At 41.6% G+C, this 72089-nt stretch overlaps 1 protein-coding gene across 1 annotated transcript; it reads left to right on the top strand.

Moving 5' to 3' along the window:
- Positions 1 to 11962: 11962 nt before the first annotated feature.
- Positions 11963 to 59251, top strand: LOC114652745 (matrix metalloproteinase-21-like). The gene is made up of 7 exons (XM_028803062.2): positions 11963 to 12141; positions 16198 to 16915; positions 29372 to 29511; positions 35754 to 35895; positions 48001 to 48258; positions 51254 to 51426; positions 56502 to 59251. The coding sequence occupies exons 1-7, from the start codon at positions 11995 to 11997 to the stop codon at positions 56823 to 56825; spliced, it is 1902 nt and encodes a 633-aa protein (XP_028658895.2). The 5' UTR covers positions 11963 to 11994; the 3' UTR covers positions 56826 to 59251.
- The last annotated feature ends 12838 nt before the right edge of the window (positions 59252 to 72089 follow it).

Below are 72089 nucleotides of genomic sequence, written 5' to 3'. Positions count from 1 at the left end.
GGGAGACTTCAATGCTCACATGGGCAATGACAGTGAGACCTGGAAGGGCGTGATTGGGAGGAATGGCCCCCCCGATCTGAACCCGAGCGGTGTTTAGTTATTGGACTTCTGTGCTCGTCACGGATTGTCCATAATGAACACCATGTTCAAGCACAGGGGTGTTCATATGTGCACTTGGCACCAGGACACTCTAAGCCTCAGTTCGATGATCGACTTTGTGGTCGTGTCGTCGGACTTGCGGCCACATGTCTTGGACACTCAGGTGAAGAAAGGGGCGGAGCTGTCAACTGATCACCACCTGGTGGTGAGTTGGCTTCGATGGTGGGGGAGGATGCCGGTCAGACCTGGTAGGCCCAAACGTGTTGTGAGGGTCTGCTGGGAACTTCTGGCAGAGCCCCCCGTCAGAAGTAGCTTCAACTCCCACCTCCTGCAGAACTTCGACCACATCCCGAGGGAGGTGGGGGACATTGAGTCCGAATGGGCCATGTTCCGTGCCTCTATTGTTGAGGCAGCTGACCAGAGCTGTGGCTGTAAGTGGTCGGTGCCTGTCGTGGCGGCAATCCCCGAACCCGTTGGTGGACACCGGCGGTGAGGGATGCCGTCAAGCTGAAGAAGGAGTCCTACAGGACCTTTTTGTCCTGTGGGATTCTGGAGGCAGCTGATAGGTACCGGCAGGTCAAGCGGAATGCGGCTTTGGTGGTTGCTGAGGCAAAAACTCGGGCGTGGGAGGAGTTTGGGGAGGCCATGGAGAACGACTTTCGGACGGCTTCAAGGAGATTCTGGTCCACCGTCCGGCGTCTCAGGAGGGGGAAGCAGTGCACTGTCAAGACTGTATATGGTGGGGATGGTGCACTGCTGACCTCGACTCGGGACGTTGTGGGTCGGTGGGGGGAGTACTTCGAAGACCTCCTCAATCCCACTAACATGCCTTCCAATGAGGAAGCAGAGCCTGGGGACTCGGAGGTGGGCTCTCCCATCTCTGGGACTGAGGTCACCGAGGTGGTCAAAAAACTACTTGGTGGCAGGGCTGCGGGGGTAGATGAGATACGCCCGGAGTTCCTCAAGGCTCTGGATGTTGTAGGGCTGTCTTGGTTGACACGCCTCTGCAACATCGCATGGACATCGAGGACAGTGCCTCTAGATTGGCAGAGTGAGGCGGTGGTCCCCCTCTTTAAGAAAGGGGACCAGAGGGTGTGTTCCAACTACAGATGGATCACACTCCTCAGCCTCCCTGGAAAAATCTATTCGGGGGTTCTGGAGAGGAGGGTCCATCGGATAGTTGAACCTCGGATTCAGGAGAAACAGTGTGGTTTTCGTCCTGGTTGCGGAACAGTGGACCAGCTCCACACCCTTAGCAGAGTCCTGGAGGGTGCATGGGAGTTTGTCCAACCAGTCTACATGTGTTTTGTGGACTTGGAAAAGGCATTCGACCGTGTCCCTTGGGGAATCCTGTGGGGGATGCTCCGGGAGTATGGGGTACCAGACCCCCTTGATAAGGGCTGTTCGGTCCCTGTACGATCGGTGCCAGAGCTTGATCTGCATTGCCGGCAGTAAGTCGAACCTGTTTCCAGTGAGAGTTGGACTCTGCCAGGGCTGCCCTTTGTCACCAATTCTGTTCATAACTTTTATGGACAGAATTTCTAGGCACAGCCAGGGCGTTGAGGGGGTCCGGTTTGCTGGACTCAGGATTGGGTCACTGCTTTTTGCACATGATGTTGTCCTGTTTGCTTCATCAGGCCATGATCTTCAGCTCTCTGTGGATCGGTTCGCAGCTGAGTGTGAAGCGGCTGGGATGGGAATCAGCACCTCCAAATCCGAGACCATGGTCCTCAGCCGGAAAAGGGTGGAGTGCCCTCTCAGGGTTGGTAGCGAGATCCTGCCCCAAGTGGAGGAATTCAAGTATCTCTGGGTCTTGTTCATGAGTGAGGGAAGAATGGAGCGTGAGATCGTCAAGCGGATCGGTGCGGCATCCGCAGTAATGCGGGCTCTGCATCGGTCTGTCGTGGTGAAAAAGGAGCTGAGCCGTAAGGCAAAGCTCTCAATTTACCAGTCGATCTATGCTCCTACCCTCACCTATGGTCATGAGCTATGGGTAGTGACCGAAAGAACGAGATCGCGAATACAAGCGGCTGAAATGAGTTTCCTCCGCAGGGTTTCTGGGCTTTCCCTTAAAGATAGGGTGAGAAGCTCAGTCATCCGGGAAGGGCTCAGAGTAGAGCCGCTGCTCCTCCACATCAAGAGGAGTCAGATGAGGTGGTTCGGGCATCTGATCAGGATGCCTCCTGGACGCCTCCCTGGTGAGGTGTTCCGGGCACGTCTAACTGGGAGGAGGCCCAGGGGAAGACCCAGGACACGCTGGAGGGACTATGTCTCTCGGCTGGTCTGGAAACGCCTTAGCATTCCCCCGGAAGAGCTAGAAGAAGTGGCCGGGGAGAGGGAAGTCTGGGCATCTCTGCTCAAGCTGCTGCCCCCGTGACTCAATCTCGGATAAGCGGAATAGAATGGATGGATGGGTGGATGGGTGGTGCTGAGTGGACAGAAGGCCCCAAGCAAGGGTTTCCCAAGCCTTTAGGTGGATATACAGGACTAACAATTGGAGCTTGTGACTGCTGAGACATCTAGAGCCACCAGAAGGGGCACTTGTGTGATAGCCAAAGAACTTCTAGGGGGCCTTCTTGAGACTGCCATAGAAAGAAGGGATGAAAAGCCACTAATTGCCAGTTTCCTTTGGAGAGTGGTGGTAGTAGTTGATTTGGGCAAGACCTTGAGTGGAAGAAATAAAAGAGAATAGAACAGAAAGAGAAGGAGGAAGTATGGAAGGTGACTGGTACTCAAGTGGTCACAGCTAGTTCTCCATTAGAATGTAGTTCAACACCCATTTAAGTGTGTCTCTTCTTTGGTTACTTGGTGCTCTTCTGTTGTTGTTTTTTTTCTTTTGTACAATAAATTCCTTACTACTTACAACAGAGGTGCCCTGACCTCTGCTGAAAATTCCTTACAGAACAACTTATTATGGCTATTGACAAAGATGACTAGCATAGTGGTGTGGTGGCTACCATTGTTGTCTCCTGCCACTTCCTGAGTTTGAGTCCTACACTAGGTCATTGTCTGTGGGGAGATTGCACTCTTTCCCTGTGTTTGTGAGGATATCCCTCCATATCCTAAAACATGAATGTTGTTTGACTTACCAGTAAAGATATTTCTTCCAGCTTAAATGAATACCACCTCATGATCCTACTTTCGCATCACATGTCAAGCTGATGTTCTGAAACAAGCAATGTCAGAATGGTTGAAATAAACAGTATATGAAGGTGACTAGAATACAAGGCGAGGAATATACTACAGAAAGGTGCTCCTGGTTCAACATCTACTGTTAACAGATCAAGAGCCAGGAAGGAGAACTCCTGCAGGGTTTGTCTACAATGGTGGTAAACCCAAATGTATTGGTCTGCTTTACACCAGACACGTCACAATTGATTTCATAAACTCTTATGCTGTAACCTCCACAAAAGGATTCATTATGCTACAATGCTGGGCTGCTGTGCAGCTCAAATCAATATAACTTTGGTGTTTTATAGTAGAAGCATACTTTATATTTATTCAGCCAAAGCGACTCACAACATTTATGATATAATTGGTTACATTTCTTTTGCTTTCCAGTTGGAGCACAGGTGGGTGAAGTGACTTGCTTAGGGTCACACAGTCTCAGTAGCAGGATTTGAACCTCAGAGTTTTACGTCCAAAGCCTTAACCACTGCACCATACTGGCTACTTTATGGGGCATTCATATTCAGTTTGGACAGCTGCTGCCCCCTTTGGTCACTGCCTATGTGGAGTTTATACATTCTCTTTTGTGGAGAAAATGTCTTCTGCAAAAACAGGTATAGTCTCCAGATAGGCAGTCAGCATAGACTTATTACACAGCACAGAAAACCATTGCAGAGAACCTAAAGCCTGTCTCAGTTCAATGAAGTCAGCCCCATGCTCCGGGCAAGCCTCATATTTATTACAATTCTTATCTCAAAATATCCCTTCTTCACACCATTTCTTATCATCTGCTTCCCATGGTTTCTCATGATAATGACCTCTTTCCATACCTCACTCAGTCTTGGAGACTTTATCATATCAATAATTTTGCCTTGTAGACTTACCCATAACAATCTCCATCCCAGTAGACCTTCTCATAACAATTTTCTTCCTAATCCACACTTTTTCATAATAGCAACTTTGGCTCGAAGGGCATATTTGCCACCTGGAAGTGAGCATCTCCCAATTACCCGTCCCTTCATTCTCACGTTTCTAATCCTTGGTAGTTAAGGATTGATGTTCTTTTAGTTAATCAATTCTAATCATTACGTTGGAATCAGGAGAACGCACATGTGAAAACTGGACCAATCATTTAATAATTACTTGTTGCACCAACATCCCTTGAGGCTAAAATCATAGGCAGTTGTGTTGGTAAGCGACAACGCACAACATCACTGACAAGGGCTCAAGCTGCAGACGGCCTGGAAGAAAGAGAAAATGCAAGCTTCTAACAGTTGCTCTTAAGCTTAAAGCTAATTAGTTTAATACATTTTGTTGTAACTTGATTTATCATTATAATGATTGATAAAGAAGCATTGACATATAAGCTTAAATGCTATCTAAAATATATATGTGTGCTGATGTGGAAGCCTGCAAACACAAGCAGCTGTGCTGTTAGCTGCACACTGTCTCTGACTTGCCAGCACAGAGGCTGAGCTGCTAGGAATGGAAGCAGGCGGCCTTGGTCTACCAGACACCTGCTTAAAAGTGAGAAAAAAAACTCAAGCCTTTAATAACCAACTCGTAAACTCTGATATGGCTCAAGCTAGCTAACACAATGCATGTTGCTTTATCTTGATTGCCTAAGGTATTGATAAGCCTTAATACATAAATTTAAATGCCATGCTAATGCGCTAACATGGGAGCTTGCTTAGATTTCTTAAAACCTGAAGGCCGGTGAATGCTTGTGGAAGCTTGTTTTATCTTCTGTTTAGTCAGCTGAAGCCTCAGCAGCCGTGTTCCCAAAACAAAAATCTGCTCGCTGAGTTTCTTCAGAGAACACAACATCCTTTACTCAAAGAAGTTCAAAATGAAACAAGTGAAAAGACAGGCCAACTGCTGATGACAGTGGCCCAGCAGCACTCATGCTAAAATAAATGGTGGCCTTTTAAGCTGTTTCAGGCATAAGCATTTAATAGCTAATAGCAATAAAAGTAACAATAAGGCACTCTGATCCTTAATCTAAATTCTCAATATGTGTCTGTGTGGGATTTTCACTACAATCCCAAAGATATGCAGGTTAGGTTAACTGGTGACTGTAGATTGGTGTGTTTATGAGTGCCCTGTGATGGCCTTGCACCTAGCAATTTTAAGACAGGCATCATTTACATTTACACTTATTTGTTTAGCAGATACTTTTATCCAAAGCGACTCACAAAAGAGGTCAGCATAATCAAGCCAGTATCAGACTGTTTGAGAAGACGGGTTACAGGACAAGGTTACACAAGTGAAGACCACACAGTGAGTTACAATTCCATCCATCCATCCATCCATTTTCCAATCCGCTGAATCCGAACACAGGGTCACGTGGAGCCAATCTCAGCCAACACAGGGCACAAGGCAGGAACCAATCCCAGGCAGGGTGCCAACCCACCGCAGGACACACACAAATACCAAGCACACACTAGGGCCAATTTAGAATCACCAATTCACCTAACCTGCATGTCTTAAGCTTAATTGTAACCAATTCCTTGGTTACAAAACCTAACAGCTAATATCAGTTAGATGGAATTTCACCAAACAAGAGAGTCTTCAAACGCTTCTTAAACACATTGAGGGACTCAGCATTTTGAATGAAGGTGGGCAGTTCATTCCACCAGCCAGGAGCATCACATGAAGAGAGTCTGGACTGAGATTTGATACCGTCAGATGCCATTCAACAGCAGACCAGAGTGGTTGAGAAGGAGCACAGGACCTCAAACATGTCTCAATATATAGGTGCTGACCTATTGACTACTCTGAAGGCAAGCATCAATGATTTGACCCTAATACATGCTGCTGCAGGGATCCAATGTAGTGATCTGAAGAGATGAGTGACATGTGCCCACCTCGGCTGGCAGAACACCAGACATGCAGCTGCAGCATTTTGGTGACACATGCTAGCAGAGAATTGCAGCGGTCCAGCCGTGACAAGACCAGAGTCTGGACCAAGACTGTATACCCTGCCAGACACAGTCAGATCATTGAAGATATTGTATAGAGTGAATCTGAAAGACTGAGAGACCATAGCAATATGGTCCCTGCGGGACACCTGCTCAGAGCAACATTGAACTGGATTCAGCTCTTACATAGTATTCAATTATTTAAAGTAACATTTGTAGCAGTCTGGTGGTGCTCAGATTCACACCATCGATAGGATGGTGATTTATTTATTTTTTCAGTGGGGATTCCAGGAACGCACCTAGCCTTGGACTGACCCACACACACTCATATACAAAGACATGAATCAAACAAGTGTGTGAAATATATAAAGTGTAAAATAAAATACATACAACAAAAATCAAACAACCCTCCTCTTCCACTTCGGCAATACAAATATTACACAGAACAATCAATCTGGACAATAAACACTCACAACAATGTCCTTATCACAGATCCAATGTGGTAGAAACGGATGAAATGGTATGGAGTAAAGATGACGATGATAATCCAAGGAACAGCTTCTGTAATAAATGAATTAAACAGTCCTACCAGTAGTCCTGAGCGACGAAGGGCTCCCTCTGAAGACGCGCAATGACTAATCCATCGCTATTCACACAACAGGCAGGCATGAGACAGTTCATTCATCCTTGTGAGAAACGATCCAGGGTACAAATGAGTTTACAGTGGTTAAGTAGGACAGGATACACAGAACACAGATCCTCCTCTTGCTGCTTTGCCGGCCCTTTTTCAAGTTTCCCGCTGGCCCTTCTTGTCCCCAGCAGCCCCTGTGCCCGGGGCTGCTGGGAAATGGAGTCCTTCCATTGGTAGCACTGCTACACAGTAATTATAATCAAATGTAAAAGTATGTTAAAGTAGTTGGAATCTTCCTGACTGCAGTAATTACAATTATTAACTAACTGCAAGTGTGTTGAATTGTGTGGTGGCAGAAGTGGTTATCTGTGCTGTCGCAGAATTCCAGGGTTCAAATTCCCAGTCTGGGATGCCATCTTCATGGGTTTCCTCCTAAATTTCGTATCACATGCATGTTACATTACCAGACAGCTCTAAACTGGCTCAGTGCGGGAGTGCTTATGTGTGCGCGCTTTGTGATGGAGTGGCGACCCGTCCACAGTTGGTTCCCACCTTTCACTCTGCACTGCTCATGACCCTGAAACTGAATATGGGGGTTGGGAAGCAGATGGATGGATGATAGCCTGTTATACAGTGAAAATTCAGTCTACACACCGTTATTGAAATTTTACTTTTTGTCCAAGTAAAACTTGAAATCAAGACAAATCATGATACACTTTTCTCTATCTTTAAAAGGAACTGTTAACCAGCAAAACATAAGTAAATAAAAAATCTAATTTTGGGGGAAAATTATTTACATATTACAAATGTACAATGCCTTGGGTAAAAAAGAAAAGTCATAATGTAATAACATCATCCATCTATTTTCTTGGTCTCAGAGACACCCGCTTCAAAGAGAGAAAAAGACCCTAGCCTTTAATAATCAACTCGTAAATTCTTATATAGCTCAAGCTAGCTAACACAATGCATTTTGCTTTAACTTGTTCACCTAAGGTATTGATAAGCATTAATATATACATTTAAATGTCATCTAAAACGTTTATATGTTAGTGTAAGGTGTAAGGCTACACTGTCGACAGTGGGTAGTAAAGAGTCAGCTCCCCCGAGGGCCCATACTATTGTCTAACTATGGAGGTTCATTCAGACTCCCCCAAGTGCCTTCTTGTCTCTCAGCAATTACTAACAATATACAGTCCTGACCTTGAGAAGTGCAGAACCATGATATATACTTGAAGTGCTTCTCCCATGCTTGGCCAGCTTTATGTGGCACACCTGAGGATGGGCAGCAGCAGGAAGCCATTTGTGTTCCTACCTGTTCTGAAAATAAACCTGAAGCGCCACACAAACTTGCATTAACTTGAGGTGCTCTGCCCTTATTAAGCCATATTTCAGTGGCTTTGAATAATCGTTAATGATACACCAAGACACAAAAGTAGGAAAATGACACACAAACATGCCAGATGTGTTTCTACTGTCGAAAATGACTGGTTTAAGGTTTCTTTATTACTGATTTGTAATTGAAAAGAAGGCCTGATGACCTGCCCAAGTCTATTTCCCTCCTTGCACCCAGTGCTGCAGGCATATGCTCTGACCTCCTGAAGTCAGAAGCTGCTGTGTTGTGCTACTTACAAAAGCTTGTAACCAGGGCAAATATCAGCTCCTTTGTCTGTTACTAATGAGGGATTATTAGTTTCAGTGATGGTTTAGTGGTTAATGATGTTACCTCTTGATTTTCGTTTGAATCGCACATCTGTTTGTTGTGGTGTGTGAGCTGTAAATGTTCACTCTGTCTTTGTTTCTCTGTGGTTTTTATTGCATATCCCAAACCCGAGTATGATGAACTGGTACCCAATCCAGGATTGTGACAGGTGCCACCAAGTTTATAAAGTGTTATAATTGGCATGCATATTTTACGATACACAAGCCTGAAAAAAATGTTATTGCTATGTGTTTCTCCAATTCCATTCATTCTTTTTTCTAACCCTACTTATTCCGTGCGCTTTTAAAATATAGGCTTGTGAGAATCACTTCACTAAACAAAATTCGCAAGGAATAAATCAAAATCGAGCCTTAAACTTTGAGGCCACTGGATTATGTGAGGAGAAGCCCCGCCCTCCCCACCGATCCCGTATAAATCGGCCCGAAGTCGCTGGCCGACAGCAAAACGATCCGTTAAATACGCGCAGTGCTTTCCACTGCTAGACTTGAACTGGACGCGAGCGGATTTAAGAAACAAATCGACACAACGGTGGCACTCGAGCCGTTATATGAGAGACGCGGCAGACTTTGGGGCACGAAAGGTAAGAAAAAAAAACAACAGTGCTCTAAACGTTATTTCCAAGTGCGCTTCCGTGGCCTTCAGTGGCATTCTTCAAGATTCGCTTTTTTGTATCATAAACTGGCGTGCATCATCTGAGGTTCGTTTATATATAAAATGAAAAAGCTAAGGTGAAGTAACTTTTGTCAATCTATTTCTTGAACCCGAAAAATGCAATTTTAGGATGAAGGAGCCTGCTCCGATTTCATTGGGAGCAATGCAGGAACGAACCACGGAGATAGAGCCATGGCCAATAAATTGTTCATTTAAAATCGGAGTAAAGTTACCGATTACGTTATTACTATAAATTACCAATTTTGTTGCATGATTTTTTTCCCTTGTCATTATGTCGTTGTTATGATTTCGCCTTGTTAAAACGCAAATCAGTCCGTTTGCAGCCCCGTTTCTGCACAACTTCCAGGTCAAAACTCACTCCAAAGAACTGCCAGCTAGCATCACCCTGGAGGACAACGCAAGCACGCATAAAGAGAACAAACGTTATTTGCCTGTTCTGCAAAACAGTTATCATGCAGGGTAGGCTCGGGTGATCATAACAGGAGTGCAGTGACTCATCTTAAATGTATGAAGGTCTGTTTCAAAATGCATTTTAAATGTGAATTAGAAGTCCAGCAGGGATAAACAATGGCACGTGGAAATTGGAAGAAGTAGGTTCAAAAAGGAATAGGAAGGTGGATGGGTTGTCTGAATTTAATTGTCAGAGTTTTTGGAGTATGCTCTTTATATCTTTTATGAATACATCCTGTTATAGGGTATTTAAAAGCAAAATTGCGCAGTTTCCTTTGTTTTATATTTGCCCCATTTTGATGTTTAAATGTCAAAAAGTTAGCAAAAGTACTTACGATGTATACATTTTAGTGAAAAAGACAGGGGTAAAACTTGCTTAGGGTACACCCTTAAAAATAAAGGTGTCAGTGTAGTCCTTCAGAGTGATGCATATGAGAACCATTTTAGGTTCTCAAAAGACCCACCTACATGGAGATTCAAGAAAGAAGCTTTATTTATTTAGATCCTAGCAGGCTCCATACAGCAAAAAATCATGAATAGATTTGTGAAATACCAATAAGTCATGATTTGAAAAGGACTCTTGCCTACCACAATACAGGCGAAGTTCAGGTTTTTTAATCTGTTCATGTCCTGCTAGGTAGTCCACCATACATTCAAGAGTTCAGTGTTTTTCTACATATTAGGAAGTTTTTGAAAGCACAAAGAACCAGCTTCATATACAAAGAGCCTGTCTCAGAATGAAATGGTGCTTTGTTAAGCAATGGAGCTATGGTGAACCATACAACCCAGTAAAGAACAATATAGCGCAATTAAAGAATGCGTATGTTAGGGGTCTGGGATGGATTTAATTATTGTATTTGTTAATTATTAAAATATCTGCAAAACCAGATTAAGATCCCTACAAGTCCCAAAGTGACCTAATGAAATGAGTCCTCCTTGGGAAATTTTAACAGAGTTTGTACCTGTTCATTTCATTGAGAGCGGGGTTCCACCTTGCAGTTTCTATTGCAAAAATAAACGTACATTACACCGAAGAGGCCAGAGTTCCTTGTGAAGGTCAAAGCCAGAGATGCAGAGTCCCTGCAATTTGTCGAGTTTAAGGTATCAGGGGTTATAGGCAATTTTGAGTAACTGATGATCAGTTATATCATTGGTTTTGGTAGAAGAGGCATGGAGAATAAAGTCGAACATCATTAAGCGTTTATCTATCTATCTTTCTAACTATCTATCTATCTAAATGTTGAAGAGCTATAAGTACCTGGGGAAAACTGAACCAGTGTGACAACATAGTGGCACTGTACAAGAAGGGCCAGTGCAGACTCTACTTGCTAAGGAGACGCAGGTCTTTTGATGGTTAAATGCTCTATCAGTCTGTAAGTACTTTAGCCAGTGTGGTGTTCTGTGCTGCAGTCTCCTAGGGAAACAACTTGAGCTCACTAGAAGCACAATGTCTGAACTAACTTCTCACAAACCAGGGCGAACCCAGGACACACTGGAAGCTGCTGTGGAAAATAGGATGGTGGCAAAATTGGATGCCAACATGAAAAATCCCCTCCATTCCCTCCAAGATGCGCTGTCTTGGGGCAATTTTAGCCACAGGCTTATTCCACCACGGTGTGCTATGAAGTGCTTCTGGGGGTCTTTTCTGCCCTCTGCTATCAGGCAATTCAATCAACTAAACAGTGATACTCTGCAAATTCATTTTGCAATTTTAAGTTATTTTGAAATTTCTGCACAATATATTTATTTATTTTATTTGATTGTGTTGTTTATCCTATGAGTCTGTACCCTTGTTTTTAATGCTTCTATATCTAAATTACCCTTGGGATTAATAAAGTTTATCTAATCTAAAATGACCTCTTCATCGGCTATACTGGCTAGTAGTGTGGGGAAGTTGTAAACTGGCAAAGTGAGCTCCACGCTACTGTCCTGAGGCCACTTTGCCTGCTGTTCTGTACGGCCTTAAGTCCTGCTCACCCCACCTCTGAGCCTTATGAATTTAGGCGTTATTTATTCTGTTCTTTTTAGACAAAAATCATTCCTTTGGGTTTTATTCTGAACAAATAATTGAGAAAAAGCATCGCCCTTGCTGGCAGGCAGCATAGTCCAGTGATTCACTGAATGACCTCGAGCAAATCACTTACCTTTTTGGCATGGAATAGTGCTCATTATAAGAAGGTAAATCATAGCATAGTATTCTCATACATGCTAAATCAAATGAAAATGCTATATAGAATTTACTTGCTTATAGTCTCAGTGATTTTTGATTTTATTTGACTACAGGACAAAAGACAGTACAACTTTGTTGATAATTAAATTTGCCAAAGGGAGAGATGGTCTGCTTAGGATATTTGTTAAGCCAGGTACTGTTGCTGGTCCTGGTGGATGCTGAGAAGCTTCATCACAACAGGGATTTCTCTGATATCCAGCAGTTCTCCAACAATCAAGCAAGGCCTATCCAAACTCTTCTGTCTGCTAAGGTAAGCACATTCAATAATTAATATATAGACTCGTAACATCAGGGAAATGTTTAGCACTGCTACCTCACATATGAAGTGTCAACTTTTAAATACCAAAGATAGTCATTGTTTCAGTGTGGGGTTTTTCTCCAGATACTCTGATTTTCTTTACATCCCCAACGATGTTCAATTTAGGTTAATTGACAATTGAAAAATGGCCCCAGTGTCTGCTGTTTGTGACTTGAAATGGATTGGTGCTGTTTAATGCACAGACGTTTTTAAAAAGACAAAATAAAATGTTGGGTTATTTCATTAAAACAGTCATGATACTTAGCTTATATAATGCACTAGTGAGACCACATCTGGAGTATTGCGTACTGTTCTGGCCACCTCACTGCAAGGAAGGCATAGCAGGGCTTGAAGCTACGCAGAGGAGAACAACCAGTTGCATCCCAGGACTTAAGGGCATGGCCTACTCTCACAGACACAGAGAAATAAAACCTGTTTAATCTTAAGTAGAGGAGACTGTTTCAGGACCTATTCCAGGTATTTAAAATTCTCACAGGCACTGATAAAGTTGATCCACCAACATTCTTTCAGTTTAATGGTGAATCACATACTCGTGGACATCAGTGGAAATTAAGGGGAAGTGCATTTAGGACTAAAGCCAGGAAGCTTTACTTTACGCAAATAGTTTTGGAACTCTGAAACAAACTACAGAGACATGAAATTGAAGCAGAAACCCTGACTATCTTTAAGAAGAATCTGGTGGAGATATTGGGACAGGTTAGCTATTAGCTAAACCTAGCATAGGTTTTGCTAAAAGGGCTTGATGGACTGAATGACCGCCTCTCATTTGTCAGATTTTGTACTTATCTACAACTCCTTATGAACTTTGACCTCATATACTGCATATAATTTGCTTATGAAATATTATTCATTTATATACTCTGTCCCTGTGACCCTGTAGCTAGGATATAGCAGGTTGAATAATGGATGGATGGATGGATATACTCTGTATATAGGACTGAAGGCACGAAGCACATCTTTATGTAGAGTTGTGAGAATCAGAAACAAATCTACCAAGACATGTAGTTGAAGCAGAAACCTTGACAACCTGTAAGAAGCATCTGGATGAGATATCGGGACAGCTTAGAGATTAGGTAACCCAATGAGCTTGATGGACCAAATGGTCTCCTCTGGTTTGTCACATTTCTTATATTCTTATGTTCTCACATTGTGCCCAGTGCTGCCGAGAGAAGCTCTGGCCCTCTTTGACCCTAAATTGGATTTAGTAGGTTTACGTATGCTATGTTCTGTATGTAATTGGACTTCAGGACACTCCAAGATGCTTTTTTTTCCTGTAGCTCTTCTACAATTATTCGTTTACATGTTCTAAGACAATTTTTTATTACAACATTAAAAAATGAAAATTCACTATGTACAAAAATGTATTAAATAAATTCTAGCATAATGTTAAAAAAGGACGAAGACAGCATTTTGTATTGATGCACTCAGTTAGTACAGTTTGAGCCCAACTAGGGTGTTCAATGTCCTGCAAATGAGTAAACCTGATGGGGCACATAAGACAGTGGTGTGTTTGACCAGAAGTCAAAAATTTTCAGACAATCTGAAGAACTCCTAGACAGTCTGAGTCATCTTTTGCTTTATATGTTTCAAGACAGATATAGTGGGTTCCCAGGAAAGAAAAGGAACCAAATGACCTTGTTGGAAAAATACAATGTCAAATCAGTGTGGAAGAAAGAGCATTGCTTTGGGGTGGGGGTTCTCTCTGTGAATGTCCTGGCATGACGTCTTACCTTTCTGTTGGGACCTTTGTGAGTCCTGTCCCTGTCCTCTGCCAACATTTCTGTTTGGAAACCCCCTTGTCCTCAAAGCAGTTCATCCTAGAGAGACATACTTACCGTATATACTCATGTATAAGTCGGGTCTTGAAATTCGAAAAATCTATCATAAAATCAGACCCCGACTTATATGCCCATTCAAAAATGTGACACTTAATTTTGTTGCAACAGTGCAGCTACCAATTTCTTTCACTACTTCAACAACGTTTAATTTAAAACCCGCTTCATATCTTCTTGTGATCGAACGCTCCATCGTAGATAAGGGATGCTCTTACGATAAAGGTGTATGAGGGTGTGAGATAAAAAAAAACACAAATCAGTGCAAACGTTGATTCGAAATAGTTGGGGTATTACCGTGTGGTCACGTAGGCACAATGGAAAGAGAGAGAGAGAGAGAGAGAGAGGTTAGGAGCACACGCTGATACAGCACATAGTCGCACCTACATAGAAAGAAAAGGATATATGCACCGTGGTTACTCTCTCGGGTGGGCGTTAGCATGTCATAATCTCTTGGACCAATAGCATGAGTTTTCCACATTCGACTTATATGACCGACATAAAATACCAGAAATTATAGGGTAAAATCAAGTCCCGACTTATTCACGATTGTATACGGTAAGTGTATACGGTAAGCTGCTAAATGTCAGTAGACACAAGGACTGGTTTTGAATTAATGGAAGGAGGACATCTTCATCTATTGCAGTCTATGGAATATGGTAGGGAGAAAGTCAAGCACAGGGAAAACTTTGTTGTTGCCAAGTGTATAACTCATATGGTGATGTGGTTGCAATATGCAGTTTTCATGTCTATATCTCCTTGCATTTCCAAATCCTGCTGTTAGTGTTACACAATATATCATCCACTTGCACAGTCACCTTCAGTTTACTTTATTTATTTAATTTTGTTCATCAGCCATATCACAGCTTATGAACAACACAACTCTACACACAGAATTTACAGCCAAACACCCTGCAGGGTGGGAGTTTTACCATGCTTGGATAAATGACATATTGCCAGAATTACTCATGTTGTCCTTTAGCCTCTGAGACACTTATAACTGTGCCATCTGGTGGATAGCAATGGATTTGTAACATTAGGACTATAAATAAAGATGTGTTTTATGTATAGGAAAACTACATAAATATATTAAAAAATATTATCCATCTTATATGCTAAGGTGGACTACACATTGTTTACTGTCACCATAATGGAATGTTTTAGTCTATAAAATATAGAGATCACATAGTACAAGAAACCAGTAAATGAATACATTTAAAATTGAATAAATGAAATTTGATTAATGACTGTTTCCACTGAAACAGTTTGCTTTACCTGGAGATGATGAACAGTCTTCCTTGTTGTGTCTGAAGATATTGAAATGGGCTGTATTTTAAGTGGCAGATCTGGTGATCCGTAGCAATATCAGGATATTTGTCATCTCTTGTTTAAAAAACCTCCAATACTTCTTGAGGAGGTTTGTTTATTGCTAAGTGTAGCGTGGGAGACCCAAAGTGGAATTCATATATGTTTGATATACAGTATCTTATAAATATGCAGTATTGGATATTTTCAAATCTTTCATTTTCCATTATGTGGCAACCCCTAAATGGAAGCAGCCAAAAGAAGAAGTTTGTTTTTGTTCCTGTACATTACTGTAGGGGGCGGCACAGTGGCGCTGCTGCCTCGCAGTTAGGAGACCCAGGTTCGCTTCCCCGGTCCTCCCTGCGTGGAGTTTACATGTTCTCCCCGTGTCTGTGTGGGTTTCCTCCCATAGTCCAAAGACATGCTGGTTAGGTGCATTGGCGATCCATGCTTGGTGTGTGTGTGTGTGTTCTGTGGGGGCTGGCGCCCTGCCTGGGATTTGTTCCTGCCTTGCACCCTGTGTTGGCTGGGATTGGCTCCAGCAGACCCCCGTGACCCTGTGTTAGGATATAGCATTGTTGGACAATGACTGACTGACATTACTGTAGTGTCTAACCCAGTTCACATCGTTTTTATTATTATTAATGTCTATTTTAAAAGTAAAGATATTTCTTTAAATGTTATATTCAATAAAAAATATGTGTTTAACATATTCCATTGCAACACATTTCTGCCATTTTCCAAAGTTGCTGATGTATTTCCAGAAAGAAAAAACTGTACAGAAAGGCATATAACAAGGTTTCTTTGCTTGATATAAGAAAATTACAATAATGAATTTTCCTTTCTTCAGGAATATTTATTTAAGTATGGATGGATTAAACCTGTAAACTGGGATTACCTAGAGCATGAAAAGGAACAAGATACTGTCCCTCCAGATATATTTGCGCCTTTAACAGAAGGATATGTAAAGAGCCGTAATGTAGAGAAATCATCTACCACAGAACCTACAATGGACCCAGGTTTTAGCAAGGCACTTAAACATTTCCAAGAAGTGAACAAGCTGCCAGTAACAGGCATCCTTGATGATGCCACAAAAACAGCAATGAACCGACCAAGATGTGGTGTTCCTGATTATAAAGTTTCACAAAATGACGATGACCCTGGTGACAAGGAAGAAATAAAGGCCAACTCAGCACATAATACAAGTGACAGTAATGGTGTATACAACAAGAGCACTGTGGAGGTGAATAGCACCAACATTACCAACAGCAGCGGCATTAACTTCAATCGGACACAACTTTTTCTTCAAAAACTGGTCGAGCACTCACGTAAAAAAAGAAGTAATACAGACTATATTGACAACAGCACTCCAGGCCTGGGGTTCTCTAAGCCAGTGCTGAAATGGAGACTACTTAGCGAGGGATACAGCACTAGGCTTCCACCAGATGACCAGAGGGAAACACTGAAACAAGCTTTCCGAAGATGGAGCGAGGTGATTCCCTTAAACTTTGAAGAGGACCTGAGAACCCAGGCTACTCAAATAGATATTAAGATGGGATTTGGCACTCGTAAGTATTACCTTATGTCCTTCTGACTATCCTGCATTCTTCCATCCATCCATCCATCCTCTTCCGCTAATCCAAGGTCGGGTCACGGGGGCAGCAGCTTGATAGCCAGACTTCCCTCTCTACAGCCACTTCTTCTAGCTCTTCCAGGAGAATCCCAAGGCGTTCCCAGGCCAGCTGTGAGACATAGTCCCTCCAGCGTGTCCTGGGTCTTCCCCGGGGCCTCCTCCCAGTTGGATGTGCCCAGAACACCTCACCAGGGAGGCGTCCAGGAGGCATCCTGATCAGATGCCCGAGCCACCTCATCTGACTCCTCTCGATGCGGAGGAGCAGCGGCTCTACTCTGAGCCCCTCCCGGATGACTGAGCTTCTCACCCTATCTTTAAGGGAGAGCCCAGACACCCTGCAGAGGAAACTCATTTCAGCCACTTGTATTCGCGATCTCGTTCTTTCGGTCACTACCCATAATAGCTCATGACCATAGGTGAGGGTAGGAACATAGCTCAACTGGTAAATTGAGAGCTTTGCCTTATGGCTAAGCTCCTTTTTCACCATGACAGACCGATGCAGAGCACGCATCACTGAGGACACCGCACCGATCCACCTGTTGATCTCACGCTCTATTCTTCCCTCACTCATGAACAAGACCCCGAGATACTTGAACTCCTCCACTTGAGGCAGGATCTCGCTCCCAACCCTGAGAGGGCACTCCACCCTTTTCCAGCTGAGGACCATGGCCTCGGATTTGGAGGTGCTGATTCCCATCCCAGCCGCTTCACACTCAGCTGCGAACTGATCCAGAGAGAGCTGAAGATCAGGATCAGGAAGAGTCACTGAAGAGTCCTGCATTCTAACATTTCAAAAGAATGATCAATCTGAAAGATACAAATCAAACACAGGAAATGCTTAAACACTGACTAAGTAACCCAAGAGGACTGTTGGCAGTAACCGTCCAGAAAGCTGCACCACATCACTTTCCTTAGTGAAACCTGGACAACAGGAGAAGGCCAGTTAACAAAAATCAATTTTCTGACTTTCACTTCAATGGCATTCCATTTTATTCAGTATGATGTAATCAGAAGTGTTTTAAAATATTTATAAGTTATTCCATATATACTGGCAGCATTTATCACACCCTACAGTTCTGGAGCCTCAACTGTCAGAACATCTCCACATTTATTTCAGATTAACTTCCAAAGGCTCCACAGCATAATATCAACATTTGCATCTCTGAAATTATAGTTTTTTTTTTGGTAATTGTAATTTCGATTAATTATAACATTGACAGGATCTGGAAATATTTGGTATTTTTTGTGTTGTCTTACAGGTGCAGGTTTCCCCAATTTATTTTGCCATTTGTTTGATCCCTTTCCCTTGCTTGATTTATTCCTTAGTGCTATTGTTGTCACATTTTAATGATATAATTGAGTGATTAAAGTATCGGACGTTTCTCTGTCACTGTCATAATGATTTTTCACACAATCATGGGCACAGATGCACGACGTCACAGACACCTTATCTCTCTCTATGTATATAAAATCCAATGTCTGTCTGTCTGTCTGTCTGTCCACTTTTCACGAGAGAACTACTTAATTAATTTAGTGAACATAATGAACAATCCGGTTGATTTTGTGACGTCTCTCATCACGCTAAGTATCATAGTTCGCTTGCAGTAACGATTTATTTGCGCAAATCCGAGAGAGACGCAGCGGGCTGAGGGGAAGGGGACTGGGCCTTCCTCAGTCACGTGCCATAATCGGGGCGTATCTTACATCTGCTTAGCTAGCAAACGAGTGAACTACTTATTGGATTTAGATCAGGCTTTTTCTAGAATTTGCTTGAATATTCCAGTTGATTTTGCAACTTCACTCATCATGCTAAGAATCATAGTTCACTTGCAGGAGAGATATATTCGTGCTAATCCAAGACAGAGGCTATGGGGTGAGAGGAGGGGGAAGCGTGACGTCAGGAGTGAGGAGCCAGGCAGAGCACTCCTCATTGTCCTGTTTCACTACTATGTGGGGTGGAGCCGTGGAGGATTGCTGGTTGTATATAAGCAGAAGCAGAGTATGGCATGCTGTTGTATCTTTGTTCACTACAGGGGGTGTGGTATAACGGGTCCACAGCTCACGTCAAAATGGCCAGTTTTAAATAAATAATCGCCGCACTCACGGCTTAGCAAGGGGGTGTGGTGGTGTGTGGCCAAGCGGTTCTCGGGGAATTCGTGATGTGGGTGATTCTCACTTAAGTGCACAGGTGAGGAGTCATCCGCATCTGTAATTGTTCCTGGGAGCTGTTAATCGCCGCAGCTGAACCACATCCCTGTCATAAATAGAACCACGAGGCAGCTAGCAAGGGGAAAAAAGGAGAAAGAAAACGGAGGTTGTGAGAGTAAGGAAAAAGGCAGGAAGCCGGAGGAGAAAGCCGGAGCGTGAGGAAAGAGAAAGAGAACAAGCGAGCGAGAGCTCGTAGGCAGCTGGAAGGTAAGCCCCGAGAACAGCATTTGACCGACACTCGGTGTGTCAGAAGGAAGCGGTCGCTCCAGCTGAGCGATCAGGGAGCTGGAGTGACTGGTGATGATGGATGGCTCGCCGTGGAAGACAGAGGGAGTCAGGAGGCTTGGGTGGTGAATTCTCTGGCGTGAGCATCCTGGTAGTTAGGGAAGCCAAGTCTCGATCTGGAGAGTGCAAGACCAAAGCCAGGGATCAGGAAGCCTCCAGATCAGTCATGTGGGAAGAAGGTCAGCTGCTGGTAGGACGACTCTCCTGTTGCGGGGCCCAGATGGGAAAAGCAGGGGAGCCGCCTGGTAAAAAGACACCAGGCTTTGTGTTTTTAAAGGATTGCTTCCAGCCGTTGTTTTAACCTCGGTTTAAAGGATTTTTCTTTTAGTGTGTTTTTTTTTAACCTCCACAATTTCACTTCTGTTTTTATGGATTATTTATTTAATGACTTTTGAGACACTGCACTTTATTTATTTGGATACTGCTTTGTTGTTTTGTTGTTGTTTTAATAAAAGCACTTTCCACTTTTTGCACCATCCCTTTGCTCCATTTGTTGTGCTTCACTGCCGAGCTCATTGGTGACATTACCGACGGTGTCGAATTCAAGAGCTCCCTGAAGCTGCATGGGAGAGTGGAGAGAACCCACATCATCACACGGGGATACCTTATTTGTGTTAGAATTTTATAGGGGGAAAAATTATATTTGGTACACTGACCCTGAAACTGTCTTCTTGCATGACATTTAGGGGTCACTGTTCAGGATCAGCTATTGTACAGCGCCATGGAGCAAGTGTCAGGTTAAGGGCCTTGCTCTATGGTCCAATGGAGTAGGAGTCGTTCTGATAGTAACAGAATTTGAACTGGCAGCCTTCCAGATACCAGCACACATTACAGTTTGAAAAAAAAAGCAAAATTTAAGAAAAATGCGTATGTTGTGATTTTCTATCAAAAGCTGTTAAAAAATCTCTGAACACGATCCTATCAATATTTCATTATTTAAATTAAATTAACTAAAGAGTTAAACAAAGCACATTAATTCAAACATCAAGAAAAACAAAAAATAAATATTGAGAAAACAGAAAAACAAATGTGAAATTTGAAAAATGCACAAATTTTTAAATAATACATGAAAAAGGTAAAGAACAAAAAGTGAGTAACAATAAGCAAATGATAAATTACCAAGTAAAGTTCTCAGTCCAAATCTTTGAAATCTAACAATAGGAAGCAAAAAATTCCAAAAACCAGGCATCCAAAATATAAAACTCAGAGGCCACAAATCCTAATTGAATAGAAGCAGAAGAACAAAGTATGCGTTGACCATGACAAAGGGTGGAGTTGTTGCAGGTTTTTTCAGACATGAGAGTACATTGGGGGTTTCTAGTTCCCTTAATGGGTGCTGAGTGTGTTGATATACATATTTAACATCAAAGAGCAGCGAGAGGGTGGGGTACTCCTTGGGAGTTAGAGTTCATTTATATTGATATATAAAATTGATGAGCCTTGTCTCCTTGAGGTATCAAGCATGTTGATATACATATATAACATCAAAGAGCAGGGGTGAGGGGGGCCAAAGGGCCACCATGGGGTATCAAGCCCATTTATATACAGTATGTGTATAAAAGCAACTTAATTGGATAAATACATAAAAATAAATAAAAAACAGATGAAAAGATCATGGGTTCCACACAACAGATCAGGAGCTTAGGTCTCCGCCACTGACAGTACTAAATAATAACTCTTCAAATAGGGAAATGCTAAGGATTCTCCCAGACTGCTGCACACTTGAGTGTTTGGGAGGCCATGTCTCATGAATTCAACTAATGATAAGGAAAAAAAAAATAGGTATTAATAGACAATTAGCTAAAAGAAAAGAATTAAAAGAGCGTAGTGGTAGTGCTGCTGTCTCGTGGCAAGGAGACCAGTGTTTGTGCCTGGGTGCTCCCTGCATGAAGTTTTCACATTCTCCATTCTCATGTGGGATTCTACTGGGTGCTTCAGTTTCCTCTGACATTCCAAAGACATGCAGGTTAAGTGAATTGCTGTTGTTAGACGGTCCCTAGTGTGTGTGTGTGTGTGTGTTTGCATTGGGCTAGACTGGTGACCTGTCCTGGTGTTATTCCTGCCTTGTGCCCGACGGTTGCTGGGATGGACTCGAGCTGTCCCACGACCATGAATAAGCAAGTTGGAATGGATTGAAAACAACATTACATTATTCTGAGGGAAGACATCTAAATACAAATACAAACTGAGGGTGGAATGTTACAAAAAAAATTACTAAAAATCAGATACACAGTGAAGCACAGTTCTAAAATTTTATATTGCCTTTTGTTTAAGCTTAGAGGGGTTCCTCATCACTCAGTGGATGGTGTCACACCAAATGACCACTAAATTAAGGGTTTATTGCTATTGGTCTTGGTGTGGTCCTAGTTTTGAGATTGGTTTAATCAAGAGGCTGAAATGTTGATAATAATTACTGACTTCAACCTTTCTTTTTATTTTTAAATAGGAAATGTATGTTATAGGCATACCTTATCTGTAGAACTGAAAATTGAGAGTATACTATGGCGGTGCAACAAAAAAAAAAAATATTATAACAAGTATGGTCACAGTTTAACTTTGTATTTTGAATTCAGTCTTGATTAATCATGGGAATAAACTTAAGATTATCCTATAACAGATTTTACATTTTGGGTAAGAACTGGTAAAGCTAGATGATTTATTATGAGGGATGTTCAGTTCACAAGGTTAACAAAGCAAAGCATCATGGTGATTGAGAAAAAAGAGTTAGTAAAACTCAAATTCATAAAACAGGCTTTTCAGGCTTGCAGTTGGCAAAATTCTGTCTGTAAATTGTATGTGTCTGAGATGGAATCAGAGATCAACATGGCTGGTAGAAAATAACAAAGCATGGTATGGGAGATTTTTGAATACAATATTGAAGGCATTCATTCTAAGCACATTGTCTTGGAGCTGGAAATGTTGTGTGCTGTAGACATGTAAAAAATCCTCAAGCCTTGAATTTCATTACAAATTAGCCCATTCAGAGCAAGAAAAGGAAAAGATGAAAAGTGTCAACAGTCAGTGCTCATTTGTTCAGCACAAATGTCATAGAAAATATTTAAAAAATTATAAAATTGTATAAAATTGTACATACTCACTATCTGGTTTTGATTCTGCTTGTTTTTATCAGACAAAAAGAAAACCCGATAGTAAACCATGTAGTAAGCTTCCACTAACATTAAACTCGTATCCAAATGTGTTAAGTGTATAGTTCTGTCTAAACCAAAACTAAACTCCACACCATAATTACTAAAACTAAAACTGAAACTAATAGATATAAAAATAAAATATCTTTGTGAAATAAAAACTAAATTAAAAATACACAATGAAGGAAAACTAAACTGAATTTCCAAGTAAGGTCAGAAAAAATATAGAAATAAAAACTAATATAAAAAAGCAAAACTTTTTGTTTTCAATACCAATATTGTGAAATTCCACGATGTGTAATACCTATTTGATGATACATCAAAAACAGAAATTCCATTCAATAGCTTTTTATTAAAAGTGCCTCTATTATTCAAATTGGTTAAAAAACAAAACTTTCTAAGCAGTATATTTTAACAAACGAGTGAAATTGATTCAAATTTCAAATGTCACAATCCCCCCTGAGCTGTAGTTGTCCAAATCTATCCCTTCTTTATAGCATTTGTCTCAACTTCAAGGCTCCCTGTGTGAAATCAAATTTTCTACTTTGACATTGATCCACTATTTCAGAATTACTATAAAACAGCCATTGTTGTGCTATCTTCAGACTATCTTAAAAGTGTGATCAGACTTATTTCTTAGCCTGTGTGCTAATCTAGAATTAGAAAATTAACAGGACTGATGCCACCTTTAGTCTGTGAATTTGTAACTGGTGGACTGCACTACTGTTGCCAAAGTACCCTTCAAATATATAGCATACAACATAGGAGCAGTGGCGAAGTTTGTCACATTGTAGGGTTATACTATGGTACATTAGCTTGCTTTCGAAGGCCAAAGTTAGCTCTTGTAGATTCATATCCAGCAATGAAGTATGCTATTTTGCCCATTCCGCTGACCGTGTGTCTCTGCAATTATGCGTTTCTGGTAACACAGTACATGTCTTATTATTAAAATTTTTTATTTTTCTAATGTATTGAGGATTTGTTCTGTTCTGTGCATTGTATTGTATTGACCCCCTTCTTTTGACATCCACTGCACGCCCAACCTACCTGGAAAGGGGTCTCTCTTTGAACTGCCTTTCCCAACGTTTCTTCCATTTTTCCCTACAAGGTTTTTTTTTTTGGGAGTTTTTCCTTGTCTTCTTAGAGAGTCAAGGCTGGGGGGCTGTCAAGAGGCAGGGCCTGTTAAAGCCCATTGCGGCACTTCCTGTGTGATTTTGGGCTATACAAAAATAAACTGTATTGTAAACTGTATAATAAGGGGGTGCGCTTTGTGCTTTGAAGCACTAATAAATTGTGTTTTGGTAGTAACAAATGCAGCAGATTATGTAATTGCCAGTACAAACAAGTCAAAAAGCCACTTATCTGAAACTTGCTTCAACTTTTACATGCTATGACTGTTGAAGCAGCTGCCATGCCAGTATGCAGTTTTCCCCCATATCCCACAGTCCTATGCAAAACTGTAGATGCAGGCGAGGCTCCCCCACTACCCTGGACTCTATTTGTAAGTGGGTGGATGCCAGGATGGACATCTATAGAAGTGCAAACTGAAAACAGAGAATAAATGTAAAACCTCTTGTTCCTTTTAATTGACTATGTTCATCCATCCATCCATCCTCTTCCGCTTATCTGAGGATGGGTCGCGGAGGCAGCAGCTTGAGCAGAGATGCCCAGACTTCCCTCTCCCTGGCCACTTCTTCTAGCTCTTCCGGGAGAATCCCGAGGCATTCCCAGGCCAGCCGGGAGACATAGTCCCTCTAGCGTCTCCTGGGTCTTCCCCGGGGCCTCCTCCCGGTTGGACATGCCCGGAACACCTCACCAGGGAGGCGTCCAGGAGGCATCCTGATCAGATGCCCGAGCCACCTCATCTGACTCCTCTCGATGCGGAGGAGAAGCGGCTTTACTCTGAGCCCCTCCCGGATGACTGAGCTTCTCACCCTATCTTTAAGGGAGAGCCCAGACACCCTGCGGAGGACTCATTTCAGCCGCTTGTATTCGCGATCTCGTTCTTTCGGTCACTACCCATAGCTCATGACCATAGGTGAGGGTAGGAACATAGATCGACTGGTAAATTGAGAGCTTGCCTTATGGCTCAGCTCCTTTTTCACCATGACAGACCGATGCAGAGCCTGCATCACTGCGGACGCCGCACCGATCCGCCTGTCGATCTCACGCTCGATTCTTCCCTCACTCGTGAACAAGACCCCGAGATACTTGAACTCCTCCACTTGGGGCAGGATCTCGCTCCCAACCCTGAGAGGGTACTCCACCCTTTTCCGGCTGAGGACCATGGTCTTGGATTTGGAGGTGCTGATTCCCATCCCAGCCGCTTCACACTCAGCTGCGAACCGATCCAGAGAGAGCTGAAGATCACGGCCTGATGAAGCAAACAGGACAACATCATCTGCAAAAAGCAATCCTGAGTCCACCAAGCCGGACCCCCTCAACACCCTGGCTGCGCCTAGAAATTCTGTCCATAAAAGTTATGAACAGAATCGGTGACAAAGGGCAGCCCTGGCGGAGTCCAACTCTCACTGGAAACGGGTTCGACTTACTGCCGGCAATGCGGACCAAGCTCCGACACCGATCGTACAGGGACCAAACAGCTCTTATCAGGGGGTCTGTTACCCCATACTCTCGGAGCAACCCCCAAAGGATTCCCCGAGGGACACAGTCGAACGCCTTTTCCAAGTCCACAAAACACATGTAGACTGGTTGGGCGAACTCTCATGCACCCTCCAGGACCCTGCTAAGGGTGTAGAGCTGGTCCACTGTTCCCGCGACCAGGATGAAAACCACACTGTTCCTCCTGAATCCGAGGTTCGACTATCCGACGGACCCTTCTCTCCAGAATCCCCGAATAGACTTTTCCAGGGAGGCTGAGTAGTGTGATCCCTCTGTAGTTGGAACACACCCTCCGGTTCCCCTTCTTAAACAGGGGGACCACCACCCCAGTCTGCCAATCCAGAGGCACTGTCCCTGATGTCCATGCGATGTTGCAGAGACGTGTCAACCAAGACAGCCCTACAACATCCACAGCCTTAAGGAACTCCAGGCGTATCTCATCCAGCCCCGGGGCCCTGCCACCAAGGAGTTTTTTGACCCACCTCGGTGACCTCAGTCCCAGAGATGGGGGGAGCCCACCTCCGAGTCCCCAGGCTCTGCTTCCTCATTGGAAGGCATGTTAATGGGATCAAGGAGGTCTTCGAAGTACTCCCCCCACCGACCCACAACATCCCGAGTCGAGGTCAGCAGCGCACCATCCCCACCATACACAGTGTTGACACTGCACTGCTTCCCCCACCTGAGACGCCGGACGGTGGACCAGAAGGTCCCCGCCTTCGGCCACTACCCAACTCACACTGCACCCGACCTCCTTGGCCTCTCCCATAGGTGGTGAGCCCATGGGAAGGGGGACCCACATCGCCTCTTCAGGCTGTGCCCGGCCGAGCCCCATGGGTGTAAGCCTGGCCACCAGGTGCTCACCATCGAGCCTCACCTCCAGGCCTGGCTCCAGAGGGGGGCCCCGGTGACCTGTGTCCGGGCGAGGGAAAATGCTGTCCAAATTTTGTATTCATCATGGAAGTTTTGTTGAACTGCACTTTGTCTCATCCCTCACCTAGGACCAGTTTGCCTTGGGTGGCCCTACCAGGGGCATAAAGCCCCGGACAACAGAGCTCCTAGGATCATTGGGACATGCAAACCCCTCCACCACGATAAGGTGGCGATTCGAGGAGGGGGTGACTATGTTTAACACTGTAATTAAAAGTGATTAATCTTGCTATCTTTCCATCCCCTCTTATAAATTTATGATAAGTTAAATGATTTCAACTCACACCTGATCCCATCATTACCCTCTCAAAACATCTACAAGTCTAACAAAAGCCTGTGTGTGTGTGTGTGTGTGTTTTTAATAATAAAACATGATTCCCACAATCGTGCACAATTCTCCTGACTTGAACATAAAGCATTTCCATACTTGACTTCTGGCATTTTTCTTTGTGTTGTGACAGAGCTCTGTCATCACCACTGTGAGCCATTTCCATATATAGCTTTTACTCATGTTTTTCTCACATATTGTACTATTTGTCTAATTCACGCACAAGTGCAGTACTGACTTTCATTCACTACTGTAAAAAAAAAGCTAGTACTGTTACATTATTGGAATTTTGGGATCAGCTTGGTTCTTGTGATGCCTATAATCTCAAGGTGACTTTGAGTTGCAGAGAGAGGAGGTTTGAGAATGACTGTATTTGTGTGTATACATAAAACAACTATTCAGAGTATTTGGCCTTTTAAAGTTATTAGCTCCAGATTCTGTAGTTTGTCAGGAAGATTTCTACACCAGGTGAGGAATGACTAAGATACCAACCAGTGTGACTGGCATCTGAGTGGTGAATTGGATGCTTGTAAGTGTAGTGTACCAGAGTACCATGTGCCAAAGGTCAGTGATTGACTTTGTATTAGCAGTTAGTATTGTTCCGTGTAGAGCACACTGAATTTCTTATTTGTGTAACTGTCAAAACCAAAATGTCACCACTCTCCAGCAGCATGATAAACAAAAATGCATTAAATACATAATTCCGTTTAATTTAATAGAAAATATAAATCAGATAATTTGATGCATTTCTTACCATGGGGAAAAGGGTTTGTGAGGACTTCAAAAGACCCATAAAGCTGGTCTGGGCCTTCACTAACCAGTCATGGAACAGTTCACCCCAAGGTGACAAGTCCCAACACTACTACCTGCAGGCTGCGGCCCACTTGGGCCTAACAATGGGAAGCTTGCTGTAAAGTTCAAACTATTACAAATGTCTTGAAGTGCCCAACAAGGGACATATACCATTGAAACTGTAGCTTATAAAAAAGGCAAAGATGAATCTTTGTAAGTTAAACATTTGTTAACAAAAATAGAAAATATACCAAACATGTTCAAAAGGATATGCCCACAAGGTAAATCTAGTACACAATCTGAAAGCACTAATTCGAGAGCGAAACTGAGAAGTTCTAGGAGGTGAAAAAGACAGCAGTTGCAGAGTTGTCGAAAGCAAAGGCCCATGTGTGATGTGTGAGGCCCATGTGTGATTTGATGAAGCAATGGAGAAAGACTTTTTGACAGCAACTAACAGATTTTGGTAAGCCATTTAACGAATGACTCTGAAAGGATACTGGTTCCCAGGATGTGCCAAGGAAAGGTGGGATAATGTTGGCCTTAATTGGGGATACTGTTGAGAGGTGGAAGAAAACTTTGGGAAGCTCTTGACCAGATGAGTATACCCTCCTAGCAGGAGGCAATGCCTGTGGATGGGTAGTTCTCTGCGGTCAAGTTTGCTGAGGAAGTTTAAAAGCCGATTGGAAATGGTCAAAGCCCTGAATACTGTAAGAGTGTTTTGGCCAACATGACTCTTCAGTGTTGAATGGAAGGCAGTGACAAAGTCATATACAAAGAGATCATACTTCTTAATCTTTGAGCATGTTGCTAATTCTTCTTTAATGTCTAGAATATACGGTACTCTTTCACTGTTATGCTATGTGAAGAAAAGTCTAGACCGTGTATTTTCAATTTGCTGAGTCCATTTCAAAGTTGCAGGAGGTAGAGAGTGCAAGATAAGATTCCGCTCATCATTGCTTATAAGGCAGTGTAATATTTATGAATTTGTGACTTCTTTGCTTTACTTTGATATCCTGTCCATACAAATTATGAACAGTAGAGGAGACAAGACTCACTCGATGCTCACACTGAATGGGCTCAAACTAATGCCAAGTCTAAACACAAGTATCACTGCACAAACACTAAGGACTTAAATGGCACACAGCTGTGGCCCAAGAACCTCACACTCTTGTAGCATGTTCTAAAAGATCTAAGGGGAACATCCAGTAAAGGAAAATCTACAATATGATCACCATGTGATGTTTTTTAACAAAAAAATATAGAACTTTACATGAAAAAGGACACTGGTATCTACTCTGCTGCCTGATGTCAGGGTGGACCATGTAGTCCAGTCAGGTTCAGTCTCAAGAAGCAGTGTGTAGCTGTCTTGTGAGGGGCTGACCATCTGCAAGGTGAAAAGTGAGTGCCATCTGCAATGCCAGGTGACTGCCAGTCAAGACAGATGCCAAATTAAATTCTGAATTTACACATTTTTTCAGTACATGCCATTAAATGCATATAATGAATAACAAAAAATAATAGTAATAGTTAATAAAATAAAAATTTAAATCAGTTGAATGAGCAGCAAGGTGGCACTTTAATTATTGCTGTTATCTTATAGATCCAGGAAAAGTTTTCATGTTTGCCCCGTATCTGGGTGGCTTTTCCTTCCGCAGCCCTCAAAGGTGTGCAGGTCAGGTTAATTGGCGATTATAAACTGCCCTTTTTATAGGTGCAGGCTTGTGTGGGCCCTGCGATGAACAGGCACCCAGTCCAGGGCTGTTTCCTGCCTTGCACCCAGTGCTGCTGGAATTGGCCTTGTGACCCTAAATTAGATTAACTGGATTTAAAAATGCTATTCCATCTTATCAGATGAATGTAGTATTAGTTACAATACCTTGGGAATTGATTTATATTCTTCCGCTACGACATGTATTTTCATAACAGTGCACACTGATTTTCTTATTACTACTGAGATTACAAGCATTGCTTGCAGTTATGGTTGTGCATAAATATGATATTGTTACCAGTGTATTACAATACTTTAAAATATTACAACAGAGCCAAGATATTACATTAACAATATTACTCACTCTAATTACAGGAAAACATCTTGGGTGCTCCCAGGTGTTCGATGGCACAGGACAAGTGTACGCACATGCTTGGCACCTCGGAGATGTTCATTTTGATGATGATGAACACTTTGTACTACCAAAGAATGATCAAGGAATAAGCCTGCTAAAGGTAAATCACTTCAAAGTTTTTGAATGCAGTGCTATGCCTGTTATTCATTAGAAGTTGTGTATTATTTAATATTATGTTGCCATACAGTGTTTGTAATGAATTGGAAGAGTGGATGGTGGCTCATCCTGGATTGTTTCCTGCCTTGCAACCAATGTTGCAACCCTGAAATTAATTAAAGAGGTTTGGAAATCAATAAACACGTGTTTCCTTATTATACTTTACATTGAGTACATATAGTACTGTGTGTTAAAAAGAAAAATTAGGATAAGCAGCAGGGCAGAACAGATCATTCAGTTCCAAGTGTACTATGTTTTCATTAAGGCAGATTTGTACTTTATCAACAGAAGTTCTCCAAGATCACCATTAAAGTGAAATAAAGCCAAGCAAATCAGTGACCTAAAAATTTGGAGGTCTACAGTACTTCTGTTACAGCAGAATCACCTCAGTCTGAAATGGTGGCAGTCTCTCGGGATTATTGTCAGATTTAGTGAAAAGGCCACATGCTCATAATTTTTAAGGATGAAGTGCTTGGCTTTACATTACTACAAAAAGCATAAAAATATTCTGTATTCATTACTAGCTCTCCCCCACAGCTCCACCCACGTAGTAGTGAAACAGGACAGACTTTAAAATGATAATAATAATAATTTGTATTGAGAAGAATTTATATTGATAGCTTTCATTTCCGAGGGCCTCTTGATATACAATATTTTTGGTTTTGCTATCAGAGGCAAGAATGCAGCTGTGATCTCTTTGCCAAAAAAGTAAAAAGTTGGCAAAGTATCTCTGGCCAAGCAGAAGGTAGGTACACTCCAACATCAAACGTTACCACTGTATCTGATCGTGTTCAGCTCTGATGGGATAGTGTCCCCCGTGTGGGGAGAAGAGTACGTGGCCGTGATATCTCTGCCAATGAGCAGGTACCTTCCAAAACACACGTGGCTGAGATCTTTCTCTCAAAAACGTCAAACATTACTCTTTAACAATCTCTAGATGATAATGTCCGATGAACAAACAGGTATCGCTAGCTAAGTGGACACGTGGTGAGAGGTAGAGCGACTCAAATGGAGGCTGGTGTGTGAGAACTCTTTAGGAGTTCTTTGCTGTCCAGTGTTTCCAAAATATTCCACCTTTCCAGGGATGCGTGTACCAATCACTGTCTGAACAACAGGAGCAAATGACCTATCCAAAATCTTGGTAAAGTTAGGAGTAGTTTCCTAAATTAGAAAAACTGATAAAATGCTTTCACTCCTACTCCCAAGAGCTGGACCAAATTTGAATCATTCTAAGATTGTTGAGCGAGTTTGGACTGTTTTTCTTACTCACAGACACTTGATAAACATGGACACTATTCTCCAAAATATAAATTCCTTGATATAAGTATACATGAAAGCAAACTTCATATCCTGTTTTGCAGGCAGCATTTGTGATCTGGAAAAGTATTAATTCCAACCTCACCCATTCTCCAAAATGTGCATACTACTTACCGTCTATAGCAGTTGTGTTAAACCAGACGAATAATGAGTTACTGAATGTAAAGCATCTTCAGGTTATTACTGCAGGGCAAACCAAAGCGTTATCTGTTGAGCACTCAACATTAAGTTCCTGGTAAGAGAAGGCTTTACACCCTTTTAAATAACATTAAATCAGAATGACAGATTGACAAACAAGAATAATTTAAAAATCTGGATTTTGTTCGGCAGAGTGCAGCCACATTATCATCTTCCAGTCAATGTGTTGTGATGTTTGCATATTTTCACTTTTGTTCACCTCAGGCCCATTCCTGTTCAGGTTAAGCTAACTGGCAAGCCTACATTGGGCTGATATCGGGATATGAATAAGAGTGCCATGCCCTGTAATGGTCTGGCCTTATGTTTGCTGGTGTCATGATAGGTTCTGGCCCCTGTTGGTTCACAAAATGGGCGAATGACATTCGTTTGCATATCTCTATATATATAAAATCCAATGTCTGTCTGTCTGTCTGCTTTTCACGAGAGAACTACTTAACGGATTTAGATTGGGTTTTTTTCTATAATTTGCTGGAACATTCCGGTTGATTTTGCGATGCTATGATCATGCTATGTACCATAGTTTGCTTACGGTACCAATTTATTTGTGCAAATCCGAGACAGATGCAGAGGGCCGAGGGGAGGAGTGCGGGGCCCTCCTCACTTACGCACCAGCCTCGGGCGGACGAGAGATCTACTTAACAGATTTAGATCAGGTTTTTTTTATAGAATTTGCTTGAACATTCTGGTTGATTTTGTGACTTCTCTCATCACGCTAAGAATCATAATTCGCGCTAATCAGAGACAGAGGCTGCAGGCCGAGGGGAGGGGAAAGCAGGAGTGGGGAGTCGGTCTACCTCTGTGTTTTGGAGTGTACCTTGCCTCAGTTTAAGCTAGCGATACCTTTTTGTTTATCCATCCATCCATCCATTGTCTCCCGCTTATCCGAGGTCGCGAGCTTGAGCAGAGATGCCCAGACTTCCCTCTCCCCGGCCACTTCTTCAAGCTCTTCTGGGAGAATCCCAACGCGTTCCCGTTCCCAGTCGAGAGACATAGTCCCTCCAGCGTGTCCTGGGTCTTCCCCGGGGCCTCCTTCCGGTTAGACGTGCCCGGAACACCTCACCAGGGAGGCGTCCAGAAGGCATCCTGATCAGATGCCCGAGCCACCTCATCTGACTCCTCTCGATGCGGAGGAGCAGCGGCTCTACTCTGAGCCCCTCCCGGATGACTGACCTTCTCACCCTATCTTTAAGGGAAAGCCCAGACACCCTGCGGAGGAAACTCATTTCAGCTGCTTGTATTCGCGATCTCGTTCTTTCGGTCACTATCCATAGCTCATGACCATAGGTGAGGGTAGGAACATAGATCGACTGGTAAATTGAGAGCTTCGCCTTGCGGCTGAGCTCCTTTTTCACCACGACAGACCGATGCAGCGCCCGCATTACTGCGGATGCCGCACTGATTCGCCTGTCGATCTCACGCTCCATTCTTCCCTCACTCGTGAATAAGACCCCGAGATACTTGAACTCCTCCACTTGGGGCAGGATCTCGCTCCCAACCCTGAGAGGGAACTCCACCCTTTTCCGGCTGAGGACCATGGTCTCGGATTTGGAGGTGCTGATTCTCATCCCAGCCACTTCACACTCGGCTGCGAACCGATCCAGAGAGAGCTGAAGATCACGGCCTGATGGAGCAAACAGGACAACATCATCTGCAAAAAGCAGTGACCCAATCCTGAGTCCACCAAACCGGACCCCCTCAACGCCCTGGCTGCACCTAGAAATTCTGTCCATAAAAGTTATGAACAGAATCAGTGACAAAGGGCAGCCCTGGCGGAGTCCAACTCTCACTGGAAACGGGTTCGACTTACTGCCGGCAATGCGGACCAAGCTCTGGCAACGATCGTACAGGGACCGAACAGCCCTTATCAAGGGGGCCGGTACCCCATACTCTCGGAGTACCCCCCACAGGATTCCCCGAGGGACACGGTCGAATGCCTTTTCCAAGTCCACAAAACACATGTAGACTGGTTGGGCAAACTCCCATGCACCCTCCAGGACCCTGCTAAGGGTATAGAGCTGGTCCACTGTTCCGCGACCAGGACGAAAACCACACTGTTCCTCCTGAATCCAAGGCTCGACTATCCGACGGACCCTCCTCTCCAGGACCCCTGAATAGACTTTTCCAGGGAGGCTGAGGAGTGTGATCCCTCTGTAGTTGGAACACACCCTCCGATCCCCTTTCTTAAAGAGGGGGACCACCACCCCGGTCTGCCAATCCAGAGGCACTGTCCCTGATGTCCATGCGATGTTGCAGAGGCGTGTCAACCAAGACAGTCCTACAACATCCAGAGCCTTGAGGAACTCCGGGTGTATCTCATCCACCCCCGGGGCCCTGCCACCAAGGAGTTTTTTGACCACCTCGGTGACCTCAGTCCCAGAGATGGGGGAGCCCACCTCTGAGTCCCCAGGCTCTGCTTCCTCATTGGAAGGCATGTTAATGGGATTGAGTAGGTCTTCGAAGTACTACCCCCACCGACCCACAACGTCCCATGTCGAGGTCAGCAGCGCACCATCCCCACCATATACAGTGTTGACACTGCACTGCTTCCCCTTCCTGAGACGCTGGATGGTGGACCAGAATCTCCTCGAAGCCATCCGAAAGTCGTTCTCCATGGCCTCCCCAAACTCCTCCCACGCCCGAGTTTTTGCCTCAGCAACCACCAAAGCCGCATTCCGCTTGGTCTGCCGGTACCTATCAGCTGCCTCCAGGGTTTCACAGGACAAAAGGGACCGGTAGGACTCCTTCTTCAGCTTGACGGCATCCTTCACCGGTGTCCACCAACGGGTTCAGGGATTGCCGCCACGACAGGCACCGACCACCTTACGGCCACAGCTCCGGTCAGCTGCCTCAACAATAGAGGCACGGAACATGGCCCATTCGGACTCAATGTCCCCTACCTCCCTCGGGATGTGGTCGAAGTTCTGCCGGAGGTGGGAGTTGAAGCTACTTCTGACAGGGGGCTCTGCCAGACATTCCCAGCGGACCCTCACAACACGTTTGGGCCTACCACGCCTGACCGGCATCCTCCCCCACCATCGAAGCCAACTCACCACCAGGTGGTGATCAGTTGACAGCTCCGCCCCTCTCTTCACCCGAGTGTCCAAGACATGTGGCCGCAAGTCCGACGACATGACCACAAAGTCGATCATCGAACTGAGGCCTAGGGTGTCCTGGTGCCAAGTGCACATAAGAACACCCGTATGCTTGAACATGGTGTTCGTTACTGACAATCCGTGACGAGCACAGAAGTCCAATAACAAAACACCGCTCGGGTTCAGATCGGGGGGGCCATTCCTCCCAATCACGCCCTTCCAGGTCTCACTGTCATTGCCCACGTGAGCATTGAAGTCTCCCAGCAGAACGAGGGAGTCCCCAGAAGGTATGCCCTCTAGCACCCCCTCCAGGGACTCCAAAAAGGGTGGGTACTCCGAACTGCTGTTCGGTGCATACGCACAAACAACAGTTAGGACCCGTCCCCCCATCCGAAGGCGAAGGGAGGCTACCCTCTTGTCCACAAGGGTAAACCCCAATGTACAGGCTCCAAGTCGGGGGGCAATAAGTATACCCACACCCGCTCGGCGCCCTTCACCGGGGGCAACTCCAGAGTGGTACAGAGTCCAGCCCCTCTCAAGGAGATTGGTTCCAGAGTCCAAGCTGTGCGTCGAGGTGAGTCCGACTATATCTAGCCGGAACCTCTCAACTTCGCGCACTAGCTCAGGCTCTTTCCCCTTCAGAGAGGTGACATTCCACGTCCCAAGAGCCAGTTTCTGTAGCCGAGGATCGGACCGCCAAGGTCCCCACCTTCGGCCACCACCCAACTCACACTGCACCCGACCTCCTTGGCCCCTCCCTGTTTCACTACTACGCTGGTGGAGTCAGTAATATGTGAACCTGATCTAGCAGTAGCTGGTATTGTCATGTGGACAGAGTATAGTGAACTTTTTACTTGCCAACCAGACAAACGTGCAAAATATTACATGGTAAACAACAATATATTAAAGTATATAATTTTGTTTCATTTAACAGGCAACACAATCAAACTTGCCAGTTATATTCTTTACTGCTGTGTGCATACCACCATCTATTCAAGAACATAGATAAACATCCATCCATCCACTTTCCAACCTGCTGAATCCAAACACAGGGTCACGGGGGTCTAATGGAGCCAATTGCAGCCAACACAGGGCACAAGGCAGGAACCAATCCCGGGCAGGGTGCCAACCCACCGCAGGACACACACACACCAAGGCCAATTTAGAATCACCAATCCAACCTAACCTGCATGTCTTTGGACTGTGGGAGGAAACCCATGCAGACACGGGTAGAACATGCAAACTCCACGCCGGGAGGACCCGGGAAGCGAACCCAGGTCTCCTAACTGCGAGGCAGCAGCCACCATGCCGCCCTAGATAAACATTAATTTGCTAATTGTACATAGTATATTAACCAAATGGATGCAAATTTTGGGGTCAAGAAAAACTTAAAAATAATGGCTAAGTCAAAAACCTTAAATGTGTTTTATTATTAAAACATTTCTTAACATTTAGTAAAAAAAATCTGAAAAAGCCGCTAAGCTCTTGAATGTGAACAAGTCATCAGTTTCCTGTTTGAAGTTGTTAAAAAGCTTGTGGTGTTGGCTTTAAATTGCAGTTCTAACTCTGTGTTATACAGGTAGCAGTCCATGAAATTGGCCATGTCCTTGGACTTTCCCATATCAACAGGCCAGGGTCAGTGATGCAGGCCAATTATATCCCCGAGGACACAAACTTGGAGCTTGACTGGATGGACAGGAAAGCGATTCAGCAAATCTATGGTAGGTGCTCGAGATTGAAGATAGACATGTGTCATGTTTGAGTATTTAGACTAAACCATCAACCATATCAAAATACACACTTACTTGGAGACCATACCCATGAAGGAGATGTGTAACACTCTATTCAAACACTGTTATATACATCTCTAACAGTACTATTTATATCTCTAAGATGATAAGATTAGAACAGGCGACAAACATCAAAATGAAAAAAACCATCAATACATAATCATTATCATTAATACATAGACCACTATTGTTAAGGTGTGATTCTGATATTTTAACTTGGGTGCCAAATTCATCATTTGTTATACACACACACACTTTTCATGCAATATTCATGCTCACATAATAAACCAAATCCTAGAAAGTCAGAGCTTGGGTGCATTCACTAAGCACACTAGACACCCACATGCATCAAATTCATCTGTGTAAAGAAAAATAAATCAAAATATCAAGTGTATATTAACTCCGTGTGATAATATCTTGGGAATGAGGTATAGTGTCTGAACAATAAATCACATAAATGTTGAGCATATGTTTCTACGAAGGCTATCCACATCACTGTATTTAACAAAAAACAACATGGATAGGCTTGCTCAGAAATAAAATTGTACCTTCAGACGAGAACTTGAGTCTTTCTGCTGCTCTGCTAAATACCAGTATCACCTCCTGCTACAGCTGAAATATGGCTCCATTTCTTCCTCCTGTTGATCTTGTGTGATCATTTTATCAAGAAGTAATCTCACACGGGCAGCAGCACACTGGTTTGGAAATGTACCAAATTAGGAGTCCTTGCAAAAACTTTTAAAAACTATTCAGTTTACAATTGGTTACACTCTGAATCAACATATACATACAGTATACATAATAAAAACAATTAAAACAACTTCTAAAGTAAAACATCCAGAGAAAATAAAAGACCAGAATCAGAAAATAATTGGAGTTTGCATGTTCTCCCCGTGTCTGCGTGGGTTTCCTCCGGGTACTCCGGTTTCCTCCCACAGTCCAAAGACATGCAGGTTAGGTGCATTGGTGATCCTAAATTGTCTCTAGTGTGTGGGTGTGTGTGCCCTGTGGTGGGCTGGTGCTCTGCCCGGGGTTTTTTCCTGCCTTGCGTCCTGTGCTGGCTGGGATTGGCTCCAGCAGACCCCCGTGACCCTGTTTTAGGATATAGCGGATTGGAAAATGACTGACTGACTGACTTACTAACTAACAGAAAATGAGTTTAAAGATTCCTGAATATAATCAAGATTTGGATTCTGATGTTAATACCAGTTCCTGAGTAGAGTCAGGATTCACATACTGATACCACTGGTGACGACGTGGTAATTCAAACTATAAAGTTCTGAAACTTAACGAAATGTAAGCATTGTACATGTCATACTTTAGAAGATATTACTAATATCCAGAAATAGGTTAAACATGTACTCATACAAAAGGAATCACCTCCCAAAGAGAAAGTAGTCTTCCAGGGAACTCTGTATTTATTAAAATAACATAACACTGAGCCCACTGGCATCCATCTTGCACAGAAGCAAAGTCAAAATCCAGTCTTAAACATATTTGTGTATGGACAACTTTCATATTCCAGATAATGCTGATTGACACTTCTTAAGTTTAAAAGTATGTGGAATGGGGAAGAGTCAGTGCGAGGATAAAAATCCAGCGTTGAATATCCATCTATTATCCAACCCGCTATATCCTACCTACAGGGTCACAGGGGTCTACTGGAGCTAATCCCAGCCAACACAGGAAACAAACCCTGGGCAGGGTGCCAGCCCACTGCAGGGCACACACACACACACACCAAGCACACACTAGGGACAATTTAGAATCGCCAGTGCACCTAACCTGCATGTCTTTGGACTGTGGGAGGAAACATGAGCACCCGGAGGAAACCCACACAGACACGGGGAGAACATGCAAACTCCATGCAGGGAGGACCTGGGAAGCAAACCCGGGTCTCCTAACTGCGAGGCAGCAGCGCTACTACTGTGCCACCGTGCTGAATATTACAACTGTTAATTACATAGGAGTACTTCATGCAGTGAGAAAGTACTGGTTTTATCTTCTGGATCTGTTACCACCACGTGCACCTCAATTTTTACAGGTGGTCCCCTGCAAACCAAAAACAATCCCAGTGCTCATGTCCCTGCTGTCTTTGGCTAGTGGTACTTAGGGGCTATGTTTCAGATTAATGTATCCCCTCTTACTTATGAACGTATCAGTAGCATATTGTTAACAAGCACTGTAGAACTGATCAGTGTTGCTCTATCATAGATCCAGCATCCTGGGTTCAAATCACAACCATGGTCTTTGCCATTGTGAAGCTGACCTTTCCTCCCATATCTCCAACGATGTGAATATTAGGCAGATAGTTCATTCTAAATCGACCTTAAGTGTGAAAGGAGTGTGGGTGTGTGCATATGTGTAACCGACAATGGACTGGCAACCTTGTTCAGGCCTACTTCCTGCTTTGAGCTCAGTGTTGCTAATATAGTCACTCATCCCTGAACTGGCACATGGGGTCTTGAATTGAATTATGTGGGCCTAAAATGTATGTATTTACAATAACTGAAGCCAACATTGCTTTCAAACTGTTTAACTGCACAGCTTAGATCAGGGGTCTGCAATGTCATCCATAGAAGCTACAGGATTTTTCTCCAACCATATGTCTTATCTAGCTTTGTTACTGTGCTTTGCCCTGGAAATTTCCTAAGACAATGGACCTTGATTATAGTTCTGAGGTTTAACCAGATATATTAGAAGTACAATGCAAATAACTGAATACTTTTCCATATGCACATAATATTTGTTGTTGCAGTTTGTCCCCCCTAGGGGCTAAAGGTGTTAGCTTACTGGCGTTCCTTACTCTTGAACATCCATCCATCCATCCATTTTCCAACCCGCTGAATCCTAACTACAGGGTCACGGGGGTCTGCTGGAACATGCTACATATAATTGCACATGAGTAAAACATTCCTACCGTAGATCATTTCTTGCTTTTCTAGTTAGTTTAGTTGATGGTCACTGCAAAACATCATTTTAGAAGAAAGAGTATTCTTTTAATTCAAACAGGTAATTAGTAAATAATGGAATTTTGGGAATAAATGCAATTTCACCTTGTAGCAGATCCTGTAAAGTGGGAGCTTCCATCAGATTTGAATTTAATGCTTTGATCTGTAATCTTGTTCTGTTAGAAAGTTTTGGAGAATTTGGTTCAAAAGCAGTATACACTGATTTGTGTTCTCCTTTAAATTATTATTGTACATACAGCATTGATGTTTACAGGGTGCACATTAACAATGCCCAAAGAATAAACTCAATGTTTTAGGCACTGTGCAGATAAGAACAGGTGAAACCAAATATTGTGAACTACAGTGTCCATCTCCTCTGTGTTCTGTTCATGGAGGGACCCTTAGTGAGCTGTACAAGCATTTAAACTGACCAAGGCCTGCAGTCGTTCCTGGCTTGTGTTGTACATAGAGCCTGAAGTGGGCAGTTTCTGCTTTGCGAACTGGACCCTATTGGCACATTGCAGTCTGACCTGCAAGGGAACACCTTAGTTCACTGCAATATTGCATGTATTTTACCACCAAGCCAACACCAAACCCCTGTTCTTTTAAGTTTATGTATATAAGAACACTCAACAATCTAATCCAACTGGAATTTTCATAGGGAGTGCTGTGCGTATCCAAAGAGGCTACTTGCTAATTATGTCTTCTTTGCATTTCACTTAACTACAGTATTTCACATCTCATTTTTCAGGCAGCTCACCAACTCGTCCCATTTCCCTGGGCCATTACAGGCTCAGCTTGGTTAGTAGCGCTGCTCTGCTTGCTGCTTTCATCTGCATGAACTACACACCTCATTTCTCTGAAAGCAAAGAAAGGAAGCAGTGCCTAAGAATACCCCACTCTGTAAAGATTTATTATCGACAAATATCAAGAAAAAAAATGCACATGTTGGTTAATTTTGTTTTTTTTTCTATAATGTCACCAAAGTCCATCAAATTGGTCAAAGCTTTTTTCAGAATTTGGGGTACTTACTTTTTCTATTGGGGGGGTTATCCCTAAATATTGATATATCAAAATGTCCTTTCTTAGCAGCTACCTGCTCGCCTGGATATACCACCGTACCAAATCTGAGATTTTTAACTAAACAGTGTGTGATGTGCCATCTGTTGGAGTGACAAATGCAATGCATTTTAGTACTACAGTACACTCATTGCAAAATACACTCCAATAGGTGGTGCACTGCAAACATTAACTCTAAGATCTACATTGATAACTTGGATTTCAACCCATATTATATGGGTAGTACAGCTAGTGTATATATTATGATGCAGAAAAATACACACAAAATAGGGATGATTATAATAAGATAAAATAAATCCTGATCCAAATGTACACCATACCAGCCTGTGACACTCCATCTTCTTGCCACCCTTTGTCTCTCTAGCAGCGTATCCTAACCACGAAGTGATCCTTTCTTAAGGCTTCACTTCCTGACTCAAGACTTAATAAGCTCCAGCAGGCAGCATCAACTTAAACATGGGATCTTACCCTACCAAACCTTAACTTCAAGTCACTAATACAGTATTTGATTGAAATAGCTAATTGACCCTAATATTAAGAAATAGATAGATACTTTATTAATCCCAAGGGGAAATTCACATAATCCAGCAGCAGCATACTGATACAAAAAATAATATTAAATTAAAGAGTAATAAAAATGCAGGTAAAAACAGACAATAACTTTGAATAATGTTAACGTTTACCCCCCCCGGGTGGAACTGAAGAGTTTGGGGGAGGAACGATCTCCTCAGTCTGTCAATGGAGCAGGACAATGACAGCAGTCTGTCGTTGAAGCTGCTCCTCTGTCTGGAGATGACACTGTTTAGTGGATGCAGTGGATTCTCCATTATTGACAGGAGCCTGCTGAGCGCCCGTCACTCTGCCACGGATGTCAAACTGTCCAGCTCTATGCCTACAATAGAGCCTGCTTTCCTCACCAGTTTGTCCAGGTGTGAGGCGTCCTTCTTCTTAATGCTGCCTCCCCAGCACACCACCACGTAGAAGAGGGCGCTTGCCACAACCGTCTGATAGAACATCTGCAGCATCTTATTGCAGATGTTGAAGGACGCCAGCCTTCTAAGGAAGTATAGTCGGCTCTGTCCTCTCTTGCACAGAGAATCAGTATTGGCAGTCCAGTCCAATTTATCGTCCAGCTGCACTCCCAGGTATTTATAGGTCTGCACCCTCTGCACACAGTCACCTCTGATGATCACGGGGTCCATGAGGGGCCTGGACCTCCTAAAATCCACCACCAGCTCCTTGATTTTGCTGGTGTTCAGGTGTAGGTGGTTTGAGTCGCACCATTTAACAAAGTCCTTGATGAGGTTCCTATTCTTCTACTCCTGCCCACTCCTGATGCAGCCCACGATAGCAGTGTCATCAGCGAACTTTTGCACGTGGCAGGGCTCCGAGTTGTATTGGAAGTCCGATGTATATAGGCTGAACAGGACCGGAGAAAGTACAGTCCCCTGATACGCTTCTGTGTTGCTGACCACAATGTCAGACCTGCAGTTCCCGAGACGCACATACTGAGGTCTATATATATAAATATATTCATTGTGAGAAACTCTGAGAAATTATAAAAGAAATGCTCCATTTTTTATTATCCTACAAGAAGGTTTTGTATGGGTTTTGTCTACTCAATCATTTTTTTTAAGTACATTTAAATGGACTGTGCAATATATTACCTATTTAATCAGTTTCAAATATTATGTCCTGGAAGATCAGATACACTTAATCTGGTGTTTATGGATATCTAGTATGTATTATCGATTTAAGAATGTTCTCCAGTCTCTTCTGCCTCTGTGACTTTTACTTAGCCTTGGCAAACTATTACAAAATTTTTGATATATTAGAAATAAAACATCAACTACAAGACCAAACAAATCAGTGAACAAAAGAAATCATTTTGTATCCTTTAATTAAAGGCAAAAATCCTGAAACCTTTTGTGCTTCTGTTGTAAGTCATTTCATCAGTAGATGGCAGAATTGCTGCATTTTCAATTAAATATGTGAAGAATTTGTGAACATTACTATAGCACTAGGGTGTTGGACCGTTTTAGCCATTATGGATGTAGTGAGAAGTTCAGCAAAATGACACCTTTTATTGGCTAACTAGAAAGATTACAATATGCAAGCTTTCGAGGCAACTCAGGCCCCTTCTTCAGGCAAGATGTCCATCTCCATTACATCTTGCCTGAAGAGGGGGACCGAGTTGCCTCGAAGGCATGCGTATTGTCATCTTTTCTAGTTAGCCAACAAAAGGTGGTGAGCATTACCAGACAGATTTGAGGCTGTTTTCTATACTCTAAGTTGGCATTTTTCTATGTATAATAGAATACATACCCTTCTTGTACAATGTACAACATCTTCCGTTGTTTATAGACACCTGTATACTGACACTAGGTACAGAGTATAGTGAAATTCTTACCTGCATGTCCGACAAACATATAACATGGTGCCATGATCAACAAGAATGTATTAAAATACAGAAGTCAGTTTAAATTAATAGAAAACATAATTCAGCTTACCTGATGTTCTCCTTACCCATGTGTCCATATTACCAGTGTACATTATGCACAATTATGAATAAGCCCTAAGAAAGGACAGAGCCGCCTGTACTTCCTTAGAAGACTGGCATCCTTCAACATCTGCAGTAAGATGCTGCAGATGTTCTATCAGATGGTTGTGGCGAGTGCCCTCTTCTACGCAGTGGTGTGCTGGGGAGGCAGCATTAAGAAGAAGGATGCCTCACGCCTGGACAAACTGGTGAGGAAGGCAGGCTCTATTGTTGGCATAGAGCTGGACGGTCTGACATCCGTAGCAGAGCAACGGGCACTCAGCAGGCTCCTATCAATTATGGAGAATCCACTACATCCATTAAACAGTGTCATCTCCAGACAGAGGAGCAGTTTCAGTGACAGACTGCTGTCACTGTCCTGCTCCACTGACAGACTGAGAAGATCATTCCTCCCCCAAACTATGCGACTCTTCAATTCCACCAGAGGGGGTAAACGTTGAACATTATTCAAGTTATTGTCTGTTTTTTTATCTGCATTTTTTATTACTCTTTAATTTAATATTTTTGCTGCTGGAATATGTGAATTTCCCCCTGGGATTAATAAAGTATCTATCTATCTATCTATCTATCTATCTATCTATCTATCTATCTATCTATCTATCTATCTATCTATCTATCTATCTATCTATCTATCTATCTATCTATCTATCTATCTATCTATCTATCTATCTATCTATCTATCTATCTATCTAATTTGCTGATTGCATAAGTTCATTGGGTCAGTACTCTCACATATAGAGATTACAGTGAAATTCTTACTCACATGTGATAATCAGCATAGAGTATATAATGCAGTATATCTCAAAATAGATTTTTTTAAAGTGTGATGTAAGTATTGTCACTGTCTAATTATGTTTCCTTTACCTAAGAGATGGACACTGGTCACTAAATGACTTTGTCATCAACATTCCTTGCTTTTTTTGAAGCTTTGTTATTGTTACAATTTGTGAAATAGTTCCTTAGATCAATCACAGAGTTTTATTGAGCAGCTTCATACTGTACAGAAAGGTGCATTACACACAGATTCGTTCTGCTCGTGATATATGGCTTATTTTATTATTATTAAATTTTGTTCAAGGGAAGACAGTGGTGGAATGAAGTCTTTTCAATATGCCATTTCTTTACAGAGCCGTCTGCAACTAATTCACAATTACAGATCAGTTCAAATTAACCTTGTATAGGACAAGGTTACACAGATTCATAAATATAAAACTAGAAACTACACCTCCATTAGCAGCAGTGTTTTTTTTTTCATGAAAATTCTGGTGTGCAGACTTCTTGAATGTTAACTTATCTAACTAATAATGTATGTCCCTCTCTTGCTAACAAGTGTAAAGATGGGCACACACAGACACAAACACACAAAAAAAATCAATCAAATAATGGGATGCTGACGCCTGGTCTGCCTTGATTGGAATCAGATTAAGACACCCACTGAGATTGTCCTCATGTGACAAAATATGGATTTAAACATTAAGTAAACTGACAGACTCATAAGCAGTTGTTGCTCAAGAACATAAAATGGCTATGAACTGCCTAAATTGAAATGGCAACACTTCAGTGGCTTTGAGGTGAAAAATTGCACTAACATGAAAAGAACACACAGAATGCATACACTACTTGATTTGAACACTAGACTCCGGGGTTGCCTCGGTAGCAGCACTAACCACCATTGCAGCAAACAATTGGGGGGGAAAATTTAAAATTAAATTGAACTAAAAATTATTTTCTACATGTCTGTTCTTTCTGCACAAGGCCTCCACACCACTTGGAAACAGGGGCATCAATCATACTGCTGACTTCTTTTCCACAAGGAGGCAGGGGTACACATAATGTTTCCTTGGTGGCTTTGTAAAGTCTAGTGCCATTAGGCAGTCCACCTCAGCGGTAACTGAAGATCAAAATGCCACTCATCCTCATTCTGATCTGTGTAATATCTTGTGCTCTGTTAATTCCTGACATTGATTTGAATTCTTTTTTCCCCTAACATTATTGTGGCTACCTTGAATGAAGAATGGAGTACTGGAATTTTCCTACCTTTCAGCTGGCTTGTGCTACTTAGCCCTGAGAAAAGCTGCGCCAGGAAGTGCAAATATGCAAAAAAAAAAAATATGGCCCTCATTTTACTGTCAGGAATTAGGGGCTCTAGCCTTCCAGCCCCACTGATAAACTGGAAAGTTCAGGTTACACATGTGTACATACACCACCAGGTAAGTCTTTAATATTACAGGACCAATAGAACTAGCCCCATGAGCTGGAAACAGGCTTACAGCTCCTGACATGAAGACAATTCCATGTGTTACAAGAAGAAATACATTTTTAGGTAAGAACTGATTTTGAGCAAAATATTGAAACACTGGAAAAAATTGCTAAAGAAGATAAAGTTGAGGCTTGGTGAGTTAAAGGATAAGTTTGGCATTTTCTAGTTGAAGTTATTTTGGTATCACTTTAGATTAGATGTTCCAAATATGCTGTAGTTACCATGTAATTTACTGTATATTTACAGAGTAACTAGGTGTTATTACCTTGTATTTACTGTGTAATACAGTTGTAATGCTGTGCACTTAACTGTAGTTGTTATTCCACAATTTATACACATACAGTGGAACCTCGGTTCACGAACGCCTCGGTACACGTACAACTCGATTTATGACCAAAAAGTTCGCCAAACTTTTGCCTCGGTTCACGACCACACACTCGGTATATGAACAAGCCAGTTTCCCTTTCGGTTTGTGCGCGCTGATGATTTCCGCACGTGTTGCATTGTTCTCGGTCAGACGTGAACTGCTGAACTGCTGCAATGTAAGAGAGAGAGAGAGAGAGAGAGAGAGCAGGCAGGCTTGTGTGCTGATGAAAGAGAGAGAGAGCAGGCAGGCTCGTGTGCTGATGAGAGAGAGAGAGAAAGAGAGAGAGCAGGCAGGCTCGCGTGCTAGAGAGAGAGAGCGCATGCAGCTGAGAGCGAGCCTGTACGTGCAGCTGAGCAGGGAGCCTGGGTGTTTGTCAGTGTTATTCAATGTTTTTACATTAGTTTACTATTACACTGTGCATTCTATGGTGTAATTAACTATATTTGTGCTTAAAAATATTTTAAAAAATATATTTACATACAGTTCGTATGGTCTGGAACGGATTAATTGTATTTACATACAATCCTATGGGAGAAATTGCTTCGGTTCACGACCAATTCGGTTTACGACCAGAGGTTTGGAACGAATTATGGTTGTGAACCGAGGTTCCACTGTACCTCCTTAGAAAAATGGTGGAATAACAACTACAATTTAGTACTTAATTATAGTGTGTGGTGGACGGCCAAAAACTCAACCGAGCCGGGATGCCCCTGGAATTGAAGAATGGGGGAAGGCAGCTACTTGGCGACACTGCTTCCCCCAAGACACTAGATGGCAGCTCCCCTGGAGTGTAGTGGTGCCCCAGATTCCCACAGGGCATCCTGGGACTTGGAGTTCAATTTCTCAGCCCTGTTGGGTGCCGCCAGGAGAAGCTATCAAAGGACATGGGGATGTATTCTTTCCTTATAGCCCAGAAGTATGAGGTAGTCATGAGGATGTAAGCCCCAAAGTACTTCCGGGCTGAAGAAAATCTCAGTTCTTCATTAGACCCGGAAGTGCCTGCCAGTCATGTGGTTGGAAGGACAAAGTGCTTCCATGTGAAAGACTATTTAAAGGACTGATGGGAACCCAGAAAGCCGAGCTGGAGTTGGGTGGTAGTGGACAGAGCTTGCTGAGAGGTGTGGAGGAGAGATTAGAGTATTATTTTGTGTATTTGGTTATTGTGGCGGAGGTGCTTTGGGCACTGTACAAGAAGGCAAAAGATATTAAACAGCTTGTTGGTGTTTTAAAACGTCAGTGTCTGTGTGTCAGGTTAAGTGCTGGTATAGCGCCATCTAGTTTTACAAGTGTTACAGTACAAGGTAATTACACCTAGAAACTATGTAATTATACAGGTAATTACATGGTGAGTACGGCATAATTAAGGACGCCTAATATAATGTGACACCGTTATTTCTTCTTCTATTTTATAAATTTTAAAAATACTTATTTTAAGCAGTTTATAATGGAGCTCCATGGAACCCCACATCTGTACCTGATAAAACAAAAGCTGTAAAACTTACCAAATATGTCCACTTTGAAGCAGCAAAGGTTTCAATTTAAGAAGACATGCCTTTTGCATTTATGAGGTATCCTCGTAATAACAAAAGCAAACTAGAAATAATCATTTGATCACAGATTCTTGGTTCTATTTTCTCGAGGCATGCATACATTACTTGCTGGTTTGTGTGCTTGCAGCGGCTGAAGAGTTATGACAATGCAATGCTGACCCCACCCCTCTTTGTAAACTGGGTGGTTACTTTACATCACTAACAAGCGGGATGCACTTTAAACAACAGCATAATGAAAAGAGCACATAGGACTTACACTGTACACATAACAATATAACTGAAATGAACACACTACATTGTATTTTTAATAAAAGCCTTAGAATTTTTTTAAAAAGGGAAGCCACTTTTGCCATGTTGTGTCTTGCTCATGCACAATAAGAAAAAACGAAAACCCTCAGGAAAGGGCAGTGTATGAAAGAGCAGATTGAAGTGCCATGTTAAATATTCCGCGGTTACCTTGATCACAAAGAAAATTTATTTGTGACTTTTGTTCCCACTCAGGGTATTTTCAGGGTTTGCATCCAATCCTGCCAGGACCTGCTGCGGCCCCCCACCAAGCTGAGCAGGAGGGTTAGACACTGGAATAAAGGACAGATTTTGTGATAATTAAACCAATGTTTTGTTCTACAGCATAGTTAAATCAGACATCTGTGTTTCTGGTTAACATAAGATGCATTTATTGGAACTGTGTATTTTGATAATTCAGCTGTATGTTTGTAAAGATTCCTCCAGGTTGAGGGATATGTAAAACAAAATACCATTGAAAGCACTCCGTGAAATGCACGATTCACCAGTTTGTGAGAAAGTGACATGCTGCTTGTTTCTTTGAGCAATGCACCAAAACCAAGAAATCCTTCTTTTCCGTTTTTGTCAGCATTGTGAATCCTCATAATTCAATGTGCCAATTATCACGACAGAAGAGTGCAGAGCATCGTGAGGGTCATGTCAGTGTGTTCCCTATGGTTTGCAGCCTCCTTACACATCCAATAGCATTACTGTAAATCCATTAACTAGTTCCCACTCTCCCCTTGATACTACTTGGTTAAGTTTCCTGTCCCTGCCACCTCAGGTTAACAAAAAGTGGGATCAGAAAAAGGAATCACGACATTTGAAAATGTCATCTTTTGAGTGATTTTCTAAATGATTGTCATTTTTGTGTCAATCCTTAAATAAGCAGCATCCCAACGGACCCTGATTCATAAAATATTGTAAATGCTTTCTTCCATTTATGTCAAAAAATACAGTTAATAATTTTATTGTTTTGTTAGGTTCCTGTGAGAACAGTTTCAGCACTGTGTTTGACTGGGTCTACACAGAGAGGAGCCTCTCGGGGGATCTGGTTTATCGTTTCAATACCTACTTTTTCCGGAATAGCTGGTACTGGATGTATGAGAACCGGAACAACAGGACACGCTATGGAGACCCTATTCTACTGACTTCAGGCTGGCGGGGGCTACCTTCCAGTAACATTGACGCCTTTGTCCATGTGTGGACATTAAACAAGGATTATACTCTTTTCTTTAAAGGTAAACATGTCCGCTTTAGCAAATGCTAACTTCTACTTTAAAAAAGACTACCTATGTAAGTAGAAAAGATCTCTAAGCTCAACAGAAGAGTCTGATGTGTTTCAGGTTTAATAAAACTGCTAGGATTTTTGGTACTAGTGTTGAAAAAACTAAAAGTCATTATTTTTAAACATTTACTAAGCATATCCTTCTGAAGGCAGTCACTTCAAAAGGGAGTAATGCCCAGTGACTTGAAAGCTGCCAACATAACTTGAGTTCGCAAGGAGCCTGACAAATTGGACTCAAGTATCAGTAGACCGATATGGTTAATATTTATCCTCTGTAAAATTATGGGAACTAGAATAAGAAAATACAGAAGAAAATATGTAGGAAAACAGTAAATGAAGTAACACCCATTACATCCATCATGAAAGACAGAGAAACAAAAAAGCATACTACAGTACGGACGTTGTGTATCAAACAGCATGTTAATGTGAAGGCACGAAACTGGGGTAAGGTGAGTAATCTGGATAAGACAGAAACCTACTTTCTTAAAAACCCTGTTTACATGCATGAGTCATCATTAAACGGCACAAACAAAAAACTAAAAAGACAACATAGGCCTCTGTGAATATGAAAACAAAACACTGAGCCCGAGTCTCTGTAGACTGTGCTGTTGAGCTTAGCACTGTATGTTTAACTCCTCAACATAAATTTAGCGATTTCTGAAATATTAAGACAGATGATTTCAACTAGGAAATGGAATAATGCAATTACCAGAGCATTTCGTTCAGAAAATGTATCTTTGTTGACGATTCCACCATTTTCTACCCATTGCTACTGGATGCAGGTACAAAGCAATGACTTGTGAGACAGCTCTTTTGTAAAAGTTGACTTACAATGAATGATGGTGTCGTTATCCGTTCTTTACTTGCCGCTTCCCGTAAGTTCAGGATGACATAACTGGCCAGCGACATGCACAGGTTAACTGAGCGTAACAAACGTGTGCAGACTACAAAATCCTTAATTGCAACCTGGTGTATGTTACTGTATGTTTTGGTTTCTCTAACTGAAATATTTGTACACATGGCTTTTTTGAAACTGGGTTTCAGTGAATAACCAGGTTATTTAAGCACATGTAAAAGCACTGAAAGATGAATCTTGAAACTACAAGTTGCTGCACAAGAGGTTATCATGGAGCTTTTAAGGGATCTTAACTATTATTCTGATTTATATATCAGAAACAATACCAATAGTCGTAACTGGCATAATTAAAAAAAAATAAACCAAAAAGAAAGAGACAAGAACTAGATGCAACTGATAAAGCAAATGTAAAAAATCTCAAGAATCTTCAAAACAAAAACACTTGCATAATTAATTTACTACACGCATGCAAAAGGAACAAGAATTATAACTTTAAGACAGGTGATATGCTACATTGACGCGGCATTCTTATTGTCTAGGTAGTATGACGAAGCAATTAAAAAGACAAAATTAAAGGGTATATTACAAAAACTATTGAATATACAGTCTGAATGGAAGACCTCTTGATTTATAATACTGAGACTGCATGTGGAGTCCTGTGTGCAGTTTTGGTCTCCATGCTGGAAAAATGATATAGTTGCACTTCAAACTGCACAGGACAGCAACCTGGTGCATCACTGAACTAAAGGACATTTCCTCTTTTGAGAAGCTAAGAGAAGCGCTCACTATAACTGAGCGGAGGAGGTGGCACGAGTTACCCAGCCCCAATTCCAGACCAGAATGGTAAGGAGGAATCTGACATACACTGGGCATGGTGTAATAGTCTAAAAACATCCAACAAGTAACAGTTTACCTGGCAGTGTGTGTGGCGGTTTACCTGGCCTGTGGGGACAAAATATAAGCTTCCAAAATTTTCAAAGGCATCAATTAAGTTTATCCTGCTAAACTATTTCCAGTAAAATGTGAATTAAGTATTCTTAAAAACACAGTGAAAATTAAAGGGAAATGCATTTAAGACTGAAGCTTGGAAGTGCTTCTTCACCAAAAGGGCTGAACCCCTCAAACAAGCTAAGGAGCTATGCAGTTGAAGCAGAAATTTTTAAAAATGTGGTTGACATATTGGCAAAGTTTAGCTATCAGCTAGCCAAACAAACCTGATGAATGTAATGGTGTCAAAGTCTTTGCTAGACTCATGCTCTGCACAGATGGGCATTAATGCCATTATATGTGAACTGGCTGACTAAATTAAATAAAAGACATTAATAATAAAGAATTAAAATGTTTTCAAACCATTTACAGAATTATGGAAAGACACAGTAGGCCTAGGTTTTAATTCCAAGGCTTATTTATTCTTATGGACTGGGGTTTGTTTCCAGATCTGATCATCATTTTTGTTTAGTTTGCTGTTTATTAGGGTACTCCACTCATCTCCCACATCCTACAGATTCTGGACAATTGACACCTTAGAACTGTCACCGTTACAGGTATATGCTTGAATCTGCTTTGCTCTTCTGACCAACCTTGTTTTTTGCCTTATACTCAATGACTGCAGCTAATTTATTGCCCAACACTATTTCACTCTCCCTCAAATGTCTGAATTGCTTATACTATTTAATGCAGTTTTAAAAGTATCTAGAGGGTCAAATTACAATTATTTTCTATACATAAAGTCAAACAAAATGAAGTAAAGCCTAAAGAATCAAACAAAGGTCAACAGACTGGATTTGAGTAACACTGTTAACAATCACTGACTGTTAACAGTTAATGTCTATGAGTTTTATTTGTGTTCCAAGACTATTTAGCCTTACAGGATTACTTTTGTCTTGTATTTTGACACTAGCAGAGCAGGTACAGAATCATTTTATACAACTGCAGAGTTTACAGGTACTTGTCAATAAGCCTTTTTAAGTTTTCACAGCTACAGTTATTGTTTTCATCTGTGCAAACTACTCTGTAAAGTAAATTGTAATACTACTATCCATGGAAGGTGCTCTACACTTTAAGACTTCTTGATTGATTTGCTTCTATTCAGGTACACAGTACTGGAGATACAATAATGAAAAGGACGAAGCCTATAAAGACGATCCAGAAGGTGGAGTGTACCCAAAGCTGATCAGTGAAGGATTTCCTGGTATTTCTAGCCCCATTGACACTGCCTATTTTGACAAAAGAGACCACAATATCTATTTTTTCAGAGGAAACGATGTAAGTGCTTACATGTTTGTATTCTTCTTCTTCTTTCGGCTGCTTCCGTTAGGAGTTGCCACAGCGGATCATCTTCTTCCATATCTTTCTGTCCTCTGCATCTTGTTCTGTTACACCCATCACCTGCATGTCCTCTCACAACATCCATAAACCTTCGCTTAGGCTTTCCTCTTTTCCTCTTCCCTGGCAGCTCTATCCTTAGCATCCTTCTCCCAATATACCCAGCATCTCTCCTCTGCACATGTCCAAACCAACGCAATCTCGCCTCTCTGACTTTGTCTCCCAACTATCTAACCTGATCTGACCCTCTAATGTACTCATTTCTAATCCTATCCATCCTCGTCACACATAGTGCAAATCTTAGCATCTTTAACTCTGCTACCTCCAGCTCTGTCTCCTTACATGTTTGTATTAATCCTTGTTACTGTCACAGATACCAACTGATATTGCTGATATAATATTCATTTGAAGGATCTAAAGTTAATGTCAATTGCATATGGTTTCCTGTTTAATTCTACATTGGACCTGTGCCTAGTATTGTATAAAATAATAATTTGTACTGTGCAACCAACTCCATTGTGAACAGCACTACTGGCAAAGCATTTTGCCCAACAGACCACATCCTTTCAACACACTTGTCAGAGCTGTGAATGAAACATGCCAATACCAAGTTTAGATATATTCTTCATAAAAAAAAATTCTTTTTTGTACCTGTGCTCTCTTTACCAATATGAAAAATAAGTAGTTAACAATAAAAACACAAGAAATGAGTGTGATGTGAACAAACAATGTAAAAAAATACTAACCACAGTGGTGCTGAATACAACATCCATCAGTTGTGGTGGGGAAAATGGACGGCAGACGGAGAATTAGGGTTCTTCTTAGTTGTTAGGGAATTTTCTGTTTAAAACTACACACATACACAGAAGGGTAACATCGCTCATTTAAATTCCACCCAAAACTGATTTCGCACATAACTCTTAATTTTTTAGAAAAAGGACATCTTTGACAGCTCTAGTGATTTTTAAATATTTGTATATTATTGGCAGTCTGCAATAAAGGACTATTTAATTTTGAAATTTTTTCCCCAGTAATAAGTGAGATGCTATTTGGGGGATGGGGGGGGGGGGGGTTTTGTTATACAAGAGTGGTGTATTGGGCACATTTGGTTTACATTTTGCCTTAAACAGTTTAACTGCACTTGATTCCCTTCAAATGCAAATAAATGAAAAAAAAATGCAGTACCTGTAGTGCTTTCAAAACATTTAAAATTTAGATGTATTTGAGGATCCTTGTCTTTGATACATTATGGAGTGGAGGTTTTGAAGCTACCCTGTTAGTGTTTTCCTTTTTATTCATTTATAAGAATTATTTATGCTGTTTAGAATAACAAGATTCATGCCAATTCCCTGCTCAAAACTTTTTAACCTTTTGAGAAAACAAAAACAATCACCACAACACTAAATACTACTATTAACAATCCTCCAACTAGAGTAACATTAGAGATGGAAAAAAGAAAGAAAACACAATCTTCTAGAAGAGATGCAAATTTGACATAGTGTCTAGGCCAGAATACAAATAATAATTCTTTACTTTTATATAACACTTTTCTCAATACTCAAAAGCTTTAGTGAGAGGGGAGCAACTTCAACCACCACTAATGTGCAGCATCCACCTGGATGATGTGACAGCAGTCATTTTTGCGACAGTACAGTCAACATACATTAGTTGTTAGGTGGAGAAGGAAAGAAAGAAATAGTTAGCCAGTTAGAGACAGTGAATGATTAAGAGGCTAGAATGACTCCGCCATGGAGAGCAATTTAGCCTGGATGTTGGGATACACCCTACTCTTTACAAAGGATGCCCAGAGATCTTTAATGACCACAGAGAGTCAGGATTTCAGTTTTATGTCTCTTCTGAAGTATGGCACCATTTTTACAGCACAGTGTCCTCGTCACTGCACTGGGGCTTTGGGATCCATGTTCAGAACACAGAGTAAGCACCCCCGCTGGCCTCACCAACTCCTCGTCCACCAGCAACCCACACTTTTCCTAGATGATCTCCCATCCAAGTATGAGCCAGGCCCAAACATGCTTAGCTGCAGGTGGATGACCTGTTCTGAAGTGCATGTGATAAGGACAGTGAGGCTGTTAAGTGTTAACAAATGTAGAATTAGGCTTTGGCTGTGCTGAAGGCTTGTAAAACTATAAAAGTCTCCCAAGTATTTAAAAGTTATGTTTACATTTTTCAAATACAATCCTCTGTTGTTCAGTATAGCCTATGAACTGACTGAAAACACTCCTCACATTTGCTCCTTGCTTACTAAAATGTTTTTAGATATTGCATTCTCTGTATACATTGGTAGATACACGGCAAACAAGAATCAATTTATTAATCTTTAGAAGACGTATATTTTATTATGATTACATCAAATTTGTGAGTACATTAGGCTAGTCGGTTGAATTCAAGGACCTTATTTAAGCATGTTTACGGAGCTGCTTTGGTGTGATCATGGTTTTGACATCACTGTGACTATAGGCTACCAGTTAGGCTTACAGGTCAAGTACACAGAAACAGATAAACTCAAATGCAACTGGTATCGACTTTACAACTCAGTTTTATCAGTGCGACTTTTCTTTAGATGGCATCTACTCTTTGTCTAAGACCAATCTAGAGTTGCCAGATAATTTTATGTATCCTCTTGTAGGAAGAAAGGAGACAACAACACTATCCACAGGAATATCTACTAGTTCAATGTGCAAACTCCACACAGCCAGTGTCCAGGCCAAAATACAAATGTAGGACACTTAGGCTATCAAACTGCAAAAATGATCAAAAAGAAATAATTCTCAGGAATAATTATGTATGATATATTCCGGGGGAAAAAGTTCAATAATAGCACTAAAAAACCTGGGGAAAATTAATAACAGATTAAAACACATTTACTTGCACAGACTACAAAAAAAATTACATTATCTCGAGAACATTGGTCATTTTCCCCTTGGGATTAATAAAGTATCTATCTATCTATCTATCTATCTATCTATCTATCTATCTATCTATCTATCTATCTATCTATCTATCTATCTATCTATCTATCTATCTATCTATCTATCTATCTATCTATCGTCTCATCCTACATAATATCACTAAACCAGATACAAAATTCAGTTTAAAATTTTTGATAGTAGTCCTTTTTGAAATATGAGCCAACAGTAGCTGCATTGCTGACACTTCTGGATGTTCGTTTAAATGAATCAAGAGCCCAAATTGTCTCTAGAGATTAATGAGACTCCATCTGCTACAGTTTTAAGAGAATCTTTTGATGTGCGGAATTATAAACCACATCGAATGAAACACATGCAACATAAAATGGTTAAAGCCTTAAGCTGCTTCTTCTTTCAAAACAAAATTGGTGATAGACTTGCGCTGAACATTTCACAACCTTGGCAATTGGTTTTTAGAATTTAGATGTTATTGACTAATTGCATTTCCAATATCATTTTCATCTGTTCTTGTTACAAAATACCATATTCTGGATGCTTTCTATTTCAGAATACAATACCTGGATGTGACAAAACAGTTTATAGTCCTAAAACACTTCTGGTATTGAGAGGTCAATGTAGCAAAATTAAGGAGTGAATGTGTTCCTTTAAGTAATACTTTGATATCATTAGATTAAACTGAACTGAGTCTGTAGCTCTGTCTGAAGCTCTCTCCACAAGAATTCAACTGAACAACAGCAAATGAAACTAACTACATTGCACTAATGTTTGTTTCCTGGAGAAGCAGGATTATAGAATCACAGACTGCAGGAACATTACTTCTACCCATCACAATATATAACTTATTTTTTGACTACATGTGGATTGATGAACTCAGGGTTAAAATTTTGGGAGTAGGCCAAGCCAACCTATGGCGAGAGCAGTCTAAATCTGCTATTGTATATTCAACAGAATTTCTACAATTAACTTTTCCCTTGCAACAAGGGAGAATTACAAAACTATTGAAAATACTTACATTTAAGATCCATGATTGCACTATGTTAAAACATAAGTGCTTCAGCAAGGCAAACATGTACAGTGATCCCTCGCTATATCGCGCTTCGCCTTTCGCGGCTTCACTCTATCGCGGATTTTATATGTAAGCATATTTAAATATATATCGCGGATTTTTTGCTGGTTCACGGATTTCTGAGGACAGTGGGTCTTTGAATTTCTGGTACATGCTTCCTCAGTTGGTTTGCCCAGTTGATTTCATACAAGGGACGCTATTGGCAGATGGCTGAGAAGCTACCCAACTTACTTTTCTTTCTCTCTCTCTTGCGCTGACTATCTGTGATCCTGACGTAGGGGGTGTGAGCAGGGGGACTGTTCGCACACCTAGACGATACGGACGCTCGTCTAAAAATGCTGAAAGATTATCTTCACGTTGCTACCTTCTGTGTGCAGCTTTTAAGTATGCTACACGGTGCTTCGCATACTTAAAAGCTCAAAGGGCACGTATTGATTTTTGACTTTGTTTTTCTCTGTCTCTCTCTCTCTCTCTCTCTCCCTCCCTGCTCCTGACGGAGGGGGTGTGAGCTGCCGCCTTCAACAGCTTTGTGCCGCGGTGCTTCGCGTACTTAAAGCCAAACAGCCCTATTGATTTGTTTGCTTTACTCTCTGTTTCCTTTGAAGAGGAAGATATGTTTGCATTCTTTTAATTGTGAGACAGAACTGTCATCTCTGTCTTGTCATGGAGCACAGTTTAAACTTTTGAAAAAGAGACAAATGTTTGTTTGCAGTGTTTGAATAACGTTCCTGTCTCTCTACAACCTCCTGTGTTTCTGCGCAAATCTGTGACCTAAGCATGACAATATAAAAATAACCATATAAACATATGGTTTCTACTTCGCGGATTTTCTTATTTCGCGGGTGGCTCTGGAACGCAACCCCCGCGATGGAGGAGGGATTACTGAATATTTACTGCTTTCTTTTTACTTTATGGCTACATTTACGTGTAGTTGGCATATTTCTAGCCCACCCAAAGTAATTACGCATGTAATATTCAGTTATTCAATTTTCTACCTGCAGGTCACGGCATTCAATGTGGATCACAACAGTAAGGTTGCTGGATATCCCAAAAGGACTGTGGATGTCTTCCCTCCAGTGTCATCCAATGACCACCCAGTAGGAAACCTGGATGCTGCCTACTTTTCCTACTACTATCAGGCTATTTACTTCTTCAAGGATAACATTTTCTGGAGAGTGGTGGATGAGAAGGACAAAACATTAAACCACTCTTTGCCTCACAATGGCTTGTTTCCTAATCAAAGAATCAAAGACCATTGGTTTGACATTTGTGATGTTGACCCATCCATGATGAACATGGTGTTAAGTAGTAAAATTAACAATTAACTTAATTGTAGAAAACTCTAACGAGCACAATGCTACTAAAATTCATGTTAACAATGCCTCATTTGAAAATTCAATTTCAGAAGAAGTAAGAAAAGATTCTCCCACTGGAAGAGTAGCCATATTTTGCCATTTACATAAGACATACAAGTAAAATACAATAATTGACACACTTTCTTGTTGAATGGAGAGACAAAACAATAAACAAGGCATCTTCTAGGCCAGAATTCTAGATTACTGTTATGTTGCTGTACTTCACCTACAGACAGAGAGAAAGAAAAAGGTAGGTAGGTAGTTCAATGGTCACGTTACATGGAATTGCATAAGTAATCGCAAAAATCATACTGCATACTGTACAGTGAACCCACAAAAGCAATTCAGGTTCAAGTACGGCATTTTATTTAAATAATGTGTGTGTATACACACACACACAAACACACAAAGGTGTGACAATTTCATTCCCAGAACAGCCATGTAGTTTCGCCTGTGTGCCATGAATCTTGATAGATGAACAGAGACAGAGGTGAGCTGAAGTTGTGACTGATCTTTCTGCAAATGAACACCTGCTTAACAGAGTTATTATGAGTGATGAAACAAATATCTCATGATAAAGTCTGTACATGAACAATGGCAAAGAAGTCAGCGGAAAAATACTGAGTTCACCATGGCAAAAAACATTCATGTCACTCTCACAGTTGAAGACCATGCTGGTATTTTTCAGCCATGGTGAACTCCATGTTTTCCATCACATGTTTTGTTGTTTTTGTTTCTGAGTTGTACTGGAAACACCAAGTTTTGTCACCTGCAATAATCCTGTTAAATTAAGTTATCGTTTGCAGAAAGATCAGTCACAACTTCAAGCTGCTGCTGTTTCCGTTCATCTGTCAAGATTAGAGGTACACCACTAGCAGTGACACAACATGGCTAATCAATGAATTAAACTGTCACACATCATGTGTGTATGTATGTGTATGTATATTTATTGAATCTCAAGGGGAAATGTAATTGCATACTGCAACAAAAAATACTCAGACTCAATGAAAAATAAAGAATAAAAACAAATTATAACAGAATACAAACATATAATACAATATTACTCAAAAAATACTGTGACTAGTAAATTGAGGTTTGTACTGTTTGCCTATGTCTTCTGGCTGGAATGATGTCAGAAGGAAGTACACAGGCAGAAAAAAATAATTCCGGCACTTCTCATTGCACCGTAGAGGTAGGAGCTTGGGGCTAAAAGTACTCCTAGAAAGTAACCCTTGGATGGCATGGGCAGAATTATTTATGATGGCAAATATTCCACCATCCTCTTTTCCACAACAGCCTCCAGAGTCGGTCCTGTGATGGAGAAGGCATTACTGATAAAGTCTATACAGGTGTTTTACATCACCTGAACTCAAGTTGTTTTCCCAAGAGACCACTGCTATAGTACACCATACTGGTAACACATTTCCAGCACGAATCTCTTCAGGAAGTACAGTCTACTGTGGCCTTACATTGGCACAACACAGTGACATTGTGTTGTCAGACAAGTTAGGTTTGCTGTTCATATGGACCCGAAAGTACCTGTAGCTCCACATAACCTCTACTTCCACTCCCTAAATGATCACTGGTCTGAAGGTCTTTTTAATGTGCTGGAAATCGACCACCAACTCATGACTTGTTGAAGTTGTGTTGAATGTGGTTCTCCCTTATCGCAAGACAAAGTCCTCCTGCAGTCTCTTGTACTCTGACTCATTTCCATTATCACAACCTATGATGGAGGTGTCATTTGAAGACTTCTGTAGATAGCAGGAGCTTGTATTATATTGGAAGTCCATTGTGTAAAGGGTAAACAGGAAGCCAGACAGAACACCTCCCTGTGGTTCCCCTAGTGTTATACACCACCATCTCTAACACTCAGTCCTTAAGCCACACACTTGCATACACGCATACACTATTGGAAATCAGGTATTATCAAAAGAACAGATTTGAGACCAAATGAAACGAGATATATTTTAATTACATCTCGCTTGCACTCACCTCCTGGACCATATAGCAATGAATTGTTAAGCAGCTTAACTAACAAAATAACAGACCGAGTATTCAAACTTACAAAATTTTAAAGCTTATTAATCAAATCCTGCCATCACTTACCAATAGACAAAGATGCTCATGCTTTAGACTGTTTTATTTATCTATATTTTATCAGAGAACCTGTTTTCTCAACTTCTTTTTCTTGCCATGCAATGTGATCCACTTATAAATCAAGAAAGCCTTGCAGAGAATGTCAGACAGTCAGTCAGGAAGCTGAAGCAGGAAACCTTCTATGACAAAACAACAATCCAAAAAAGTACTTCAAAATCAAAACGTTCCTCTAGAAACATAAGGTGAAGGTTTAAAAAAATGGCTCTTGCAGTCCCCATACCTAAACATTATTGAAAACTCACAACTGGAAGTGAGCTGTAAGGAAGTACGGAGAACATTTTCCAAACCAAGAATTCAGAGACTTGCAGCTCACTACAAAAAAAAAAAGTTCCCAAGCTGTGATTTTTGCCAAACGTGGTGTCACTAAGTACTGATTTAGTAGTGTTGCATTTTTATGTTTATCAAAAACAAAATCATAACTGTACAATAATATTTTCATAAAAATGCCATTGTTTTAGTTTGTTCGCTGTTGAAGTTGTCTTTTACATCAAAGGTCTACAAAATATGTAATTTGTTCAGGGGTGGTTAAACTTTTGCATGGAACTGTATCTTATGAGCATTCAGACTACTGTATATATAATAAGCATGTTAATTAAATACATAAATAAATAATGATATCAGGTTTTGTGATTGACCCCCTCACTTCTCACCCCCAATACTCAGCTGAGTCTATTCTGCAAAAGGATAAAAGAAAAAGCTAAAGAATAAAAAATTGAAAATAACGGTATTCTATAGTGGACATTGTACTTGTAATCCATTATGAATCATGTCTTAATGTAAGGCATTTTTATAAAATAGCTGATATTAACAGCTACTTTATTAGTAACATCTAATCTAATCTAACCAAGCCTTCATTTTGATATGACATCTTTAAGATGTTCAAAATATACGAAGAATTAGCTGTGTTACTCTGCTTCACCCGGGAAATGTTCCAAGTCCACATGCCTCAGTTATAGTGCCATTTGTTAATCGGATGTTATCAGAAGTACAATAACTAAGTACTTTTGTGTATACAATATTTTTTTTATAGTGTTTTTGTTTATGAGTGTGTGAGTGAACATATAACACAGCCACAGGGGATGCACAAACCAGTGTGTTTCTTTGTGCTGGTCCCAAGCCCTGATAAATGGGGAGGGTTACGTCAGGAAGGGCATCTGGTGTAAAATTTTGCCAAATCAATATGCGGACAACAATACAAACGGGTTAACAACTACCGCCACCAGTACTGTTAGCCAACAGGGTGGTGGTGGAAATTGGGCTACTGTTGGCCGAAGAAGAAGAAGAAGGAGAAGAAGAGAGGGGAGACGTGTCCGGAGGCAAAAGTAATAATTCATTACATTTATATAGCGCTTTTCTCAGTACTCAAAGCGCTATCCACACAGGGAGGAACCGGGAAGCGAACCCACAATCTTCCACGGTCTCCTTACTGCAAAGCAGCAGCACTACCACTGCGCCACCTGTGAGGAGGAAAGTAAAGAGAGTGGTACTGAGGGTAGGAACTTTGAATGTTGGCAGCATGACTGGTAAGGGGACAGAGTTAGCAGATATGATGGAGAGAAGGAAGGTTGATAGATTGTGCATGCAAGAGACTAAATGGAAGGGGAGTAAGGCCAGGTGGACTGGAGGTGGATTCAAATTGTTCTATCATGGTGTGGATGGGAGAAGAAATGGGGTAGGAGTTATTCTGCAGGAACAGTATCTCAAGAGTGTTCTGGAGGTGAAAAGAGTGTCAGGCAGAATAATGATTATGAAGCTGGAAATTGGATGTGTGATGAACAGTGTACCCAAGGGACAAAAAGTGGTGATTGGAGCGGATTTCAATGGGCATATTGGTGAAGGCAACAGTGGAAATGAGGAGGTGATGGGTAGGTATGGTGTCAAGGAGAGGAATGAAGAAGGTCAGAGGATAGTGGATTTTGCCAAAAGGATGGACATGGCTATGGTGATTACATATTTTAAGAAGAGGGAGGAACATAGGGTTACGTACAAGATTGGAGGAAGATGCACACAGGTAGATTACATCCTATGCAGAAGAGTTGATCTGAAAGAGATTAAAGACTGTGAAGTGGTGGCAAGGGAAAGTGTAGTTAAGCAGCATAGGACGGTTGTCTGTAGGATGATGTTGGAGATGAAGAAGAGGAAGAGAGTGAGAGCAGAGCCAAGGATCAAATGGTGGAAGTTGAAAAAGGAAGATTGCAAGGTTGAGTTTAGGGAGGAGGTGAGACAGGCACTGGGTAGCAGTGAAGAGTTACCAGACAGTGGGGAAGCTACAGCTGATGTAGTAAGGGTGACAGCAAGAAGGGTGCTTGGCATGACATCTGGAAAGAGGAAGGAGGAAAATGAAACCAGGTGGTGGAATGAGGAAATACAGGAGAGTATACGGAGGAAGAGGATGGCAAAGAAGAAGTGGGATAGTCAGAGAGATGCAGAAAGTAGACAAGAGTACAAGGAGATAATGCACAAGGTGAAGAGACAGGTGGTGAGGGCTAAGGAAAAGGCGTATGATGAGTTGTATGAGAGGTTGGATACTAAGGACGGAGAAAAGGACCTGTACCAATTGGCTAGACAGAGGGACCGAGCTGGGAAAGATGTGCAGTAGGTTTGGGTGAAAAAGGATAAAGATGGAAACGTACTCGCAAGCGAGGAGAGTGTGTTGAGCAGATGGAAAGAGTACTTTGAGAGGCTGATGAATGAAGAGAACGAGAGAGAGAAGAGATTGGATGATGTGGAGTTAGTGAATCAGGAAGTGTAACAGATTAACAAGGAGGAAGTAAGGACAGCTATGAAGAGGATGAAAAATGGAAAGGCCGTTGGTCCAGATGACATACCTATGGAAGCATGGAGGTGTTTAGGAGAGATGACAGTGGAGTTTTTAACCAGATTGTTTAATGAAAACTTGGAAAGTGAGAGGATGCCTGAGGAGTGGAGAAGAAGTGTACTGGTGCCGATATTTAAGAATAAGAGGGATGTGCAGGACTGCAGCAACTACAGGGGGATAAAATTGATGAGCCAGAGCATGAAGTTATGGGAAAGAGTAGTGGAAGCTAGGTTAAGAAGTGAGGTGATGGTTATTGAGCAGCAGTATGGTTTCATGTCAAGAAAGAGCACCACACATGCAATGTTTGCTCTGAGGATGTTGATGGAGAAGATTAGAGAAGGCCAGAAGGAGTTGCATTGCGTCTTTGTGGACCTGGAGAAAGCATATGACAAGATGCCTCGAGAGCAGCTGTGGTATTGTATGAGGAAGTCAGGAGTGGCAGAGAAGTACGTAAGAGTTGTACAGGATATCTACAAGGGAAGTGTGACTGTGGCGATGTCTGCGGTAGGAGTGATGGATGCATTCAAGTTGGAGGTAGGATTACATCAGGGATCGGCATTGAGCCCTTTCTTATTTGCAATGGTGATGGACAGGTTGACAGACAAGATTAGACAGGAGTCACTGTGGACTATGTTTGCTGATGACATTGTGATCTGTAGCGATAGTAAGAAGCAGGTTGAGGAGACCCTGGAGAGGTGGAAATATGCTCTAGAGAGGAGAGGAATGAAGGTCAGTAAGAACAAGACAGAATACATGTGTGTAAATGAGAGGGAGGTCAGTGGAATGGTGAAGATGCAGGGAATAGAATTGGCAAAGGTTGATGAGTTTAAATACTTGGGATCAACAGTACAAAGTAATGGAGATTGTGGAAGAGTGGTGAAAAAGAGTGCAGGAACGGTGGAATGGGTGGAGAAGAGTGTCAGGAGTGACAGGCAGGTATCAGCAAGAGTGAAAGGGAAGGTCTACAGGACAGTAGGGAGAGCAGCTATGTTATATGGGTTGGAGACGGTGGCACTGACCAGAAAGCAGGAGACAGAGCTGGAGGTGGCAGAGTTAAAGATGCTAAGACTTGCATTGGATGTGACGAGGATGGACAGGATTAGAAATGAGTACATTAGAGGGTCAGCTCAAGTTGGACGGTTGGGAGACAAAGTCAGAGAGGCGAGATTGCGTTGGTTTGGATGTGTGCATAGGAGAGATGCTGGGAATATTGGGATAAGGATGTTAAAGATAGAGCTGCCAGGGAAGAGGAAAAGAGGAAGGCCTAAGCAAAGGTTTATGGATGTGGTGAGAGAGGACATGCAGGTGATGGGTGTAACAGAACAAGATGCAAAGGACAGAAAGATATGGAAGAAGATGATCCGCTGTGGCAACCCCTAACGGGAGTGTGACGATGCAGGTTTAGCTCCATGCTCCCATCGGCTGTTAGGGAGCCCTTGAACCCAACTCCGTCGGTAATGTCACTGATGAGCTAGACAGCGAGGCAATAACATTGAACAAGGGGATGATGTAACAAATGTGCAAAGTGCTTTTATTCAAAATAAATCAACACAGTGTTCAAAGTAAAGTGCAGCAGTGCATTCAAAAGTCTTCATTAAATAAATAATCCAATAAAAGAAACGTGTGGAGGTTAAAATACAAACAACAATCCTTTAAAACAAGGTTAAAACGCACTTCAGGAAGCAGTCTTAAAAAAAAAACATTAAAAGTATCATTATACACAGAAGTTCAATATGGTGTCCCACAGGGGATCTATCATTAGGAAACATAATGTTAATTTTCACTCGTATGCAGATGACACCCAGTTATACCTTTCTTTTAAATCAAATGAAGTTTCTCCGATGTTGTCTTTAATTAGTTGTGTTAGTGAATTAAAGGAGTGGATGAATGAGAATTACTTGTCTTTAAATACAGATAAAACAGAGATGTTAATTGTTGGTGGGAATGACACTGATCATAACAATATTTTGTCATCATTTAACTCAGTTGGAATCCCAATTAATTTTACTGAATCAGCCCGCAATCTAGGAGTTATCTTTGACTCTAGCATGTCATTTAAAGCGCACATTACAAAGTTGTCCAAAACATGTTTCTTTGATCTTAAAAATGTTAAGAAATTAAGGCACTTTCTAAATAAACAGGATTCTGAGAAATTAATTCATGCATTTATTTCTAGTAGGATTGACTACTGCAATGCGGTGTTCACTGGATGTTCAAACTGTTCTCTATACAGCCTCCAGTTAATCCAAAATGCAGCTTTAAGAATTATTACAAGAACAAGAAAATACGAACACATAACTCCAGTTCTTAAATCCTTACACTGGCTCCCGGTTATGTTTACGGCAGATTTCAAAATCTTCCTTTTAACGTATAAAGCATTAAATGGCCAAGGTCTGGCTTACTTGTCTGAACTTATCATGACTTACAAACCAGAGCGTACATTAAGATCTCAAGATGCCGGTCTGCTTATGATTCCAAGGATTAATAAAATAACAATGGGAGGTCGAGCTTTTAGTTACAGGGCCCCTAAACTGTGGAATAGACTGCCTGCTTCTATAAGAGATTCCCCTTCGGTCTCAGCTTTTAAATCCCGACTGAAGACTCACTACTTCAGTTTAGCATATCCTGACTAGAGCTGCTGATTAACTGTACAGACTGCATCTCTGCTGTTAGTCATTAGCACTTAAACATAAGTAACATGACAGTTATAATTCGATACTAACCCTCACCTATTCTGTATCTCTTCTCGGTATTCAAATGTGGCACTTGGTGCCACGGCCCACCTGCCAAGTTGTTTTGCCTGCCTAAGGTAAAGTCATCCCTGATGGAGGATCGCAGGAATCGTGGGAAGGAGGGTTCCTTTCATCGGATTGGCTGGCCCAGCGCTGTTTCAGCCGTGGAATGGCCAAATGGGGGAGACATTGATGGCTCCAGGACTCTAAACATATCCAAATCTTATCATTTTGATATCATCTACTGTAAAATTCTGCTCCGTACTTCTAAAATTTTTATTTTTATACTGTATTGAGGATTTGTTCTATGTATTGTATTGACCCCCTTCTTTAGACACCCACTGCACGCCCAACCTACCTGGAAAGGGGTCTCTCTTTGAACTGCCTTTCCCAAGGTTTCTTCCATTTTTCCCTACAAGGTTTTTTTTTTGGGAGTTTTTCCTTGTCTTCTTAGAGAGTCAAGGCTGGGGGGCTGTCAAAAGGCAGGGCCTGTTTAAAGCCCATTGCGGCACTTCTTGTGTGATTTTGGGCTATACAAGAATAAATTGTATTGTATTGTATTGTATTGTATTACCAATAAATGATTTTGTAACAGCAAGAGTTTTCTATTAAACATCTTATTGCCATGGCGGCGCCACGCAGGCTGCGGCTGCACGGCTCGTGATAAAAACACGTTCTTTATAGTGATTTAATGTCACTCAACATGGAAATTCAGACATATACTCGTCTAAACCTTCTGTCATTGGGTACGGAACAGGATAAAGGACTAGTAAATCCAAATACCATGGTTCTACTGAAAGAATTTGGACTGCTGCGGACGAGCGGTGAGGCCAGTCTAGCACCCATATTATCTACCTGTGCTATCCATGCCTCGAGAACAAGACGGCGGCGGTGTACGCGTAAACAAAAGCGAGGTGTCCGCGGTGGGCTCAGCGTTAAGGCTAAAGCTAATCCATGCAGAACGCCACTACCATCGATCTTGGTGGCAAATATCCGCTCACTGGAGAATAAATTGGACTACATTCGGTTGGATTTAACATCGAAACGGGAGATTAAGGATTGCTGTGCTTTTGTCTTTACGGAGTCCTGGCTCACCGACTCCACAACCAACACTGCTATTAGCCTGGAGGGGCTAACGATTCATCGGGCAGACAGGAGCAGCAGTCTCAGCGGCAAAACACAGGGCGGAGGTATCATCGTCTACATAAACAACAGATGGTGTGTTGACTCAAAAATAATCCACACATGTTGCTCTCGGGACACTGAGTTTTTGGTAGTTAAATGCCGGCCTTTTTATTTGCCATGGGAATTTTCCGTTGTACTTATAGTAGCTGTTTATATTCCCCCTGACGCTGACACCAAGGCAGCCATTGACACACTCTGCCACTGTATCAACGATTTGCAAACCACACATCCAGAGGAAGTAGTCATCGTTGCTGGGGATTTTAACCAGGCAAACATGAAGAGAGGTTTACCCCATTTTTACCAACATGTGGATTTTGCAACTCGAGGAACCAATATATTGGATCATGTCTACACCAACATTAAAGGAGCATTCAAAGCATCCCCACGTCCCCATCTTGGCTCATCAGACCACATCTCTATTATGCTAATCCCAGCATATAGACCTGTGCTCATCAGATCAAAACCATCACTCAAACAGGTGAGAGTTTGGCCAGGAGAAGCCATGAATGCACTACAGGATTGTTTTGAGTGCACTGACTGGTCTGTGTTCAGTGAGGCAGCTACCACAGATCAAAGGATAGACATAAATGAATATGCAGAGGCTGTGTTTGGCTACTTAAATAAGTGCATGGAGGATGTCTGCGTCACCAAAAACATCATTGTCAGGGCAAACGATAAACCGTGGGTGACTGCTGAGGTGCGAGTTTTGCTGAAAGTGAGAAACTGTGCTTTTAAATCTGGAGATATAGCTGCCCTTAGAACAGCAAGAGCCAACCTAAATAAAGCTATTAGAAGAGCTAAAAGGGCTCATGGAAAGAAAATTGAGAGTCATTTTCACGATCAAAGGAACAGCAGAAGATTGTGGCAGGGGATTAAATCTGTGACAGATTACAAAACAGTTTCTTACCCCTGTGATGATAGCTTCAACTTCCTGAATGACCTAAAAAAGTACTTTGAAGCATTGAATGATACATCACCAGTGAAGGCCACCCCTCATCCTGATGAGAAGGCACTGTGTCTGGAACCGGATGATGTTCTACGGACTTTGAGGAGAATTAATCCAAGGAAAGCTGCGGGACCAGACCAGATACCAGGTTGTGTACTCAAAGGATGTGCGGAGCAGCTGACACATGTCCTTACGGATATATTTAACATCTCTCTGTGTCAAGCTGTTGTGCCATCTTGCTTTAAAACCTCAGAAATCATCCCAGTTCCAAAAAAACCCATAGTCACAACCATGAATGACTATCGCCCTGTAGCCTTAACATCAATAGTGATGAAATGTTTCGAGAGGCTGATCAAGGACCACATTACTTCTGTCCTACCCTCCTCATTTGACCCACTCCAATTCGCCTTCCGCTCCAACCGTGCCACAGAGGATGCCATATCTATTGCACTCCATTTTTCATTGGAACATCTGGAGAATAGAGACGCTATGGTCCGCATGCTGTTTGTTGATTTTAGTTCGGCTTTTAATACCATCATCCCTCACAATTTGATCAGCAAACTGGGCCCATTGGGACTGGGCATACCTCTGCAAAACTGGATATTGGACTTTCTAATGGATAGGCCACAGTACGTACGGGTAGGAAAGAATAAATCAGATACCATCGCCTTGAGCACAGGTTCTCCACAGGGGTGTGTTCTAAGTCCCCTCCTCTTCACGCTCATGACCCACGATTGTTGTGCCAAGTTCAGCACAAACCAAATTATTAAGTATGCGGATGACACAATAGTGGTGGGTCTCATTCGAGGTGACGGGGAGGGGGATTACAGAGAGTAGGTGAAGTCATTTGTGGAATGGTGTGATAAAAACAATCTGATACTGAATGTCGAAAAAACAAAAGAACTGGTGATCGACTTCAGCAAGAAACAGCTGATACACATCCCGGTCTACATTAAGAACACTGCTGTGGAAATTGTGCAGTCTACTAAGTTCCTGGGAGTTAATGTGACGAACAACCTCACCTGGTCCCTGCACACCTCCTCCGTCATCAAGAAAGCTCACCAGCGCTTGATCTTTCTGCGGAGGCTAAAGAGGGCCCATCTCAGTAAGTCAGTCCTCACCACTTTTTACAGAGGGACCATAGAGAGCGTGCTAACCAGCAGCAGCTCTCTGTGGCAGGAGAGCTGCAGCGCTTCGGACTGGAAAGCACTGAGGAAAGTGGTGAGGGCTGCGGAGAGGATCATTGGATCCCTGTTGCCAAATGTACAAGATTTGGCAAAACAACGCTGTCTGGCCAGAGCTGTGCGGATTTCTAGAGACCCTACTTATCCTGCCTCTGAACTCTTTTCCCTCATGCCCTCAAGCAGAAGGTACCGCAGCCTGAAATGTAGAACTACCATGTTTAAAAACAGTTTTTTTCCTACTGCCGTTCGTCTTTTAAATGAAGCAGTTTAGTATTTTATTGTAGGCTGATTTTAACTATGTGTTTTTATTAATGTCTTGTGCATCGTATTTTCGTTCTGCAGCACATCTTGGATGTTCTGCTGAATGACAAATAAAATTGAATTGATTGATTGATTAATTACTATTCATTGAACTGTAGTATTGAAATACAAATTCCTAGTTTTCTTTTAAGGTAAAACAGTAATCCAAATAACAATCATTTGACTTTAACTAGTGCTGTAAGAGCCAATCTTAGAAAGTTAAAGTTTTGAGTTAAACTCATATTAGTGTTTGCTTAATTTGAATAGAATGTAAATTTCTTCTATAGTCATAGACAATGGTATAGTCTTTTCCCCCTATAAGTTAGTAAGAGATAGAACTTTCTTGCTATAACTTAGATACCATGTGATAATTGTTTCAGTTGTGACCCATTTTCAACTCAGAGATGGGATAGGCATACAGTTTTATAGCCATTTAGAAATTAGTAATGATTTGAGATGTAACAAGATTTAAGTTTTGAACAGATCTTTTAACAAGAATTTTTCTTTTTTTTTTTTTTACTATTTTAATTTTCTTTTTTGTGTGAACTGTTTTACTTTGAATTTTAACTAAAACTTTTAAAAAACGAAGATATTTTCTCTGTGGAATTATTTTGGTGCGTCAGGCTTTTGTTGAATCCCATTTTTTGAGTTAGAGCTGCTGAACTTTGGTAATTTTGGAACAACGCAGCTACAAGTGCTACCTGAAAGTTAACCATTCAATAAAATCAATTATATACATAATTGCACTTAAAACTTGAGAATCTTACAAGCCTTTGGTTCACATACAACACCTCTCATTACAATCAAGTCTGTGTTACTGTATATCTTGTGAAGCTCTGCTGAATATAGATATGTATATGGATGCTTTTATTCTCCATTCATTATTATTATTTTTTATTGGAGGCATTTGACATCCTGGGCCCACTATTGTTGCCAATAATAAATGCTTCTGTTAGTATTTTCATTTTTACTTTCTCATATACTAAGTATAGGGAAAGTATTATAATTGACCAAAGATTCAATGTCGAGATTTCGATGAATCTCGACGTTTTTGACTTCCCTGAGTTGGAAACTACCATTTTTGGAATTGTGTCTTGTGTGTCTGTCTGTGTATGTAAACACGATACCTTGAGTATGCTTTCACTTACTGTAGGTCAACCAAATTTTGCATGCAAGTTATTAGGTACAAAATGTAGATTTCTATCTACTTTTGGGCTATTTCCATTAACTGGAAGTGGTACTTTACCTTTTATTCATGCAGCTGCAGAGTCCGATTTATTCACCTTTACTTTAATAATAATTGTTCAATATATTATTAATATGATTTGTTGTTGATGGTTCTTTAATGTAGGTAATATACAAATATAAACATTGTCTTGCGGTTTACTCCTCAAATATTCATCCCCATATCTGAGTATAAGAGAAAGTCTGGGGGAGACCACTCCCAATTTTTTAAACAAGTGATGGGTCGGCCTTGTCTTTAAAAGACTGAGTTAGATCCTGGACGGTTAGCCAATTTTCTTCTAATTTCTCAATTGCCATTTTTGGTTAAAATTATAGAAAGAATGATTTATGAACAATTGGTTGACCATCTTATTTCTAATAATTTATGTGAGATTTTCCAATCTGGCTTTAGGTGTTATCATGGTGTTGAGATTGCCCCCCTTAAAGTATTTAATGACATGTCAACTTATCACTGACTCAGGTGGGGCAGCTGTCCTTATCCTTCTGATCTTTCAGCAGTTTTTGATACTATTGATCATGAGATCTTGCTGTTGTGGCTTAAAGGGGCTGCTCTTAACTGGTTCAGGTCATATCTTACTGGTAGATATAATAATAATAATGTTTTATTTACATAGCACCTTTCATACACTCAAGGACACTTAACAATTCAATACACACATTAACAAGACAGTAGAAATTACATACACGAAAAAGAATAATACTCATTGAAAAGATGTGTTTTTAACAGAAGTTTGAAATTAGTAATAGATTTTTCCTCACGAAGGCTGAGAGGGAGAGAATTCCAAATTTTAGGGGCCATCACTCTGAAAGCTCTGCCACTCATAGTTACTAACCTGTATTTAGGTACAGTGAGTAACTTAGCGTCCGATGATCGTAATGCACGGGCAGGAGTGTAAGGAAGCTGCAGCTCCGACAGATAATCCATGAAGGGCTTTAAAGGTGAGAAGAAAAATTTTATATTTGATTCTTGAAGAAACTGGTAAACAATGTAAATCTTAGAGGACAGGAGTATTGTGAGCAGAGTTTTTAGTGTGTGTAAGTAAACGAGCAGCAGAATTCTGAACATATTGTAATCTATTGATATACTGAGTCAGGAGGCCATTAAACAAAGCATTGCAATAGTCCAGACGGGTAGTGATGAAAGCATGAATGAGTGTTTCAGTATCTTTCCCACTGAGAAAAGAATGCAGATGAGCAATGTTGTGAAGATGAAAAATGGCTGTCTGTACTATTGAGCTAACGTGTGATTGAAAAGTAAGAAGCTGATCAAAGATGACACCCAAATTACGGACTGATGCTGAGGGTTGAACCAGGATCCCATCAATGTCAATTTTTAGCCCACGAAGGGAACACAGGAAAGATTTGGTACCAATTAATAAGATTTCTGTTTTATCAGGATTGAGTTGTAAAAAATTATCTGTCATCCAATGAGAAAAAATCCAGCCGAAGCTTAGGGGGGCTGTAGATTAATATAATGTGCAGCGAAGCCTTTCCAGTGATTTTAACAACCAGGTATTAAAAAGACGTAATGCTGTGAAAATCAACAGTGGTTGCTTTAAGACAATCACGCTGAACCACCGCCAATCCACCACCTCAGCCTGTCAGACAGGGTTTAGACAGGTAACTGTAACCAGCGGGGATAAGCAGATTCAATTGTAAGTAATCACCTGAAATCTGCCACGTTTCTACAAAGAACATGTCCAGTTTTTTAGAAGTTGATAAGTTGTTAAGGAAAGTAGTTTTATTAGTTACTGATCTGCAGACATTTTTCAGTGACTCTCAATTCCTTTTTTCTTCAGCTGCTCCTATTAAATGTGATGTAACTCAGGGATCTATTTTGGGACCTAACTTATTTTCTATAGATCTTTCTCCTATTGGAGCTACTTTTAGGATGTTAAATGTTTCTGGTCATTGTTTCACTTATGACAGTCGAGATTTATATTCATGTGTGCAATTCCACAATGAATCCATTGTATAACTGTCTTAGAACCAAGATCCTGGATGGCTAACAATTCTCTTGATCTAAATCATAATAAAATGGAAGTGCAGTTAGTTGGTCTGCAGCTAAAGCTCAAGTTGGATTTGAATTTCCTGGCACTTTTTGCACACCTTAAGTATGGTATCTTGGGGGTTACTTTTGACAGTAACCTCTCTTTTGAGAAACAAATTAATTCTGTCATCAAGAGTTGTTATTTCCAGCTTTGTGTTTAAGCCCAGGTTTAGCCTTTTTTTATCTCCTAAGCATCTTGAGAAAGTTACTCATGCCTTTATCTTTTCTCAGCTTGATTACTGCAACTGATTGTATTCTGGGATCAGTAAATCCCTCATGCACAGACTGCAGTTGGTTCAGAATGCTGATGCTCATTTTTTGGTTGAGGCACGAAAGTTTACTTCTATATCCCTAATTTTGGCCTCTTTATAGTGGTTGCCATTTAGGTTTAGAATTGATTTTTTAAATTTTACTGCTGGTTTTTAAATCATTGAATAGGTATGCTCCCATCTATCTATCTGAATTGTGTGTTTTATACCAGCCATCCAGAGCTCTTAGGTCTAAAGGTCAGCTATCTCTTATGTTCCCTCATACTAACTATAAAACTAAGGGTGAAAGGGCTTTTGCAACCTATGCACTATGTTTGTGGAAATCTTTACCTTAATGAAGGCAGG

The sequence above is a fragment of the Erpetoichthys calabaricus genome, chromosome 5 (genome assembly GCF_900747795.2).
Source record: "Erpetoichthys calabaricus chromosome 5, fErpCal1.3, whole genome shotgun sequence".
NCBI classification, from domain to species: domain Eukaryota; kingdom Metazoa; phylum Chordata; class Cladistia; order Polypteriformes; family Polypteridae; genus Erpetoichthys; species Erpetoichthys calabaricus.
Note: the sequence above shows the minus strand (reverse complement) of the source record. Positions and strands in the feature narration are given on the sequence as shown.

Bases quoted from the DNA above. Each gene is read 5' to 3' on its own strand.
- LOC114652745 (XM_028803062.2), top strand. From the start codon at position 11,995: ATGGTCTGCTTAGGATATTTGTTAAGCCAGGTACTGTTGCTGGTCCTG. The intron at 29,512-35,753 runs GTAAATCACTTC...TGTGTTATACAG, and splicing joins AAGGAATAAGCCTGCTAAAG to GTAGCAGTCCATGAAATTGG. The intron at 35,896-48,000 runs GTAGGTGCTCGA...TTGTTTTGTTAG, and splicing joins AGCGATTCAGCAAATCTATG to GTTCCTGTGAGAACAGTTTC.